A 72,089-nucleotide genomic window follows, 5' to 3' on the forward strand; every position below is an offset into this window, starting at 1 on the left:
AGTTTATTGTTGCACAAGCATGAATTAAATGAACAGTTGAACTGGTTCTGGTCTGGGACTGGTTCACTGGAGTCTGTGAGAGAGACAGTTCTGTTAGCGAAGGCTTGGTTGGGATTGATCTTGATTGAGTTCAGGCTTGTACCTTGAAGTGCGTAGAAGAGGCTTTGGGAGCGGAACTGTTGGGTCCGGAGATGATTTGTTTCTGCAGAGTCCGTAAGCTGTTTCAGCATCTTACTTCTAGAGACGAGTTTGACCTTGGCTTGAGTTTCCAGCTCAGTATCCAGGGCTGCTTGGAAATCCAGAGAGTAAGTCTTCAGGTTTGGCTCGGAGGGCAGGCTCGGCTGGTTAAGCTCTTCCAGAGCTTCACAGGAGAAAAGCAGGTAACCTGGAAGCAGAGACAAAAAGGGTTAGAACCCAAACAGGACTCAGGAGTAACAAGGTTCTCAGAGGATCTATGGCTTAGGTGCTAACCAACTGATTAAGACACTGCGGCGTCGAGGCAAGGTCTGAAGACAGCTTATGTAGTCTGGTCCTCCAGATGAGATGATCAGAAGCAGGTGCGTCGAAAGCTCAGCTGAGAGGAACCAGGGCGGACTCTGCTGGAGAAAGTTGGCATTTCTCCAGCTCCCAACAGTACCCCCCCCTCAACGACCGCCTCTTGGCGGTGCGGAGGAAGTTGATGGGAGGGAGCGCTCATACTCCTCGATAAGAGAAGGATCGAGGATGTAGGAACCAGGAACCCGCTGTCGGACCGTAGCCCTCCCAGTCGACGAGGTATTGCCAGCCGCGACCTCGCCGACGGGAGTCCACGATCCGGCGGATGGTGAAGGCCGGATGTCCATCAACTTCCAGGGCGGGTGGAGGGGAGTCGGACGGAGGGCAAAGGGGACTCGAAATGACGGGTTTTACCTGGGAGACGTGAAACGTGGGATGGATTCGGAGTGTCGGGGGAAGTTGAAGACGGATGGCGGAGGGATTGATGACTTGGATGACCTTGTATGGACCGATGAACTTGGGAGACAACTTGCGGGACATCCCCTTGAGGGGAATGTCCCGGGTGGACAGCCAGACTTCCTGTCCGACCGAGTACTTTGGGGCTGGGCATCTCTTGGAGTCGGCAAACCTCTTGGTGGTCTCAGAGGAGCGGTTGAGTGTGTTGATGGTTTCTCTCCAGATGCGCTGGCAGCGACAGATGTGGTGATTGACTGATTTAACCGATATCTCTCTCTCATCTGCGGGGAAAAGAGGTGGTTGATAGCCGAGACTGACCTGGAAGGGGGATTGACCGGTAGAAGCAGACTTGAGTGAGTTGTGGGCGTATTCTATCCATGTGAGATACAGGCTCCAATCGGTGGGGTTGTTGGAAGTGAGACATCTGAGGGTTGATTCGAGGTGCTGATTCATCCTCTCTGTCTGACCGTTGGACTGAGGATGATAGCCAGAGGTTAGTGAAACTTTACAACTGAGAGCAGAGCAGAAAGCCTTCCAAACCTGTGAAATGAATTGGGCTCCACGATCTGAGAAGGATGTCCTGTGGAATTCCATGGAGACGGAAAACGTGCTTTATCAGCAGTTGAGCGGTTTGGAAGGCCATAGGAAGCTTTCTGAGAGGGATCAGGTGACAGGACTTGGAGAATCGATCTACAATGGTGAAAATTGTGGACATACCTCGGGAATCAGGGAGACCAGTGACGAAATCAATTGCAATGTGGGACCATGGACGTGTGGGCACTGGGAGAGGTTGCAGCAAACCAGAGGGTGGTTGATGTGAGGCCTTGTTCCGTGCACAGGTGGAGCAAGCCGACACGTTTTCCTTAACATCACGATGAAGAGTGGGCCACCAAAAACGTCTTGAGATCAGAGAAACTGTTCGGCTTACCCCCGGATGAGCCGAGAATTTGGCGGAATGCATCCATTGGATGAGGCGAGACCTGACAGACGAAGGGACATAGGTTCGATTAGGTGGACCATTACCTGGATCAGGTTCCGTGGCCAGAGCAGCGTTGATTAAATCAGAAATCTCCCAGGTGACCATTCCTACTGTACATGAGGCAGGGAGGACAGGTTGAGGTGACTCGGATTGATCCACAGCGTAGAGACGAGAGAGAGAATCGGGCTTGATATTCTTTGATCCAGGTCTGTAGGAGATAATGAGGTTAAAACGTGAAAAGAAGAGAGACCACCTTGACTGTCGAGGAGTAGCTTGTTTTGCGGACTGGATGTAGGCGAGATTTTTATGGTCAGTCCACACTAGAACTGGATGCTCAGCTCCTTCTAGCCAGTGTCTCCATTCCTCCAGGGCTAACTTGATAGCCAAAAGTTCTCGGTCACCAACGTCGTAGTTATGTTCTGCGGGAGAGAGCTTACGTGAGAAGAAGGCACAGGGGTGGATTCGTTGATCTGAGTCGAGTTTTTGGGACAAGACTGCCCCCACGCCGGAGTCTGAAGCGTCAACCTCAAGGATGAATTGTTTGGATGGATCTGGTTGGATCAGCACTGAAGCTCTGGAAAACAAGGTTTTGAGTTTGTCAAATGCAGATTGAGCCTCGGAGGACCATTGGAAGACTCTCTTGGATGATGTCAAGGCAGTTAGTGGGAGGGCGGTTTGGCTATAATTTCTGATAAATCTCCGGTAGAAATGAGCAAAACCCAAAAATCTTTGTAATTGTTTGCGGTTCTCTGGAACTGGCCACTCCAAAACTGCTTTTATTTTTTCTTCGGAAGGCCTAACCTGCCCGCCCTCGAGCACAAACCCCAAAAAGGTAACTGAAGATTGGTGAAACTCATATTTCTCAGCCTTTCCAAATAGTTTGTTTTCCAGCAGTCTCTGAAGAACCAGGCGGACATGTCTCTTATGCTCAGAAAGATCCTTGGAGTAGATTAGAATGTCATCTATGTAGACGAACACGAACACATTTAGAAAGTCTCTGAGAACATCGTTCACTAGGCCTGAAAACATGCAGGGGAATTAGTTAATCCAAAAGGCATGACCAAATACTCGAACTGGCCCAAGGGAGTCTTAAATGCCGTCTTCCACTCATCCCCTTCACGTATCCTGAGGAGATGATAGGCATTTCTTAAATCGAGCTTAGTGAAAACGGTAGCTCCTTGAACGGGCTCAAAAGCTGAGGCGAGCAAAGGAAGAGGATATTTATTTTTGGTTGTAATTTGGTTCAGGCCTCTATAATCGATACAGGGTCTTAAAGAACCATCTTTCTTTCCAACAAAGAAAAACCCTGCGCCCAACGGGGATGAAGATGGGCGAATTATCCCTGCAGCTAGCGACTCGTTAATGTATTTTTCCATAGTCTCACGTTCGGGTTTGGAAATGTTGTAGAGTCTACTGCTGGGTAACGGAGCCCCGGGTAAAAGCTCGATGGCACAGTCGTATGGTCTGTGTGGTGGAAGGGACGAAGCGCTGACCTTACTGAAGACAGGAGCCAAATCATGGTAGTCAGGAGGTACCGAAGTAAGGTCAGGGACGTCCATCTCCCCCCCACCTCTAGGGGACCCCACAGCGGGAGCTGCAGAACGGAGGCATGTCTCATGACACAATGTGGACCAGGACTCCACATGATGATCAGTCCAATTAATATGGGGATTATGCTTCTCCAGCCATTCGAAACCCAGCACCAGAGGGGAACATGCGGAGGAAAAAACAAAGAAGGTTATGGTCTCTCAATGGTTACCTGAGATCAGAAGCTCAAGAGGTTGAGTTTGGTGGGTGACTTGATGAAGTTTCTTCCCATCGATCGCAGAGACCTTGAGTGGCTGGGTTAAAGGTACTGTATCAATTTGAAGCTGTTGGACAAGATTAGAATCAATTAAGTTTCGTTCACATCCAGAGTCAATGAAGGCTGAGAAAGAGAGACTCTGGTCTGAAACAAACAGAGTGGCAGGAAGCATGAGACGAGGAGGTTTTTCAATTTCTTCGTGGCCCGTCAGACTCCTCAAAACCTCTGACGGGCCACGGCTTTTGATTTCGCTGGGCATGTAGCGATGAAATGTCCACTCTCACCGCAATAAATGCAAAGTTTGCCCAGAAATCTCCTTTGTCTTTCCTCTGGGGTCAGCCTAGTGTGTCCGACCTGCATAGGCTCCATTTCGGTTTCTCCAGTATGAGTAGCCTGAACAGGCAAAGGGAGTGGCTGGCTCTTGGGCTTCGGTCTGGATAACTGTTCTGTGGGAGCAGAAACAACAATCGCATTATTTTAGGCGGGGACAGAGGAAAACAACCCCAAATTCCTGTGTTTTAGGCTGTTTCTAGCCCGGATCCGGTTGTCCAGCTTAATGGTTAGATGAATCAATTCTTCGAGTGTAGCCGGTTCATCGAGGGTAGCCAACTCATCTTTAATATCTTCGCTTAGTGCCTCAAAATAAGCTCCTTTTAAGGCACCTTGGTTCCATCCGGAAGCAGCCGCTTTAACCCGGAAGTTTATGGAAAATTCAGCCACTGAAGAATTTCCCTTTTTTAGATGAAAAAGAGCTCGTGAATCAAGGGTTTGATCGGTGTCCTGATTGAAAACTTGGGAAAACTCTGAAATGAAATCTGTATAACGACAATTAAGGCTCTCATCTGAAGCAAATCTGGCTTGAGCCCAGGCCAGAGCTCTTCCTGTTAACTGAGAAAGAATGAAGGTTATTTTCTTGTGGTCCATGGGAAAACTGCCAGGAGAGTTCTGAAAAATGAGTCAACATTGAAATAAAAATCCCTTGCAATCATTTACGTTACCAGAGAACTTTTCTGGGAGACTTGGGCGGAACTCGGATGACGTCACAGCTGGTGACCTCGGAGGAGGAACTGGATCCGGAAATGGTTGGGTTGCTGGAGCGGTGTTAGCACTACTCATATAATTAGCGTAACTCTGGAGCATATGATTATGCGTTTCAACCAAACGGTACAACTCACGGAGGGTCTGAGTTTGTCCCTGGATTTGGGCATCTTGTTCTTCCAAACGACGGTGGAGGTGGTCTGCTGGGCCTTGTGTCTGGCCACAGTGTTCTGTCATGATGGGTTAACAGAGAGGCCCAAGATGCAGAACACTGACGACTCAGAGGGAAAATTTTTACAAGTGTATTGTTGCACAAGCATGAATTAAATGAACAGTTGAACTGGTTCTGGTCTGGGACTGGTTCACTGGAGTCTGTGAGAGAGACAGTTCTGTTAGCGAAGGCTTGGTTGGGATTGATCTTGATTGAGTTCGGGCTTGTACCTTGAAGTGCGTAGAAGAGGCTTTGGGAGCGGAACTGTTGGGTCCGGAGATGATTTGTTTCTGCAGAGTCCGTAAGCTGTTTCAGCGTCTTACTTCTAGAGACGAGTTTGACCTTGGCTTGAGTTTCCAGCTCAGTATCCAGGGCTGCTTGGAAATCCAGAGAGTAAGTCTTCAGGTTTGGCTTGGAGGGCAGGCTCGGCTGGTTAAGCTCTTCCAGAGCTTCACAGGAGAAAAGCAGGTAACCTGGAAGCAGAGACAAAAAGGGTTAGAACCCAAACAGGACTCAGGAGTAACAAGGTTCTCAGAGGATCTATGGCTTAGGTGCTAACCAACTGATTACTCTTTCTTAGAGTAATGCTATGTTCACACCTAAAGCAGCAGAGGCAACGGAAGCAGCTAGTTTACATGCAAAGACAATTGTTGACGTGCATCAAAGCGCAGCAAAAAGTTCCAAAGCATGTTTTGTGCAGCAGGAGCAGCTCATCTGACCGGCTGAAGCAGCGCCTCGTGAGCTTCTGAGTATGTGACGCACAGGATGCGCTGCGAAAGCAGCAGCTGGTGGAGTTGGAAAAAATTTAACTTTTGCAGCTCGACCCACTACATCAACCAATCAGAGAAGCCTATCTGCAAGCTGGCAGGGAGAGAGATACATCGCTGATGATGCAGAGCGCTATGATCACTCCTCTGAAACAGTTTATTATTGCGTAAATCTGCCGGCAAAACAAGTTCGCTTTTATTATCCTGGTGCCTGCAATTTGGATTACGTACATGAAAAACGCCTTCCAGGCTGTGGCAAACTGCAAAGAGTTGACCGGGCCATAGGCTGCTGTTGAATGGGATTCCTAGTGAGAGAGCACTGCCGGTGTACGGGGGTCTGAGCGGTTCCAACTGAGAAATAATATTTAATGGCAGGATGGTAATCTGGATAAACTGACCGCACAGATGAAGTTTTCAGGTGAACTTTCCCACCTAAAAACATTGTAACTGCTTTTTACCCACTGATCACAGCAAATGTAGCTGCAATTGTTACAGGCAAATAAAGGATGGAGTATTCCGGAAAAATTCAAAAAATATCCACTGGACTTGGTTTTCAAGATTTGAAGACGTTTCGCCACCTCTCCAGGAAGCTTTCTCAATTCAAATGTCTGGATCCGCAGTGAGTTTGAGTCTTATATGGACAAGGCCTTGTATTGCTTGGAAACAAGCAATGGTAACCGATGACTCAAACTCACTGCGGATCCAGACATTTGAATTGAGAAAGCTTCCTGGAGAGGTGGCGAAACGTCTTCAAATTTTGAAAACCAAGTCCAGTGGATATTTTTTGAATTTTTACGGAATGACTATGACCTGGATGACTGAGAACCTTCATCAGCAAAGGATGGAGTAGTTTCACCCAACGCCCATCAGACCCACTTTTAAACCGTGCAGCTAGAGCAACAAAGATACTTCAGCTGTGCTATGGCAGATGCTTACCCCTTCAGGGGGTTGCACTCTGCTAGTGGGGGAAGGGGAGGGAGGGGCAGTGGGAATGATCTTGGCCTGGATGTCTTTTGTCACTTGTGTGGTGAGTTGTTTGAATGTTAATGTAGGGGAGGGATCACATCTCTGGTGGGGGGGGGGGGGGTGTTGGTTGAGGGATGAGGATTTTAGAAGGGCTTCGAGTCTGGCTCCCTATCTCTGTCCTGGTCCGTGCCGTCCCCTTGGTGGTGGCTTCGTCCGGGGTGGGGGTTCTTGCATGATGCGTGCGGGCTGGCCAGCCAGAGTTGTCTCCCCTTTTTTATTTAGGATGGGCGGGTGTTGGCTTGTGGGCCCTGCCGCCGGTCCCCTGGCCCCCGGTGGTGCGACTGGTGGGGCTTATTTAATCACCACGGTCGGCTCCCCCCACCCCCTTTCACATTTAGACATTGAGGGTTTTGGGGGCCTTTCTCATGGGGGGGGGGGGGGGGGGGGGGGCGTTGGGGGCATGTGTTGATAAATTGAAAAATTATCTAATTTAAATATGCTTTTATAACCTGAATGAGTTACATGGTAACAAAGGATCAGCAGTTTTCTCTTTTATTCCATCGCTTTTCTTCCCTCCTTCTGCTAAGAACTTAACTGCTTTGTGATTTATATATTTCAGGTATTGCCATATAATTTCCCTGGATGATCCTATGTTTTTATCCTAAGACAAACAAGATGTTATCAGGGACTTACAGAACAGAACATGCTATATGTCCCTACTTTGTCATTAATATTATCTGCCTGCTGATCTCTGCATATTTGGCTGTCTAAATGGATGAGGGATTTAATGTAACTTATATAATTCTTGGTGGACACGTGGAAGTGGAAAAATACAGATATCTTTATTTTGTGATCATTCTTACCGTATATTTTCTCATAATAAGCTGTAACTCCACTATAGTGTGTCTGATTTGGACTCACCGGAACCTCCATGAGCCTATGTACATCTTAATCGGGGCATTGTTAATCAACTCTGTTCTTTGGAGTACTGTTATCTACCCTAAACTTTTGATTGATTTTCTGTCTGAAGAGCAGACCATATCATACCCAGCTTGTGTTTTACAGTTTCATATGTTTTACTCTTTGGGTGGGTCAGAGTTCTTGCTTTTGGCAGCTATGGCCTATGACAGGTATGTTTCTATATGTAAACCTCTACAATATCCAACTATTATGAGTAAATCTACTATCAGTATTCTTCTGATTTTAGCTTGGACTCTACCTGCCTCTCAGCTTGCAATACCAGCTGAACTGATTGCTAATACACAACTCTGCAGTTTTACCATAAGGAACATATTTTGTAATAATACACTTTACAAACTGCAGTGTATCATCACCACAGCACAAACTATACGTGATATGGTGATTTTGGTAAATGTTGCACTTATGCCTGTGTTTTTTATACTATTCACTTACATACGTATCCTTAGAATATCCTACCGAAGCAGCAGAGAGGTGAGAAAAAAAGCAGCACAGACATGCTTACCTCACTTAATTGTGTTGACCAACTTTTCCTGTTTGTGTGTATTTGATGTTATTACAGTTCGGCTGGATTCAGATTTTCCAAAGACTTTAAGGCTAATAATGACTTTACAGTTAATAATGTATCATCCCCTCTTAAATCCAATCATGTATGGGCTCAAAATGAAGGAAATCTCTAAACATCTCAAACGATTGTTCACTCGGGGCAAACAATGCTGATATACAAACACTGCATTCATTCTAGACTTAGTCAGATTTGTTTGTCATTTTGTTTACACAAGTGTAAAACAAAAAGGAATTTCGTTTAGAACAGCTCTCTGGACAATTTCTTTTTTTTTTTTTTTTGCAAATTCTAGAGCGTAATGTTGCAATCTAAATTAATATACTCATATGGGATAATTAATTTATCTCTTTTTCCAGTCAAATGAAATAATATAATTCCTTTTTTACTATCACATGTTGAATAGTTATTGAATATTCATCACTTGTTGTCTTTTGTCCTTACCTTTATGGAAATTGATTCATTCAAAAAATACAAGTGGTTGCAACATTTGGAATTTTTTGATGAGTTATGAAGTAAATGTAACTATTATTTAATCATCAAATGATATAAATTGCTTAATTGAATGCACCTTATTATATTAATAGCTAAAATATGGATTATCAGTAGCTATAAAACAAGCCAGATCATCAGGACCCTACTGTTGCTACTGACAGCAGATATAAGATGTTCATACTAACAAATTTAAGATGAAAACAAAAGACCTCTGATATTTGAATTTTGCAGTTTAAATTTTTAGAACATTCCAGAAATGTTCTGGGGTCTCATTGATTAAAGTGGCATATGTACAACAAGCCTGCTTGAAACTGGCTTAGGTTGCTTTCCACAAAAGGTTATGATTTATATAAAACAGAACCTGCCGTCCTCCCCAATACTAAGACCCATGCAAGGCTTATTCATTTCATACACATTTGTGAAACAGATGTCGAAATAAGCTATACTACAACATGTTTTTTTACACAGATGTTCAAATTCTCCCTATTTTAAACATCCATCATAGGACAAGGTTATCACAAGCATTTAAAACTGCAGTTTTATTTATGCTTGCACTGATACGCCATCACTATACATAAATAAACAACTATCATTTTTACATTAATTGAAAAATGCCTATTAGCTTATATCAAAGTCAGCATAATACAGAGGAATATTATATTGATAAAAATACTGATTTAAGACAGAGGTCACAAACTCAAATTTTCGAAGGTTGCTGTCCCACTACGGTTAGATACGGTCTCCACACATTAGACTCATACTTAGACTTAGATTTATATTGTCATTTTGTATGCACAAATGTAAACAAAAAGAAATTTCATTTAAAACAGCTCTAAACAATTTCATTTTTAAAGTGCGGCCTTAAAAACATTAATAAATACATAAAAAAACAGTAATGTAAATATATTAGTTTTTTAAATAAATAAAATACCCCATTTTAAACAAGATTCAGCAGTCAAATGGCTGTGGCGGATAAACTGTTATAGAATCTGCTGGAGCAGCATCGGATACTTCAAAGCTTCTTCCCAGAGGGCAGCAGTGTCATGATTTAACTAAAGATCTGACCCAAATGCAGAAGACCAGACAGAGAGACCAGGGAAAAGTTTAACCGGTTTATTAGAATTATGATATGAGTCCAATGCTGCTCTGAAAACTGTCGAACCAGAACTGGAAAGTGATTGGAAGACACTGCGGTTAGTTCAGGCTCAATGGGAAATTAGATTCCTTGACTTGAAGAGGAGGAATAGGTTGCAGACTCACGTTTCTTATTGAATCCAGTCGGTATGGGCTGTTCCAGTGAATGACTTGTTCTTTGGAGGGTGGACAGGGTTTACCCAGGTTGCGATTGTGCCTTGGTGAACGGAGAAGCTGACTGCCACTTAGATTTCCTGCGGTACTTCAACTGGTTATTGTGGAGATGTATCCCCTGCTCAGAGAGAAGCCCCAGACGATCCTTGGGGGAAAAATTGATCCAAACCACAAACATGAATCCTCGGCTCAGTTTGGTTCTCAGAAGATCCTTCCAGGGGAGAGAAGGTCCGAAACATCCAGTTTGCAGGATGACTTCCTGCCGAGAGGCAAAGACAAAAACAGCGAGATTGAAACTCAGGTAAACAAAAACTCAGGTTAGACTCTGCTAAACTTAGCATGGCTAGAGTACCCCAAACTGGCAAACACTCTGGTGTCGAGGTAGTGGCAGTCAGCAGCTGAAGAGTTCTCAGGTAATGAGGCAACGAGCTGCAGGTGTGCAGGGAGGCCCAATGAGGACGGGGCACCACCTGGTGGAGGAAAAAAGGAAACACAAAAACAGACCACACCGAGGGGCCTTGAAGGTTTGGGGTATCTTAGCTGCTTTTGTCTTTGTTCAAAATGTGAATGATTCCCCACATTCTCATCATACTTTGGACCTAGTGCTGACATATTCCATAGAATGTGAAGAAATAACAATATTTCCTCACAACATTACAAATAGAAAGCTGGCTCCTTGGTTTAATGCAGAGCTGTGCACTGCACACTAGCAAAATGCTAGGAAACTGGAGAGGACATTGCGCTCCACAGGCCTACGGGAATCCTACCTCGTGTGGAAAAAATGTTTACTGCTGTATAAGAGGACCCTTTGTAAAGCAAGAGCAGCATATTTCTCCTCATTAAGAGAGGAAAATAAGAATAATCCTAGATTTCTTTTTAATACAGTTGCCAAACTCACCCAGAGCCATAGCTCTGTTGAACCGTCCATCTCATATGCTCTTATCAGTAATGATTTTATGCAATTCTTTATAAATAAGATTGAGCCTATTAAAAATATAAGATCATTACCACTCCTCTAACTATGACTGGTTTATCTCTGGAAGGTGAGGCAGCATCTAAGGTAGCCATAGAATCTGACCCGGGTCTAGACTGCTTTGATCCAGTAGAACTTTCAGAGTTGGCAAAACTAATGTCTTTACCTAAGCCTTCAACTTGTATGTTAGATCCAGTTCCAACCAGGTTATTTAAGGAAGTATTCCCTTTGATCTTGTCCTCTATCTTAGATGTGATCAATTTTTCTGTTACAGGGATATATCCCAAAGGCTTTTAAGGTTGCTGTAATTAAACCTTTAATAAAGAAACTGTTTCTTGACATAGATGACTTGGTCAATTATAGACCTATATCCAATCTTCCTTTCTTTAACAAAAATTCATGAAAAAGTAGTTGCCAAAAAAACATGCAACCACTTACACCATAATTAACTTTTTTGAGTTTCAGTCTGGCTTTAGATCTCATCATAGCACTGAAACAGCTCTGGTGAAAGTCGCGAATGATATGGTCTCAGATAATTGACTTGTATCTGTACTTGTCCTGTTAGATCTCAGTGCTGTATTTGATACAGTTAATCATAATATTCTTTTGGAAAGACTTGAATATTTTGTTGGAATTAAAGGAACTGCTCTAGACAGGTTAAAATCTTATCTATTTGATTGATTTCAGTTTGTTCACATTAACATCAAATCTTCCTCATGCTCAAGGGTTACCTGTGGAGGACAACAAGGATCAGTGCTAGGACCAATTCTTTTTAGTATTTATATGCTCTAAATCGGTAGAACCAGTTAGGATTAATTTCCACTGTTATGCTGATGATACTCAGCAGTGGCGGCCGGCCCATAGGGGGCGCTGGGGCACCGCCCTCCCTGATAAGAAGAGAGAAACGTAAAATATATTTTTAGAAATTAACTTATAAATGTCAGTTTTACTCTCTAGAGTGTGTGCCTATAAGCAAAACAAATTATATAAACTACATTTCCCTATCTACTGTCATTCATTTGTGGATTTCCACAGACAGACTCCTGTCTTGGGGCTGTGATTAGACTGCACCACATTTTTAGAGAATCTGTCAATCATGTACTATTGCTAGGTGAATTTAATGGCCAATCAGCGTTTCAGAACTTTATGGTCTTGGGGCTCTGAAAATACTGCACTTTAACAGGCTTCTGCACCCAAGCGCAGGTGCAGACAATTAGAGGGATGATGGCGAATGTAACGAACGAGCTGCAGCTTCCACCAAATTCGGTGAGATCCTTATTTATCTACCCGTTTGCCAGAAGAACATCCATGTTGTAGAGTAGGAAAATTTCATCTCATGGTTATTGTGACTGTGACGAATCCACCTCGTCGCTTAAAGGAGAATTCCGGTTTTTAACACTTTTAGCCCATTTTCTGTAGTGTCCAGGATGAAATCGAATAATCGACACCAAAATTTTGACAATTGGTCCTGTCTCTGCTTTTTGGCTCATGCAGAATCCCCCCCTGGCTGCTTCAGAATGGCTTCCATTGTGCATGTCCGATAATGCAGAGACAGGACCAATTGTCAAAATTTTGGTGTCCTTTAAAACTTTGCGTGCCACACACACATTCCTGTTATACTGTGTTTGTAATATATGGACAAAACTGATTTATGAGAAGAAATCAGAAATAAGAGAGCCTGAGGTGAGGGGCTTAAACAATTTAATGAGGGCTGTGGGAAGAATAGCGGCCATTTCTGTTTTCATTTTCTTTGTTACATTGCTGGTAACTGGAGGGAGGCTGAGGCCCAGAGTATCTTGTATATGTTTAGTTTCTTTTGCACCCTGTTTTGAGTTTTCGAGCACAATAAATCACCGGTAACCCAACTGAGCCTGGATTCTTGGAGCCCAAAGAACCCCGTCACAGTGACCAAAATCATCACTGTTACTGTTATTATATAGTAAATTAAATCATTACTGTTAAATTGTATGTATTGTCCAATTGTTTATTTTAATTCTTATTCCGGATTAGTTGGAGACATACACTAGGCTATATCAGCCCCATCAAAAATATTTTTCACCAGCCGCCACTGATACTCAGCTATATCTGTCTATTATCAGCATAATCCAGATAAAGCTAACCCATTACATAGATTACAGGCATGTCTTGAAGACATAAAAACCTGGATGACTCTGGACCTGGATAACTTTCTGCTCTTGAATTCAGACAAAAAAGAAGTTATAGTCTTTGGAACAGAGTCTTTGAAAAAGAAGCTGATTAGCCAGTCACTTCATTTGGATTGGATTAAACTGATTTCAGATAATAAAGTAAAAAAAATCTTGGTGTTATTTTTGATCAGGACCTGTCATTTAAAACCCATATCAAAGAGGTTTCTAGAATTTCCTTCTTTCATCTGTGGAATATTGCATAAATTAGAAACATCCTCACCAGGGGTGATGCTGAGAAAATAGTCCATGCATTTGTTACTTCAAGGCTGGTCTATTGAAATTCTTTACTATCAGGAAGTCCACAAACTGTAGTTAAAAGCCTTCAGCTGATCCAAAATGCTGCAGTTCTGGTGAAAATTTAAAATAGAGATCACATCTCTCCAATCCTAACTTCACTTCATTGGCTGCCTATTAAATCCAGAATACAATTTAAAATCCTCCTTCTCACATATAAAGCCTTAAATGGCCAAGCTCCATCTTATATCAGAGATCTGATTGTTCCTTATGTTCCTAACAGAGCACTTCGCTCTCAATCTGCAGGTTTACTAGTGGTTCCTAGAATTTCTAAAAATAGAATGGGAGGCAGATCTTTTAGTTATCAAGCTCCTCTCCTGTGGAACCAACTACCAGTTTTAGTCCATGAGGCAGAAACCCTGTCTACTTTTAAGGCTGGGCTTAAAACTTTCCTTTTTGATAAAGCTTATAGTTAGGGTGGCTCAGGTTATCCTGAGCTATCTCTATAGTTATGCTGCTATAGGCTTAGACTTCTGGAGGACATAGGGACCCCCATTTCATCATTCTGCTTCATTCTCTCTCTGTTCTCCTATTCTGCAGAATCTGTTAGTTCAATCTCTAACGTTCTGCTCTCTCTGCTTTTCCTCAGAGTAGCTTTGCCTCGTCTGTTCCTGTTTGGCTGTGACGTCATCCTGGAAAGAAACATCAGCTGTGCTACTTCCATCAACACCCTTGTTAATAGATGTTGGAGATCGGCATGTTTTCCAGTGTGGTCCTGTTTGTCTGACCGTGACTGAGTGGATGTGCTCTCTTCGTCCTCTGGCATGGGAGCTGGCTCGGAGCTCGTCTGCCTGGCTGTGTGTTTCCTGGATAGGGCCGCCTTTTACAGCTGCTTTTTGTGTCTCTGCTTCTGTCTCCTTGAACCCCAGTCGGCCTCGGCAGATGGCCGCTCACACTGAGCCTGGTTCTGCTGGAGGTTTCTTCCTGTTAAAAGGGAGTTTTTCCTCTCCACTGTCGCTACATGTACAGGTGCTGGTCATAAAATTAGAATATCATGAAAAAGTAGATTGATTTCAGTAATTCCATTTAAAAAGTGAAACTTGTATATTATATTCATACATTACATACAAACTCATATATTTCAGATGTTTATTTTGTTTAATTTTGATGATTACAAATGACAACAAATGAAAATCTCAAATTCATCATATCAGAAAATTAGAATATTGTGAAAAGGTTCAAAATTGATGGCCCCTGGTGCCACACTCTAATCAGCTAATTAACTCAAACCACCTGCAAAAGCCTTTAAATGGTCTTTCAGTCTAGTTCTATAGGCTACACAATCATGGGGAAGACTGCTGACTTGACAGTTGTCCAAAAGACGACCATCGACACCTTGCACAAGGAGGGCAAGACACAAAAGGTCATCGCTAAAGAGGCTGGCTGTTCACAGAGCTCAGTGTCCAAGCACATTAATAGAGAGGCGAAGGGAAGGAAAAGATGTGGTCGAAAAAAGTGTACAAGCAAGAGAGATAACCGCACCCTGGAGAGGATTGTGAAACAAAACCCATTCAAAAATGTGGGGGAGATTCACAAAGAGTGGACTGCAGCTGGAGTGAGTGCTTCAAGAACCACCACACACAGACGTATGAAAGACATGGGTTTCTGCTGTCGCATTCCTTGTGTCAAGCCACTCTTGAACCACAGACAGCGTCAGAAGCGTCTTGCCTGGGCTAAAGAGAAACAGGACTGGACTGCTGGTGAGTGGTCCAAAGTCATGTTCTCTGATGAAAGTAAATTTTGCATTTCCTTTGGAAATCAAGGTCCCAGAGTCTGGAGGAAAAGAAGAGAGGCACTTCATCCACGTTGCTTGAAGTCCAGTGTAAAGTTTCCACAGTCAGTGATGGTTTGGGGTGCCATGTCATCTGCTGGTGTTGGTCCATTGTGTTTTCTGAGGTCCAGGGTCAACGCAGCCACATACCAGGAAGTTTTAGAGCACTTCATGCTTCCTGCAGCTGACCAACTTTTTGGAGATGCAGATTTCATTTTCCAACAGGACTTGGCACCTGCACACAGTGCCAAAGCTACCAGTACCTGGTTGAAGGACCATGGTATCCCTGTTCTTAATTGGCCAGCAAACTCTCCTGACCTTAACCCCATAGAAAATCTATGGGGTATTGTGAAGAAGAAGATGCAATACACCAGACCCAACAATTCAGAAGAGCTAAAAGCCACTATTAGAGCAACCTGGGCTATCATAACACCTGAGCAGTGCCACAGACTGATCGACTCCATGCCACGCCGCATTGCTGCAGTAATACAGGCCAAAGGAGGCCCAACTAAATACTGAGTGCTGTACATGCTCATACTTTTCATGTTCATACTTTTCAGTTGGCCAACATTTCTATAAATCCTTTGTTTTTATTGGTCTTCAGTAATATTCTAATTTTCTGATATGATGAATTTGAGATTTTCATTTGTTGTCATTTGTAATCATCAAAATTAAACAAAATAAACATCTGAAATATATGAGTTTGTATGTAATGTATGAATATAATATACAAGTTTCACTTTTTAAATGGAATTACTGAAATCAATCTACTTTTTCATGATATTCTAATTTTATGACCAGCACCTGTATGTGTTGTGTGAGGGATTGTATTTGAGTCAATGAGCAATGCAATCAACTGGTTTTCCTTAGATAGAAAACTTTGTATCAATTTGACTGTATGATCTGGTTGAACTGTAAAGTGCCTTGAGATGACATGTGTTGTGAATTTGGCGCTATATAAATAAACTGAATTGAATTGAATTAAAACTCTCCTGCTGCTTCTCCCTCACCCGCTCTGTTTGGCTCTCTCCATGTCTGGCTTCGGCTTCCCATGTCCGGTCTCTGTTTTCCCATTTCCAGTGTCTCACTCCCTCCAACCAAACAGCTGCCTTTTTATCAGTGTCCCAGTCTGCACGCTGTTTGGCTGATAGGGAACACCTGTGCCGCTGCTGTGGGCGTGTCCAGTTGTGAGTGGTAATGTGACCTCCAAACAAAATCAGAAAAACACATGCAACACACAAAAATGAAACTAACAAGTAACTTACTTACAAGTTCAAAATAAATAAAATCCAAAATTACAAAATGACATGCAATTAACTTGACAAAAAGGCCACATTACCACAAAAGGATGATGCCAGACGGGTTGATTTAAACTTGACTTTCTCTGTGTTGTAGTATCATACATGGGTATGGATCTGTAATTTTGCCTGATCCTAAACACAACAGAAATAAAGATACAATAGCTCAAATGCTGTCTGTGGCATTACTACTACATGCACACCACAATAAGCTCCATAGTAATCATTAATAGCAATATGCATTCCCTAGGCAAAATGTGAACTAGGAAAGTTCAGCACAATCTATCAAATAATTACAGGATAATATTAAGAATATACCAAAATATGTATCAAAATGAACTTAACTTATTTACAATAGTTGGTTACTTACTTTGGTCATTTATGCACACAAACACAAGGATTACTTAGGATGAAAGGAGAAAACTTCTCAAAGTCATGTAACTCTGAAACATGGCATCTGAGCTAAACAAAGATGGAGGAATAACTGATTGATTTTTTTTTTTTAACAAACTTTATTTACAAATAAAGAATATACGATTTCAGACAGTAGTATGCTCAAGGTACTGGGGTAACAGAACTACAGGATTCCATGAAACAGAAAAAAAAAATAGATTAGAAATTAAGTTCACCACTTAGGGTTATAAGTTTCATAGCTTTAGAGTTGGTGCATATTTTTAAGGAGTCCAAAAAACAACTTACATAAGCTCTATAAACAGTGAGGTTGGGTTTGTTTTTGTCATGATTGGTTCTCAAGGAGATCCCCAATGTTGCAGAACACCACTGGGGCGGAAACAGGAGGAAGATTAAGCAGAGTTTATTTGCACAAGCACACAGAAAGCACTGGTTCGGGTTTGGGCCTGGGGCTCGGGATCACCGGAGTCTTGAGGGTTCTCGAGGTTCTCTTTGGGGGGGTCACTGTTGGTTCTGGAGGAGAGTCTTTTCAGCAGAGTCCGTTTGCTGCTTCAGCGTCTCACGTCTAGCTGGAACAGACCTTGGCTTGGGTTTCCCAGCTCTAGTCCAGAGCTGCTTGGAGGTTCTCAGAGAATCTTCAGGGTTTGGCTCTGAGGGTCGCCTCAGCAGGTTAGCTCTTCCTGAGCTTTCACAGAGGAGGCACGGGTTTCCTGGAAACACAGAGGCAGTGGTTAGAATCCAACCTGGATTCAAAGTCATGGAGATACAACAAAGATCTAGGCTTTAGCGCTAACCAACTGGAACAACACTGCGGCGTTGAGGCAAGATCTGAAAGCAGCTTAAGTAGTGGATCCTCTGATGATCTAGATGAGCTGCAGCTGTGCAGGAGGCTCCCTCAGAGGATCCACAGCGGACTCTGCTGGAGAAAGATGGGATTTTCTCCAGCTCCCAACAGTACCCCCCCCTCAAGGGCGGATTCCAGACGCAACAGACAAGACCTAGGGAGACAAGAAAGCAACAAAAAACATCCAACCAAGGGTGGGCGCAGGGGGCACCAAACTAGGTAGGCAAGAAGCTGAGTCCATAACAAAAAACCAACCCACCCAGGGTGGACGGAGGGAAACAAAAAGGAAAAAACAAACTGAGTCCCAGAACAAAAAACAATCCACAAAAGGTGGACGGCAACAAAGAAAGTCTCAAAAAAAGGTGCAGGGCGGGGCCGCCCACTGCAGCTCTGGCTGCAACATGGAGAGAGCCGCCCACGATGACTCCGGTGCAGCCTCCGAGGTGTCCTGAAACGCCCACCGAGGATCCCTGGATGCTCGGATCGGCCGCGGAGGGACTCCAGAAGGTTCTGCGGAGCGGGAACTGGTTGAAAGACTGGAAGCATGGCAGGAGGGAGACCACGATTCAACATGTCTACGAGTCCAATCTATATGAGGGTTGTGTCGCTCCAACCACTCATAGCCCAGGACCAAAGGTGAACAGGCTGATGGATAAACCAAAAAGGTTATGGTCTCTCGGTGACTACCAGAAACTTGGAGTTGAAGAGGCTGAGTCTTGTGGGTAACCTGGTGTAGACTCCTTCCATCAATGGCTGAGACGTTGAAAGGCTTCCTCAGAGGGATGGTCTCAATGTTCAGCTGTTGAACTAGATTTGGGTCAATAAGGTTTCTCTCACAACCAGAGTCTATGAAAGCCGACAGAGTGAGAGCCTGATTAGAGCTAAACAGAGTGGCAGGTAACAAAAGATGAAGAGGCCTCCTATTTAAATCATGCTTCACCGGACTCCTCTTAAATCCGGATGACCCCCGAAGCCCTTTCTTCGCAGGACAGGAAGGAACAAAATGTCCAGGTCTACCACAATAGAAGCAAAGTTTCTCCTTAAGCCTTCTCTTCCTCTCATCGGGCGTGAGCCTGGTGTGACCTATCTGCATAGGCTCCCCCTCCGCAGCTTCACAAGCTGGCGGAGCAAAGTGAGCATTTGATGCAGGTATAAGTTCAGGCTGAGCACGGCTCTCTGTGCTGAATGCCTCTTCGTGAGAAACAAAGGGAGGGGTGTCCCTTCTCTTAGCCGTAGAAACAGAAACAGGTAGAACATGGCTCCTAATTTTAGACCTTGATCTGGTTCGAAGACGGTTATCCAAACTAATTGTCAGCCTAATTAGTTCCTCAAGGGTCTCAGGTGACTCGAGTGTGGCGAGTTCATCTTTTAAGTTCTCGTTTAAAGCGTTGAAAAATGCACTCTTAAGAGCACATTCATTCCAGCCTGAGGCTGCAGCTTTAACCCGGAAGTCTATGGAAAAATCCGCTACAGAGGAATTTCCCTGTTTAAGATTTAACAGAGCTCGAGAGTCAATTGTTTGGTCAGAATCTTGGTTGAAAACCTGAGAAAATTCGGAGATGAAATCTGAATAATAGCCATTAAGGCTGTCGTCGGTAGGAAATCTAGCCTGAGCCCACTCCAAGGCTCTTCCTGTTAGCTGAGAAAGGATGAAGTTTATCTTCCTGTAATCTGTGGAAAAGCTGCCTGGAGAGTTCTGGAAAATAAGTCGGCATTGAAACAAAAAACCCCTTACATTTGCTAGGGATACCTGAAAATTTCTCTGGAAGAGACGGGCGAAACTCCGGAAGTGACGATACAGGCTCTGGTTCCGGAAACGGAAGTTGAACGGGCTCCGCTCTGGGAGCTGATTGTGTGGAAAACTCCTGCGGAGACTTATTAAGTCGAGTGTTGAGCTCACCCATGATTATGTCCACAAGCCGGTCCTGAATATCTCGAATGGCGCACTCAATTCTTCTAGCCAATTCTTCGTGGCTCCCACGGAGGAAGGCCTCAAGGTTCTGAATCCGAGTCGGTACATCCTTCAGAAGCCTCCAGAGGGGTTCCGCTGGGAAATCTTGTTGGCCGCAGTGTTCTGTCATGATTGGTTCTCAAGGAGATCCCCAATGTTGCAGAACACCACTGGGGCGGAAACAGGAGGAAGGTTAAGCAGAGTTTATTTGCACAAGCACACAGAAAGCACTGGTTCGGGTTTGGGCCTGGGGCTCGGGATCACCGGAGTCTTGAGGGTTCTCGAGGTTCTCTTTGGGGGGGTCACTGTTGGTTCTGGAGGAGAGTCTTTTCAGCAGAGTCCGTTTGCTGCTTCAGCGTCTCACGTCTAGCTGGAACAGACCTTGGCTTGGGTTTCCCAGCTCTAGTCCAGAGCTGCTTGGAGGTTCTCAGAGAATCTTCAGGGTTTGGCTCTGAGGGTTGCCTCAGCAGGTTAGCTCTTCCTGAGCTTTCACAGAGGAGGCACGGGTTTCCTGGAAACACAGAGGCAGTGGTTAGAATCCAACCTGGATTCAAAGTCATGGAGATACAACAAAGATCTAGGCTTTAGCGCTGACCAACTGGAACAACACTGCGGCGTTGAGGCAAGATCTGAAAGCAGCTTAAGTAGTGGATCCTCTGATGATCTAGATGAGCTGCAGCTGTGCAGGAGGCTCCCTCAGAGGATCCACAGCGGACTCTGCTGGAGAAAGATGGGATTTTCTCCATTTCCCAACAGTTTTTAGCAAATTTACAAACATGTATGTGGAACTTGGCTAACAGAATAAGAACATTTATAATATTTTCTTTCCAAGACATACTGCCCTTGGAAATACCAAACAGAACATGTTTAACATTCAGCGCAATAAGTATATTGCATTTCCCATTAACAAAATTATTGAAGTCACACCAAAAAACTTTGCTAAAAGAGCATTCCCAAAAAAGGTGGGTTTATGTTTCTTGTTCGATGTGACAGAAGGAACAAAGTGGATCAATATTTGGAATATATTTGTTCAGTACTGAATTAACAGGATAACACCTGTGTAATATTTTAAGGGACACTTCCCGTATTTTATTAGAAACAAAGAATTTTCTTGGCAATAACCATGTTTGTTCCCAATTGATATCTGAAAATAGATTGTTCCAAAAAAAGGTTGAGGCAGGTTTGCTAACAGTATTCCTCTGGATTATTTCTCTTATATGTTTATTTCCAGTTTTAATACTAAGGAATGGATCTGAATTCCCAATAAATAATTCTGGAAATCTGGGATCTGGGCGTTACCTGATGTTGATATAAGAAATTTAAAACCTGCAGGAATAGCATCAAAAACAACGGCAAATTCTTTAGGGGTCACAGGGAAGTTATATTCACCAAGAAATTGGAGGAATAACTGATGTCATATCCTGAAACTAGCAATGTCAAAATAAGAGTCTTTAAACTGACTAACGGAGTGCAGTAAATAATCAGGGAAACTTGTCAAACTAAATGTCTTGTCAAACTAAATGTCCACAGGATTTTCTACAACATCCACGACCTCTGACACAAACTCTTGCATATTTCCTCTGTCCATAGCGTTCCTTGACAGTGTCTTTTCTAAGTCACCAATTTAGTGCTACTTGGTCCCAATGTAATTTCCCATTGGGAACCTACTAGCACTAAGTTGCTAACTGGTTAGCAAGATGCTTCCGAGACACCGGGTACAATCGAACTGCTTGCGAAACCCGCCACAACAATCCCGGCCCCTTGATAAACGACAAATCAAATTCACTTTATCCACTTTAAAGTCGGGCACCAATTGAGAGAATTCAGAAATGCAATGTTTGGAAGAGCCGTTTCCCTATGATTTTAAAAGTCAAATCTTCCACCTCTACCATTCAGCTTACCGCTTCTATGAGTTTGTTTTCGGTCAAATTCAGTAATACTCTCTCGGACTTTCACATGTCTTTCTCTAATAGGAGAAGCTGATTACGTTTTTTCACAGATAGCAATGCTGGTACAGAATTAAGAATGATGTTTTAGAAGAATTTTGAGTTTTCTACTTTATATAAGGACTTGACCTGGTGAGTGGTGTGATTGACATCCTACATCTATTAACTGTGTGAGGATTCAGTCAAAATCTGAACTTCGCCGTGCAACACAAACTTTGTCAAGTTACGCTTAACAGTTATGATTTAATGACATCATCTGTATTTACCTGGCCAAACCCCTCTGTGTGATTGGACTGTTTAAAGACCAGTGATCCAGTCAGAAGAAGCTCTGTTCATATGATTTAACGCAGCACTTGCTTAAATTCAGATGTAATCCTTCATTTTTAGATGGACGCTCTCTGTTTCTCATCCTTCCAGAAGAATTACTCACATCTTAACTTGCTCGGTTCCACACAGTTCATTTTTTTAAAATCTATGATTTTGACCTGCATTTTGCCTACTTGTGCTAGGTGGTGAATTATAAGCTTAAGATCAATGTTAATAAAACCCTTGTGCCATGCAATGTGGATCTAAAAAACTTAGACCAAATGTTTTCTGTCTTCAATTAGTTAAATATAGTAACTCCTTCAGTTAAGCAGCCTTTTTTTTTAACTTAGTTTCATAAAATGATCTTTGGAGACAAACCAACTTTTAATTGTTGTTTATCAAGAGCATTAGTCTGATGACTACACCCAAATTTAGATTTGCAATTTACAACTTTGCCTGTGCTAAAAGAAAATGTGTGTTTTTATTGCTTATATGAGTTTCCTTAATTTGTGTGTATTTTAAATTTGTCATTATTTGAAATTGTATTTAATCTAAATATGCTTTTATAACCTGAATGGGTTGTTTTGTTACAAAGGATCAGCAATTTTCTCTTTTATTCCATCGCTTTGTTTCCCTCTGTCCAAACTGATATTGTCTCTTCTAAACTTTCTGCAAAGAAACTAAACTGCTTTGTGATTTTATATTTCAGGTATTACCATGTAATTTCCTGGATGATCCTACGTTTTTATCCTAAGAGAAACAAGATGTTCTCAGTGACTTACAGATGTCCCTACTTTGTCATTGATATTATCTCCCTGCTGATCTCTGCTTATTTGGCTGCCTAAATGGATGAGGGTTTTAATGTAACTTATATAATTATTGGTGGACACATCGAATTGGAAAAATACAGATATCTTTATTTTGTGATCATTCTTACCGTATATTTTCTCATAATAAGCTGTAACTCCACTATATTGTGTCTGATTTGGACTCACCGAAACCTCCATGAGCCTATGTACATCTTTATCGGGGCTTTGTTAATCAATTCTGTTATTTGGAGCTCTGTTATCTACCCTAAACTTTTGATTGATTTTCTGTCTGAAGAGCAGACCATATCATACTCAGCTTGTGTTTTACAGTTTTATATGTATTACTCTTTGGGTGCGTCAGAGTTCTTGCTTTTGTCAGCAATGGCCTATGACAGGTATGTTTCTATATGTAAACCTCTACAATATCCAACTATTATGAGTAAATCTACTATCAGTATTCTGTTGATTTTAGCTTGGACTATACCTTCCTCTCAGATTGCAGTAGTAGCTGGACTTATTACTAATACACAACTCTGCAGCTTCACCATAAGGAACATCTTTTGTAATAATACAATTTATAAACTGCAGTGCATCCTCAGTAGAGCACAAATTATACGTTATTTGTTCATTTTAGTAACTGTTCTATTCATGCCTGCTTTTTTCATAATATTCTCTTACACACATATCCTTAGAATATCCTACCGAAGTAGCCAGGCAGTGAGAAAAAAAGCAGCACAGACATGTGTACCCCACCTAATTACATTGAGCAGTTATTCCTGTTTGTGTGTATTTGATGTCATGGCAATTCGGCTGGATTCAGATTTTCCAAAGACTTTAAGGCTAATTATGACTTTACAGTTAATCATGTATCATCCACTCTTAAATCCAATTATATATGGGCTGAAAATGAAAGAAATTTCAAAACATCTCAAACGATTGTTCACTCGGGCCAAACAATGCTGATATAAAAACACTGCTTTCATTCTAGACAGTAATGTTTCAATCTACATTGATGTAATACTTTAGTAAATTTTTTAAAATTCACAAGAAATGATTTAATTTATTTTTTGGCATCACATATTGTTGAGGTCTGGGAGTTTTGTCCTATTTTGTCCTGCAGTTTTCAAGTCCATCCTTCAGAGGTCATGTGGGAGCACGGTTGTTTGGGTTGCTCTGCTGATTGCCTGCACATCTTCCTCATCAGTTTCAGACTATTTAAGCACTTCAATGCCATAGTGAAAACTTGCTTTTCACTGTGGCAATTTGCTGGCATTTACTGACTCCTCTCCACAGTCTATTCTGTTTGAACCTGATCTGCCTTCCACTATGCTCTCAAAACTCTTATGCCCTCTTTAGCCACAACCATCTTTGATTCAACCCTTTAGCTCCAACACCCAGATCCCATCTTAACTCATCCCTGGTGGATCCACCTTATATGCCAAGTAAGAACTTTCACACTCTCTTCTTCAAAATCAACCTGTCATTCACATTCAGCCTGAATCTAATCCACCTGTCCTTCCAGAGTTCCTGCCACTCCTGCCCCTAAACAGCTTCCACAACCTTGGCAATATTCATATGCTCTTTGTAAATAAAACTTTTAAAGACTGCATTGTCTCTCAGAGTGTTCTGCATGTTGGTTAACAATTACCCAAAACCATGACATGTATTGAATATTTATGATCGCTTGTTACATAAAAAATATATTTTGTCCTGACCTATGCAAATGGATTCATAGTTGTGACATTTTGGGTTTTTGATGAGTTATAAAGAAAATGAAGCTATTGTCTAATCATCACATATTTTTGCTAATTTGAATGCACATTCTTATATTAATAGCTAAAAATATGTCATAATTATCAACAAGCCAGATCATCAACACTCCAATATTGAGACTGACAGTGGGATATTTTAGACGTTTTAGGTATCAGAGCATCCCTAAAATTATCTGGGGTCTCATTCATCAAAGTGGCACATGCACAACAACCTGGCCTGACACTGGCTTAGGTCGCTTTCCACTAAAGGTTGTGATTTATATAAAACAAACTTGATAGGAGAACCTGCAATTCTTGCAAATACTGTGACCCATAGACTTATTAGTGTAGAAATCACCCACGTAATCTTTTAGGTTTAAATGAGAGTTAATTTTATTTTAAAAACAATAATACTTAGATGGGCCTAGGCATATGGCTTCTTAGGTGTCTGAAGGGAAAGTGAGTAAAATGTCACTGAATTAAGAGAAGCGGTAAATGAATCATGCAGACCTTGCAGGATATTTTTGAGAGGTACCTCAATGACTTCAGCTAACTCATTAAAAGAGATGAAAGGGTTGTTGGAGCCAGAGCAATGGAGTGGTAACCATTAGGGATCAAACAGAGGGGTCTCTGATAATGAGGTTGTATTTGGTTGAAGAGTGGGGGGGGAAAGTTGCTGCTGAAGCTGCAGATTCACACATAGAGAGCTTGCTGATTTGGCTTAGGACCCAACAACAGTAGCTACTCTCACGTCAGTACTGAAGTGTCCCATGTGATGATCACTTTAAGTATGTGTCAAGTCATAGCTGCAAAAAGTAGAATTCTAGCCCAGCACATTAGTTTGGGTTTTTGTAATTAATTTAATAAACATTCAAATCACAACCCTTACAAAATTTTTTCCAATTACACTTTAAATCAGCCATTGTTTCATAAAGATAATGACCATACTGACAGACAAAAAAAGTTTAATTAAAGGAATCATGCCACTATGATGACATTGCCTGTTTTATTTTTATTTTCCACTTTATGCACAATAGAGAAAATGAAGCATTTTGATGCCCTGGCTCATTAAGCAAAAGTAATAAAGGTAACAATCACACACAGCAACATTGCAGTCCTAGAAAGGAGCCAGTGCCCTGGAAGAATTGGTCCTGACCCCTGTTATGGCCCCTGTAGTGAAGACAGAATACGCAATAAAATACTTCTCATATTTGTTGATGTATTTAAGCAGCATGGAGGTCTGTCGTCCTATGCACATACAAAATAAGATGCAAATCAAATAACCACCTCTTGTTCTTCTGGGTTGTTGGAGACTTTTGTTGTGCATTGGCAATGTCATTGGCCCTTTATTAACATGGAACTCATTCTGAAGAAATTACATAATGTTATAGTTCTCCCCATTTGAGAGAACTATATATAACTTTGAGTTGTTAGTTTTTCAGTTATCAGTTGATCTGTTTTGTTAATCTATTTTCAATTTAATTCGATTCAGTTTATTTATATAGCGCCTAATTCACAACACGTCATCTCAAGGCACTTTACAGTTCAACCAGATCATACAGTCAAATTTATTCAAAGTTTCCTATCTAAGGAAAACCAGTTGATTGCATCGACTTATTGACTCAAATACAATCCCTCACACTAAGCATGCTTGTAGCGACAGTGGAGAGGAAAAACTCCCTATTAACAGGAAGAAACCTCCAGCAGAACCAGGCTCAGTGTGAGCGGCCATCTGATGTTCAAGGAGACACAAAAAGCAGCTGCAAAAGGCGGCCCCATCCAGGAAACACACAGCCAGGCAGACGAGCTCCGAGCCAGCTCCCATGCCAGAGGATGAAGAGAGCACATCCAGCCAGTCATGGTCAGAGAAACAGGACCACACATGAAAACAGGCCAATCTCCAGCATCTATAAACAAGGGTGTTGATGGAAGCAGCACAGCTGATGTTTCTCTCCAGGATGAAGTCACAGCCAAACAATTTTCCATTATATTCAAGCAAACTTAAGTTAGTCTGTGTTGCCCCCTTGTGCTTGTTTCCTTTCCCCTTGACTTCCTTCTAGTTAGTTCCACTCACACCTGCTCCTTATTTAGCTCATTAGCCCATCCCCAATACTCCACCTCTGCAGTCACTCAGTCCTGGGTCCTTGTTGTTTGTTGCTTCCTCATCTCTGGCTCAGTCAGCTGTATCTTTAAGGCCATTTTTCTGCAGGAAAATGAACTTCAGCTCTGTTCTCTTATATGGCCTCTCACGGGTGTTTTGGTATTTCTTTTTTTATTTCCAATAATTTTCCTGTTAATTCTAAAAATATCAAAGAAAAGAGTCCTCATACCAAAACTCTGCTAACAACAGTTTTTGTGTTTACCACATCTTCATTGTGTGCACAGGAAATCCGTTTTTTGCCACACATTGCCTTTTGTTTGTGAGCCAAAAGGCAATCTCTGATGATAACGGGTAAAGCCAGGTTTTTCAAACATGAGTCAACCCGCTGAAAATCTGCATCTGGCTCCCTTCCCATTGGCAAAAAAAATTGCATCTAACCCCTCCCTACAAAGGTGTGACCTCTGTCCCACCACGGTTGCATGTGTGGTGAGGCCATAATGCATGTTTAGCGCTGATGATGTCAAGAGTGCAACAGAAATCAGGAAAGTAAACAATGGAGAGCAACATGTAAGGAAGCCAGGGTTTATTGTTTCGCTCTTTTATCTGCCTATTTCACTATTTTATCTGTTTATCGAATGTAAACAGAGTAGTTTCAGCTTGTAAGATCAGAAGCGACTTGCGACGTGTGTAGACATCCGTAGTTTAGGCTCAATGGTGTCACATCATTTACTGGGCCAATCTGGTTCTGGGGATACAGGGGTACAGTTTTGCTCTGACTTGACCAAAGGATCTTTTTTAATGTCTGTGTGTTAGAAAATTTCAGATGGACCTTTGTGTTTTGGTAGGTTTGCTTTTGTTACCTTTATGTGTTCAGATGATGGATTCTTAGATCTCATTGAGACGTTCAAACATCGGGATGTTGTTCTAAAACCTAACCCTGCTTTAACCTTCTCCACCACTTTCGTCATGACTTGTCTACTGTTTTTATTAGTCTTCATGATGATGTTTATTCACTAATGTCATCTAGAAAAAAAGGGAAGCTTCTTGTTGTCATATTTCTTACTGAACTAAAGTAATAACATTCAGTGATGGAGTGTATATTAACTCACTTTGGACTCCATTAGAGCAGGGGACGGATCTGTGTGCAGCATTAGGACATAGTTAAAGCTTCACCAGTGTGGAGGGGCCACAGTATAAAGACAATGGTGCAAGCTCTCTTTCTTTATGTTTTTATGCTTTTAATAAGCTGTTAGAGTAAACAGGAGTCGTTTATATAAAGCAAGTATATGTTTGTGTTGAATTTATAGCTCTCTATTTACTGCAATATGCACTGCTGCTACTGCACTAACAATACAAGTCAGTTAAGTTTAAAGTCTTTTTTAACACTGTTCTTTATTGATATTATTTATTTTTACAGAAATAATTTTACACTGATACAATATAAATGTATTTTGTCTGTGATACTTTTATCACTCCGTGGTTTTTAGAAATTGCATTATTTTCTAAAAGGTTCAACATTGTTGTGTTTTATTATAGAAATAATTCTGTTTTTCTCTAGTAAGGTTTAACTTTTCTTTCTCTTCATACCACTCTGCCTCTTCCAGCTCCACGGCTGCGCAGACATGAAGAACAACAGCAGCGACTCTTATTTTCACTTAGCCCTTTTTACAGATATGGGTAGTTTAAAATATCTTTACTTCAGCCTTTGTCTTCTCATCTACGAAGGACCAACTCTGCCATATTTAAAAATAAATACAGAAATAAATAAATGCTCAATAAATGTATAAGCATACAATTAATTGCCAACAAAAAAGTGAGACATAAATGTATATAACTCTTAATTAGCTTCTTTATTTATTTGCCTTTGTAATATTTACCTTATTTATTTTTCTGTCCTTTATAATCTTCAACTTTATTTTTTAATTACTTATATTTTTAAGTATTTATTTATGTGCATGTTATTATATTTTTGTCTGTTTTATTCTTCCTTTGTATTTTTTTACCTTAGTTATTTCTTCGCCGCTGTTTATTTCTCTCTGCCTTTTTACATTTCTCTCTGCCCTTTTTACATTTCTCTATGCATTTCTATCTCATTATCCAAATGAGGAGGGGGTGTGTCCTAGAGAGTCAACTTCTGCTCATTGGTTGGCTTGGCGGTCCATCTTCTTAACTCACAGAGCTCAGAGTACTAAGTTAAATGTTCTCTTTTCTGTTGCTGTTGTTCAATAAAAGTACGTTTTAAGATCATTTGAGGCGAGAACCTTATACTTTTAAGCATCACCATATGGCCCATTCAAAGATTTAATGCGTAATTTAAAAGAAAATGTGACGAACTTGAGAGGACCGTGGCAACCAGCGGAGCTCCGAAGCTGACGGCAGCCAGGTCTATAGCCAGGCTATGATGGTGATTTTTTGTTGTATTTGGCAAAGTTTGGCAAAGTCCCTACTCAAGTTCTAATGACTTCAGACTCGACATCAGACTCTCCTCCTGTAGATTCGACCGATGTAGTAAAATGCTAACCAACACGCTTCACACACGGCTATGCCGAGAGAGGGCCGCTGCAGATGGGCTGTGGTCGGACCTGGCTGCCGTCAGCTTCGGAGCTTTGCTGGTGCCGCGGTCCTCTCAAGTTCGTCACATTTTCTTTTAAATTACGCATTAAATCTGTGAATGGGCCATATGGTGATGCTTAAAAGTATAAGGTTCTCGCCTCAAATGATCTTAAAACGTACTTTTATTGAACAACAGCAACAGAAAAGAGAACATTTAACTTAGTACTCTGAGCTCTGTGAGTTAAGAAGATGGACAGCCAAGCCAACCAATGAGCAGAAGTTGACTCTCTAGGACACACCCCCTCCTCATTTGCATAATGAGATAGAAATGCATAGAGAAATGTAAAAAGGGCATAGAGAAATGTAAAAAGGGCAGAGAGAAATGTAAAAAGGCAGAGAGAAATAAACAGCGGCGAAGAAATAACTAAGGTAAAAAAATACAAAGGAAGAATAAAACAGACAAAAATATAATAACATGCACATAAATAAATACTTAAAAATATAAGTAATTAAAAAATAAAGTTGAAGATTATAAAGGACAGAAAAATAAATAAGGTAAATATTACAAAGGCAAATAAATAAAGAAGCTAATTAAGAGTTATATACATTTATGTCTCACTTTTTTGTTGGCAATTAATTGTATGCTTATACATTTATTGAGCATTTATTTATTTCTGTATTTATTTTTAAATATGGCAGAGTTGGTCCTTCATACTCATCTACCTGATTATTACCTGTGCTAATGTTGTCATTATCCTGACAGTGGTTCTGGAGCGGTCCCTGCATCAACCCATGTATGTTTTCATCTGCTGCCTGTCTTTAACTCCCTGCGTGGCTCAGCTGGCTTCTTCCCCAGGTTTTTAGCTGTCTGACACTCATTTCATATCCCGCTCCTCTTGCTTCATCCAAGTGTTTGTTTTGTACACTTACGCTACGTGTGAAATGGCCATTCTCAGCATCATGGCCTATGATAGGTTTGTGGCAATCTGCCAGCCTTTACACTACGGCAGCAGAATGACATTCAGGATGGTGCTGAATCTCATTGTCCTGGCCGAACTCTATCCCTCCTTCATATGCATCTGCTGCCTTTCCCTAACAGTCCGACTTCCTCTGTGTGGGATAAAGCTACAGAGGTTTTTCTGCACCAACTGGCCTCTGGTGCAGCTGTCCTGTGTGGACACTAGTGTGAATAACATAGCAGGTCTGTTAGCCACCGTAGCAACCATCTTCATCCCCCTGTTGTTTGTTCTCTACACCTACCTGCGTATTCTGCTCGTGTCCAGGAGGAGCTTGCATGAGCAGAAGGGGAAAGTGCTGCAGACCTGCATGCCCCACATCGTGACATGTGTCAACTATTCAGTTTCCCTTGCTGGTGAGATTTTATTGAATCGGTTAAGAGAGGACCAAATTAACAGGTTAATCAATGTTGTTCTGTCTTTGGGGTTTTTAACCATCCCCCCCATCGTTAACCCTCTGGTTTATGGACTGAAGCTGCCTCAGATCAGGGTGGTGGTCTTTAGGTATTTTCATAGGGCTCTTAAGAGGTCAAGCAAAGCAGCCATGTTATTTACATGGTATGTACAATAGACACATTATTTACACTCCTGATCAAAATGATACACCTTAATAAATAGTTTTCTCAGATTTTTGCTTTAAAGGCTTCTTAAATTTAACGGAACAGTTGATTGAAAGCCTATTTATTAAAATGGTTAGCTTTGTTGAATTGCTTGTTCAGAAGCTTTTGTCTCTTGCTCCCATTTCTTCTTTATTAAGTAGCTTGAAGGTACATAGTCACATTATATGGCATCACCAACAAGACAAAAATCCAGTTGATTTTATAAAATAAGGTTATATACTTCAAGCATTTGTCCTAATAGTGTTCAGTTATTTTTGAGCCCGACATTAAAAGACATGGCAACATCATCTTGGTCAATTGTATTTTTATAGTAAAGAAAGACAATGTTTACTAAGAAACTAAGCATAAAAAACTTAAAGGACTAAATGATAAGTACTATAAATAATATGCAAGCAGGACACCGTAATTTGTCGTAAAAACTTAGACTTAGACATCTTTTATTGTCTAATTTCACTTTTTTACAGGTCTCATGACATTTCCATATGTTAAAGTGCAGCAGTGGTCTAATGTAAACATTGTGGGAGAAAAAACATGGTGCATGGTCAGTTTGATGCAGAATCTGTGACATGATTTAGAGTTTTTTTCAACATTCAGATGTCTGATGGTGGTGGGGAAGAAGCTGTTTTAGAATCTGATGGATCTGCATCGAATGCTGCGAAGCCTCTTTCCAGAGGGCAGCAGGGATTACAGTCCTAGTCGTGGTGTGAGAGGTCATTGATGATGTTACGGGCTATAGACACGCAGCGCTGGGATAAAATGTCTCTGTTTTTATGGAATAATAACAAAATTCTTATTGGGGGAAAATCAGTCAACTGGCCAAAGTGGTTTGAGGTGGGAATCTCCTGTGTATTCCATTTGTTTGATGCCAAAACCAAAAATTATCTGAGCTTCGATGAGGTTGTTGATATATATAATTTGCCTCGCAATCAATTTCGGAGATATGTCCAACTACGTAGTTCACTGTCTAAATGGCTGGGAACCCCTCTGAGATGCCCTCTGGGCAGCCCTGTAGAAATCTTGCTTTCCAAGCTGGCCAATGGCAAAGGTATTACCTCTAATATATACAAGATGTTACTTGTTCAAATGGGCGATCCATTATCAAAGGTTAAAAAACACTGGACTGAAGACATGGCCTTAGACATCTCTGAGGATGATTGGCACTCATGTTTACAAAATGTAAACACAATGTATAAAGAAATGAGTAACAAGTTTATTCAATTAAAAATAATTCACAGATGGCACAGAACCCCTCAGCAACTTCATAAATGGAACCTGATTCCCAAAGACACCTGCTGGAGGTGCAACAAGGAAGGAGCATCTATTCTACATATTCTTTGGACCTGCCCTGCTCTTCATAATTGGTGGAAAAATATTATGGAAGTAATTTTTTGAAGTACTGGAAAGAAGGTTTAATTGTCTTCATCTAAGCCTTCAACTTGTATGTTAGATCCAGTTCCAACCAGGTTATTTAAGGAGGTATTCCCTTTGATCTCCTCCTCCATTTTAGATGTGATTAATCTATCTCTGTTACAGGGATATGTACCTAAAGCTTTTTAGGTTGCTGTAATTAAACCTCTGCTTAAGAAACCGTCTCTTGACCCAGATGACTTGGTCAATTATAGACCTATATCCAATCTTCCTTTCTTATCCAAAATTCTTGAGAAAGTAGTTGCCAAACAAGTTTGCGATCACTTCCACCATAATGAACTTTTTGAAGAGTTTCAGTCTGGCTTTAGAGCTCATCATAGCACTGAAACAGCTCTGGTGAAAGTCACTAATGATATTCTCATGGCCTCAGATAATGGACTTGTATCTGTGCTCGTCCTGTTGGATCTTAGTGCTGCATTTGATACAGTTGACCATAATATTCTTTTAGAAAGACTTGAATATTTTGTTGGAATTAAAGGAACAGTACTAGACTGGTTTAAATCTTATCTATCTGATCGAATTCAGTTTGTTCATGTTAATGATAGATCTTCAACACGCTCAAAGGTTACCTGTGGAGTACCACAGGGATCAGTGCTAGGACCAATTCTCTTTACTTTATACATGCTCCCAATTGGTAGAATTATTAGACAGCATGGGATTAATTTCCACTGTTATGCTGATGATACCCAGCTATATCTGTCTATAAATCCAGATGAAGCTAACCCATTACATAGATTACAGGCATGTCTTGAAGACATAAAAACCTGGATGACTCTTAACTTTCTGCTTCTGAATGCAGACAAAACAGAAGTTATAGTCTTTGGACCAGAGTCTCTGAAAAAGAAACTGATTAGCCAGTCACTTCATTTGGATGGGATTAAACTGATTTCAGATAATAAAGTAAAAAATCTTGGTGTTATTTTTGATCAGGACCTGTCATTTAAATCCCATATGAAAGAGGTTTCTAGAATTTCCTTCTTTCATCTGAGGAACATTGCAAAAATTAGGAATATCCTGTCCAGGGGTGATGCTGAGAAACTAGTCCATGCATTTGTTACTTCAAGGCTGGACTATTGTAATTCTTTACTATCAGGAAGTCCACAAACTGTAGTTAAAAGCCTTCAGCTGATCCAAAATGCTGCAGCCAGAGTTCTAATGAAAATGAAAAAGAGAGATCATATATCTCCTATCCTGGCTTCTCTTCATTGGCTTCCTGTTAAATCAAGAATAGAATTTAAAATCCTCCTTCTCACATATAAAGCCTTAAATGGCCAAGCTCTATCTTATATCAGAGATCTGATTGTTCCTTATGTTCCTAACAGAGCACTTCGCTCTCAATCTGCAGGTTTACTAGTGGTTCCTAGAATTTCTAAAAGTAGAATGGGAGGCAGATCTTTTAGTTATCAGGCTCCTCTCCTGTGGAACCAACTACCAGTTTTAGTCCGTGAGGCAGACACCCTGTCTACTTTTAAGGCTAGGCTTAAAACTTTCATTTTTGATAAAGCTTATAGTTAGGGTGGCTCAGGTTATCCTGAGCTATCTCTATAGTTATGCTGCTATAGGCTTAGACTTTTGGAGGACATAGGGACCCCCATTTCATCATTCTGCTTCATTCTCTCTCTGTTCTCCTATTCTGCAGAATCTGTTAGTTCAATCTCTAACCTTCTGCTCTCTCTGCTTTTCCTCAGAGTAGCTTTGCCTCGTCTGTTCCTGTTTGGCTGTGACGTCATCCTGGAAAAAAACATCAGCTGTGCTGCTTCTATCAACACCCTTGTTAATAGATGTTGGAGATCGGCCTGTTTTCCAGTGTGGTCCTGTTTCTCTGACCGTGACTGAGTGGATGTGCTCTCTTCGTCCTCTGGCATGGGAGCTGCCTTGGAGCTCGTCTGCCTGGCTGTGTGTTTCCTGGACGGGGCCGCCTTTTACAGCTGCTTTTTGTATCTCTGCTTCTGTCTCCTTGAACCCCAGTCGGCCTCGGCAGATGGCCGCTCACACTGAGCCTGGTTCTGCTGGAGGTTTCTTCCTGTTAAAAGGGAGTTTTTCCTCTCCACTGTCGCTACAAGCATGCTTAGTGTGGGGGATTGTATTTGAGTCAATGTGTCAATGTAATCAACTGGTTTTCCTTAGATAGAAAACTTTGTATCAATTTGACTGTATGATCTGGTGAACTGTAAAGTGCCTTGAGATGACATGTGTTGTGAATTTGGCGCTATATAAATAAACGGAATTGAATTGAATTGAAATATCACTGCCAAGCTCGCAGTTTTAGGCTCCACAGCAGAACTCCCGGACTCATATTTCTCACTTTTTGACAACAGGTGGCTGGTTCTGGCTCTGACCACAGCAAAAAGGATCCCGTTAAGATACTGGATGAAAAAGAACCCTCCTCCTTATTATGAATGGCTGACGACTATGGTTAAACTGGCTTCTTATGAGAAAGTGACATACAGTCTTCTAGGTAAAATGCATCAGTATGATAGTACATGGTCTGCCTTTCTCAACTGGCTAACGGTAAAGTAAATTTGTAAAGGTCGGTGTGGCATAAAATATCTGTTGTATGTTTTACAAAACAAAAAACTCAATAAAATTTACATGAGAAAAAATGTCACTGTTTATGGAGGGAGGAGGAGCCCCGATGATCCTCTCTGCTGTTCTCATTACTCTTTTCACCTTCTTCCAATCTGCGGCGCTGCAGCCTCCAACCACACAGTGAGACAGCTGGTCAGAACGCTCTCTATGGTGCGTCTGTAAAAGGTCGGGAGGATGGATGGGGGCATGTGGGCTCTCCTCATCCTCCACAGGAAGTACATGTGCTTTTGTAAGATTATAAAATTAATAACTTAGCAACAGTGAGTTACTGACATGTACATTTCAAAAATGTCAAATAACATTACTATGTACCTTTGGCTTAAAACCTTTATAAGGTATATTTGTCCAAGGAGGCCATGAGAGCAGCAAAAGCAGAAATTAGCGCATTAGCTTGTAGAGCTGTCAATGTGCACTTTTTCACTGCTTTCCCTTTTATTGTAAAGTTAATGGGAGTTTTCAGTCAAATTCTGTAACACATGCATCATTTGGAATCATAAACCTGAGTATGCATATAATCTATGCTTTATTGTCCATTTATTTCTTGTTGTTACTTTAACTAAGCAAGGCAGGGTTTATAGGATTATTCTCTTGTTGTAAATAACTGTTATATTCAATTCCCAGCCAGCCGTGAATTCATATTATGTTCTGATACTTTAAGATGTTTATTGTTCAACCCGGTATAGGTGGTAAATATCTTATTTAATCAGAAAATATTTGGGCTGTCATATATTAACTAGGAACACACACCCTACTAGCTGTGTGTTAGAACAATAGATGAAGGAGTGATTCGAGCTCAAATCATGGTCAAACAGATAATTTTGCACATTGAATAAATTCATCACAACTTCTGTTCAAAATATATGAGTTTAATAGCAGAAATCATTCAGCTCCAAGTCAAACATATTTCAGTTAAAAACTCTTGACCAAAACTAATGAAACTCAACTAAACCAAGCTACTATGTACAAAGAGGAAGGGAAAACATGGTTGGAAACCATATTACAGTTTAAGACGGATTTTGTGTTTGAAAACCAAAGTTTATCTGTAAGAATTTGGGATGTAATCAAATTAGCTTCCTCTAATTTAGAGCAATTGTAATGTTTTCAGACCAACTCACAATGCCATGAGGTGAATAAAAAATTATTTGGCCAAATAATGTTTTATTAAATGGTTTGATTAATCAGGAAATAGCTAGCAGCAAATAGACAAGAGGATTTCATTAAATGACTCTTGGTCATACTTGGTAATGTAAATGTAATGAGCATATGAGGAACACATGAACTCTGTTTAACAGTGTTTAAACACCTAGTGAAATAAAGCTTGTCCAAGCTTTAACAACAACTCAGAACATATTACTGTAGCTGTTAGCTTTGTCTTTACCCATCAGTAAACACATGAAATGATCAAAACCATCAAAATACATTTTGTTTGTTCTGTCCCTAATGGTGCCATGCCTGCAAATCGTAGTCCATATTTGTTTGGAAGGTTGAGTTTCATCCAGCAGCAGCTTAGCATGGCTGGCTAACAGCAAACGGGGGTTTTCTTGTCCCATGCGGCTCACACCGAGGGATCTTCAGGAGACTTTCTCTTCCAGTCTGGCTCTGTAAGTTCTCAAACTCAAGAGAATTGTGATGCAAAATGTCTGTTTTGAAGCAGTTCGCTTCTGAAAAGTCAACAATCATGACTTATCCTTTATCATTCTGGATATCTGGGCTTTTTGGTCCGGGGTCTCCATGGTGGTTGCCTCTTCTGATGTGAACCCCCGGGCAGCTTCATGGAAAAGAGGATGAAATCTTGTGTGCTGTGGTCTTCACTGTTCTCAACACAGAGGGGGTTGGCAAGTCACACCTCTGTGCAGGGCCCTATGGAGCATCACATTAAGATAAAACAGAGACACTGGTTCCCAATGTCCAAAACCACTATCATGGCCCATGGCACAAGATATCTCCCTTTTTTATCTCGAAATAGAGATGCAGTTCTTTGTTTTCAGATCAACAAATAGGTAAATAAAGCACAACACAACACTCTCTAATAAAAACATATGATTCAAGTTCTTTGATTTTTAACTAAAAATGCTGCTAATACAATGAGATGCAGCAAATAATTCCAGTAATACCTTAACTAATGTTGGTTTCTACTGTTGTGAAACCTTCCATCATTAAAAACCATGGACATCAGCAGTAAATCACCTCTTCATGGTACCGGTGGGTTTTGGGGGATATATTAAGCAGGGAGCAAACAAATAAATCTAAAGGTCCTGTAAATTACAGAAGAGAGAAGGGTGTTGAGGAGCTGCCATCCAAATTTCACAGATCTCCAGGTCCAGTCCAGGTTCTGTTTTATATTTTGATCCATGGAGATGCCAGCTGGGTCGCTAACAAGACTAGATAACAAGACTAGACTAGATACATTTCTGGAAAAAGAAACAAGGGAACAAATTCAGGGGTGAAATGGAGTCCATCTTAAAGTTTCACAGCTAAAGGAGAACTAACAAACCCTCAGCTTCTTATACCTCTGGGTGCATATTTCTATTATTTTTAGTCATATGTCCGGCACTGTTTACCACCATCACTGATAACTGTGTGGAAATAATACAATTTAAGAAAGTCTATTTGAATCTGCATTTTCTTATGGGTTGCTAACTGATGAAAGAATAATGCCACCCCTTTTCTATTCATTAAAATCTCAAATGTCTCCAACAGTAAATACTGGTGTATTTAATAGGTCATCTGGCACATTCAGATAATCTTATTGTCTTTCAACATAGAATATGAGATGCACTGTAGAACAAAATAATGACACATTTTAGACTGTAACAGAACCAGCTGGATACATTTTGAATAATATTTTTTAAAAGTAGATAATTAATATAGAATGAAAACGGGTTCAAACATAAGGCAGTATAAGGAATATTATGGGCAAACCTTTTGCAATTTGTGCAAAAAATATATGTTTATGCAAAACATTTAAAGACCAAAAAATATTAGAGTCCAAGGTTATTTGCAGTCTTAAAAAGTCTGCTGGCGGTTGGGTAGAAGCTAACACAAAGACTCACTGCTCTGCATGTTTCCAAACACTAATAGAACAATGTCTGTAGGCTTGAGAATAGAATAGAATAGAATAGAATAGAATAGAATAGAATAGAATAGAAAATCCCTTTATCTTCCCGCAATGGGGAAATTCTGGTGTTTACAGCAGCAAAAAGATTATAGAAAAAAATAGCCACACAAATGTGGATGCATAAGATCAACATAATAGTAAAGAGTTGAAAACTAAACAATAAACTACTGTACTGTAAAGTGTTTTAATAATATATATATATATATTAAAAATTATAGTGTAGAACCTAAACAGAAGTTTTCAAGCCTAGCAATGACCTGAATGACTGAGCCATGTTTCTCTTTTAGTGTTTTAGCACTTTCACACTAACAATGTAAATAAGAATTAGTTCTAAAAGTTTGTTTATTTAAATTAACATTTTATCATTATCATTACATCAAACTTTAAGGGTGTTAAATATATAATTGACAATGAAATGGACAGAAGTCAGATCAGATCTCAAGCAGAAGCAGGATAAAAGGAAATAATGAAAAGAGTTCAATCAAAGTTTGTTTCTGGTTTGTTCATACTGGACACAGATGAGCATTAAACTCTAACGCCCAGTAAAATTCTTCTTATTCTTATCATTTGGTAAGCAAATTTACACAGACAAAAAACTAACTCCAAAACATTTGTTAAGATTTGAAATAACTGAAAGAAAATTCTTATTTTCATTTTTAATAACAAACTGTGGTTTGACATGCTGTTTGAAATAAGCGTTATGTCAGAATCATTGCTACCAGTGTGTTTCTTTTCAAGATAAAAAATAATTACAATAACAGGGCTCTGCTAATAATAATCAGTCCACTGTATTGCATTACAGTATGATTTCCTGGATAAATTTGAAAAAAAAAAATAGTTTTGCCTCTATTATTGACATTTCTTTAATCAGAACAGAAGTTAGCAAAGATCACAGAGGGCTGTGATAGATGTGTATTGCCATTGTCAATTTTGCACAGTACAACGAACTTTAAATAAATTTCCATTTCAAAGTGCACCATAACCCCTTTTAGAAAATAGATCTACTGTTTTTGTGGTATTATCAATATATTTAGCTGCTTTTTAGCTTTGCTGTGCCAGCTCTAATCATTAGTAAAGTTATTAGTACTTTTATTAGGTAGCTTTTGCTTCCATCTTCTGGTTACTGTACGTTATTACAACTACAGATCAAACCTCCCAGAAATAGGAGTTACTTGTTGTATAACAATGTAGATAGTTTGCTTACAGGAAGAAGAAAAAAGGTGTGGAGTTTGAGTTAAGCAAGTATCTAAATTTATTGAATAAACTTGCTTACTATAGAAATGTGAATACATGCATTAAAGAGTAATTATAGATCTGGCTTTAACTGCTTTATTAAATGCTTTCTGTTATCGTTGATCTCTACTGACCCACTGGAGCAAGTTGGAGAGAACTAAATTAGTCAGGCCAACAATGAAATGATTTTCAACAGCATGAAAAACAACTGGTGAACACATAGGCGGATCTACTGAGGTGGCATAGGATGGCAAATGCTACCCTAAATGACAGCCTTGCCACCCCTGCTGCCACCCCAGTTGGTGGTAGGGGTGGCGAGGCTTATAAATTATGGATAATTTGAGAATTACTGACCGCTAATTTCCAATGTCGGACTGCAGTGAATGCAGCACGAGATGACGCGAGAGCCACTGAGACTGATTGTTTTGAAAACCGAATGGGGCAAAGCGAGGGAGCCAGCGGTCATGGGTAGAGGACACACAGGATTTCTCTATCGAGAAATTAAATCATAATAAAAGCACAATGTTGATAGCATAGCTGCAATGCTGATTTTAAGATGATAAAATCAGGTTGCAGAACATTATTTCTCTATGATGTTGGTTAGGCCTGACGTTTCAGGCTGATAAAGACATATTTGCGGTCAACTATGATAGAAAAGAGACTATCAAGTTTGGTTGTACTCAAATCAAAACGCACAAAGGTATAGGATCTAAATAAATTTGTGAAGCGTATTGCTGGGCAACATAGAAATCACCGCATTCAGTTGTTATAGACATGTCAACTTTATGTTATGCTCTCTGGTGAGCCTCTACAGAGCTGTTACATTTTGTTTTGGCACCTGAATCTGAAATTTTATTTAATAGAACCAAAAGTGTTAAAAGTAAAGTTAAAAATGGGATACTGGTGTAAATCCTGCTTAATATGAAGAAGTGTTTTTTCTTTCGTTGTATATATAGTATGAAACTTCCTGCCCCCCTCTCCCCACCCCATAAATATTTTTCTAGATCCGCCCCTGGGTGAACATGACTGCAGGATTTTAAAAAGGGGGGGTTTACGTCAGTATTAAGGCTGATATGGTTTCTTGATCATCAGTAAAAAAAAAAAAAAGTAGTAGTAAATGAGAATAGAACAGGAAAAGGATGAATAAATGAATGTGATTTTGGCTTATTCTCTTTTACACAGTCAGATTTGATGAATAATCTACAGTCCATACATTTTTCAGTCGTCAGAATTTCAACAGATTTTAGGTCTCCCCTTTGCCTTAATTATTACACCACAAGGATACGGTTTTATCTAAACCTTTTCATTTTAGTTCTGGTTGCATGCCCTGGACGTCAAAGTCAGCTCCATTCTTTTGCAGCTTCTAACAGGTGGATTTTGTTTCATCCAATTTTCAATCAGCTTAAAAAAACTTTATTATCCCTGTTAGGAAAAACAAAAAACATTTGCATGATTCTGCCACCACCTTTTCTTTATGTGGTGATGTGCAGACTTAGTTGTTAACCACATGTGTTCTGCAAATAGGTCAAAACCTGCAGACTAATCAGACCAGTGAACCTTCTACTACATGTATGTGTTTCCTACATGGCATCAATAAACAAAAGTGGGTTATTTGCTTCACATTTTGCCTTTTTTTTAATTGATAGTTTTTTTAATTTGTTGACTCTAATGAACCTCAGAGGCATTAACAGATTACTTAAATCTACATTAAGATAAAGATACCTACGGGTGGAATCTACTTACTAATTTGATCGAATGTAAAGGAAATAATTTTCTATGGAGTTTGTGCAAATACATAATTAAAATTCTTAAAAATGACTTTAAACCAAAGACCAAGTACTGCTGGCACAAGAGTTTATTCCAACCTACTGGTAATATTTTATTCACCTTGAGTAGGCGTGTCATTTCATAGCAACATCTGAGTCAAGTTTTTCCTATTAGTACAGTGGGAGTTGTTTACCACTACATGAAAGGAAATACAAGAAGAAAAAAGAAAACAGCACAATAAAACATAAGGAGATGAAGAACGACTCTGTGTTTGTGACAATGAGACTGAGGCTTCGCACTAACAGAGAACTGATGATGAGGTTGGAGCTGGTTCTGTCCGGCTCTCTGCCCACAACCACAACAGTTCAAAGACCACAGCCCAAAACATCACTTAGCTGCGATACAAACACAAGTTCATAAAAAAAAAAAACATTTGACACCAAAGAAACAGATGAGTACAAGGAGATAAAGGAAGAAAGTAAACAAATAAGTTACTACATTTCCTATTATTCTACATCAAAAGGATAATGGGAAATGATTAGCATTTTCCTGAATGATATAAACAACGGTTTTTGAAAGGGAAATGGATTCAAAAATAATAATAATAAACAAAAAAAATATATATATATTTTTTAGGATTCTATTAGATATTGCACCCCTATTCTTTCAGTTGTGTCGTGAAACAGTTAGCATGGGTGCAATCTGTTAGCTGCACGCTGTTTATGGCGTTAGCAGCGGTGTAGCCATGACAACAGACGACAACAGTCTGTTTGTGAGCTCAGTGGAGCCTTTAACGCCTAAACCAACGAAACTGGAATCTGTTGAGAGAAGCTTGTTGAGAAACAGAGCAATGACTATGCTGCTATTTTGATCTCGGCTTCCATCAGCCTCACTGAAAGGGTTAGCATGCTAATGGGTGGTTAGCAGCACCAAAACAAACTTAAATCATGGTCAAGATAATGATAGGGTTGGCTCAAAACATTAAGGATTATGGCCGTGATTACAGTGCAGCTTCAGTGAAACATATCTGAAGCTAAGTTTCTGTCTCTAGTTGTGAAAAGCTAACCTGACAACAGCCAGATGCATGCTATGGATGTCAATATTTTAGCCTCCATGTCAAGTCACCTCTATAAGCATCATTAGAGTTTACTGCAGTTTTAATTTGATAGATAAAAACATATGGAAAACATAATTGTGAAGTGAGCAAAAATGACACATGATATTGAGAAATAAATCTGAATATCTTTGTCACTTATTTCTCTATGGCCCCATGTGGCGTAGTTACAACCATTGTCTTTAAATCATAATTTGTTAGAGCCAACTCAAACTAAATCCCCCAGCAGGCCTAGTCTAACAAAAGAAAAGAAAAAACATTTAATTTCAATGTGTTTCATTTATGAATAGATCATATTAAGACGTTGTTTAATAGATTAAACAAAAAGATTGATCTGAAAGACACAAAAATACCCAAATATTCCTTCAGACATGTTCACAAATAAATTAATGTTGTATAAATATGACTGTCAATCAGTCTTTGTTCAGTAAAGAATAATCAAGATGAGTTCTGACTGGTGTAAATATAAATATGTAAAAATGTAAATTTTGGACAGTCTAGGCCAGTATACGGCAGGTACCCATATAAAACTTACATCTATGGTTGGAAAACCCATATTACTGCACGGGTGCGGGCATGGGCACATATGACAAAATGAGGGTTTAATGTTTTCTTATTTATTAATTCTACATCAACAAATAAATTGATTCAAGAATATCCAGATAACAGTATGTTTTTGAGCAACAAGGCAAACCTTGCTTAGACCAGTTTATAGCTGTTAATCTGTGAGCGCAGCCTGGATGTGAGTGAGAGGCAATGTTCTTTTCTGCCTCTGTTATTATGAACAACTGTGTGACACTTTGCAATCAATTTATTGCAATTTATTATTTACAGGTCTGTGTAGTCACGGTGTTCTGTCAGATGGGCATACCCCGTCACAATGCCTTACCAATAGTCAATACAAGTTTATCCCTTTAGTTTTATAGATAAAATACACTTTAAACTACCTCAACAGGTGTGAATCCCTTTAGTCATGTACAGTCAAACAAGTTAATTACTTGCTTTTTGGTGTTTTTTTAAACATATGGCGATCTGACCTTAAATTGTTTTTTGTACATGACTAAAGGGATACACGCCCGTCAAGGTAGTTTAAAGTCTATTTTTCTTACAAAACTAACAGGGATGCATGCAAATCTGATGTCTTGCGCATGCATATTGACTGTGGGTATGCTGGACTGATGGGGTATGCTGATCTGACAGAACACCGGCCGGGTTTTTAATGGGGATAAATGCAGATAAAGGGTCTTGTCTTGGTTCTGAACTCTGTGGGTACGGCCATACAGCTCTGAAAAAACAGACCTGTGCACGACTCTGGTCTAGGCTGCTGAATAAACAGAAATAATCTTATTTGCACCAAATTGTAAGCTGTGAATCAGAAACTACTTTTCATGTCATCATACACCCATGGTTTCTAGTTAGTTTTTAGCAACTAACAAAAGACTATTATTTGCTTCAATATGTGTCTGTGAAGTCTGCCGTGAGCCGCAAACAACAGCCTTCGTTTCTATGTAAGAGGTCTTACAGTATGAAGCCTTTAAATGTCACAAAGAAATAGGTTAAAAAAGTAAATAACCAAATATCTGGATTATTCATTCAACTGTATTGGTACTGATGCTAAATCTTGAATGTAAAATGTAAAAACTATTTATAGGCAAACATCCATGTTATTGTCTTATTTTAATACAACTTTTAAACCCTCAGCCATTAGTTGCCCTGCACCACCCAGCAGCCAATTATTACTCATCTGCTCTGCACCAGCTGTAGCAGAGCAACAACAAAATCTTGTGAGGTTTACCAGAGCAATATCATTTTAAAATTGGAACATATTTCATCTGGTTAAATTGCATAGTACCATGTATCATGATTTCGTATCTTCAAATTGTGCCATGTCAAACTTCTAGCCTGGAGTAGAAGATAAAGTTTAGTCTTTTTGAATTTAACACAGGTTTTTTTAACTGAGCAGTCCAATATGTTACATTGGTAACAGGCTTTTAGTTATTGAAGGACATCAGTTCCCTTGTGATAGTTAAAGGAGAAGTCCGGTCATATTCAGAATTCAAACTTCTAAAAGTACTTTAAATATTAAATTATTACATTAATAAATGATGAGTCTCTTTTCATTTTATGTGCTTTACTGGAGACATCCATGTTTGTAAAAGAACACTACCGCCACCTACCAGTTTGTGACGTCACGCTGCGGTATCGGCTGTTGATCAAGTCTCAGTGCTGTATCTGGTGTTTATCACAATGCGATATCATCCAAGTCATCTTGAAAACATTTTTCTTCGAAATGTTGGCTACATATGACGTGTTTTTTCTCTGGCCAGAAGTTCGATGGGAAATCCTCCCTCTTCAAGTGTCATGATTTTATCTAAAGATCAGACCCACATGCAGAAAACCAAACAGAGAGACCAGGGAAACGTTTAACAGGTTTTATTGTGAGTTAGTAGAGAGGAGTCCAGTGCTGCTCTGAACACTGCCAAACCGGGACTGAAAAGTGAAGGGGAAGGTTCTGTGGTTAGTTCAGGCTCAGTGGGAAATTTGCGTCTTTGATTTGAAGAAGGGAATAAAGGCAACAGGACTCACGTTTCCAGAAAAAGGTGTCTTTCGTTGAATCCAATCTGTATGGGTTTTTCCAGTGATAGACTTGTTCGTTGGAGGGCGGACAGGGTTTAACCAGGTTGAGGTGTTTCCTTGAGGAACAGAGGAGCTGACTGCCACTTAGATTTCCTGCGGTACTTGAACTGTTTCTTGTTGAGATTAATCAGCCAGTCAGAGAGCAGACATGGGCAATGTGGAGTCAACAAGTCATTTCCATGTCATGTATTTAATCTACCCAGCCAATTAACCAGGTGAGTCAAATCTGCACAGGTTAAATCACAGTGAAGATTGGACTCACCTGCTTCAGTGGTTGGGTAGAACAAATACATGACATGGAGATGACTTGTTGACTCCACATTGCCCATGTCTGTCAGAGAGACGCCCAAACAATCCTTGGGGAAAAGTAGATCCAAACCACCAGTTTGAATCCTCAGCTCAGTTTGATGCTCAGAGAATCCTTCCAGGGGGGAGAAGGTCCCAAAAATCCAGTTTGCAGGATGACTTCCTGCCGAGAGGCAAAGACAGAAAAAAAACAACAAGGTTAAGACTCAGGTGGCCAAATCTCAGTTTGACTAAGCAAAACTCAGCTTGGCTAGAGTACCCAAAACTGGCAAACACTCTGGCGTTGAGGTAGTCAGCAGCTTAAGAGTCCTCCGGTAATGAGGCAACCATCCGCAGGTGTTTGAGGAGGCCAATGAGAATCAGGCGCCACCTGGTGGTGGAGGAAAAACAAACAAAAGCACAACCCACACAAACTGGATTCCTAACATCAAGTTGGCAATCCAACGATGAACCGGTCCGTGGAGGATCATGAATCGAAAAAGTGAAATAACTAACTTTTTTTTTTATTTCAACCCGTTGTATTATAACATCTAACTGCCATGCACATGGGCATTGTCAGTTTAGCTATAGCTCTGGTGAATTTCAATATTGAAGTCCTCTGGAAATCTTCAATAATTGTTGTTGATTGCAGATGTATTTTATAGTTCCCATTGGCTTTGCTTGTAAAGCGGGGAGAATGGCCTAGGCTTAACGCAACGTGACGTCACAAGATGTCAGGAGTGAGGTGTTACTGTATTTGGGCAAAGATGGCCGCTCCCAGCCTCAGTGATTGCGACAAAAATATTTGTATTTCGTTTTTTACTGACTAAGGCTAAATTCATTAAATGACCTCGAATGTATTAGTTTTAAGTATAGATAATGATCCATTGAATAGTCCTTGCTGACCGGTCTTTCCCTAAAGGGCTTAACTTATACCAGTCAATACATATGAACAACACATTTTTAGATTTGTAATCCTCTTTCTCATGTAATCAAACTGAAATTTGCCTTATGACAGAACGTTGAGACTAATAAGTGGTGTGCATATTTTCACAAGGCATCTTATTATGAAAAGAGAGAGTATTTTTATTCACACCCAATAGTGCAAATTGAAAACTTCTGCTTAATTTACCAAATCCAGAAATTGTAATCCCCACCCTTTCTGTAACCTTTAAAAGTAAGTTCTTGGTTGTTAACCAGCACTTTTAAAAGCACAACCTAAAGTGAGTCCAGCCAAGAGAAGCAGCCAAAATATCCTCACTTTACAAGAATGTTCACACATCTCACCCCCACCCAGACCAAAACTCATGACTAAGACAAGCCTTTCAAGAGTGCATAAGCTTCATGCCAGGCTGAAGCCAAACTTACGTGCATCTGGGCTCTACAGGCTACGTAATCAGCATAACTATAGCTTACACAATTTGTATTACACCATACCTCCTGTTAGCCACACACAAACACCGTGTTCTCAGCCTCAATCTGCTCTCTTCCCAAACATGCTGCTACCTACACTGCAAAAAATTTAAATCTAGATACGTCATTTTACCTTAAAATAAGTACATTTTCCATTGAATTAAGAGGGAAATTGGGACACTTTGCCAATGGAACGAGACAATTTACATTTGAAATAAGAAAAAAACAATTACTTTGTCTTATTTCAAGTACATATGATCTATTTATCTTATTTGTAGAGTAAAAATACTCATGACATTGGCAAATCATCTTATTTACCTGCTGAAATTAAGGATAAATAAACCTAATTTAAGAGATATTTACTTATTTCTGAATAGTTTTTGCAGTGTAGAAACAGATTTCTTCGTGGCATTTACTCCAGACTCTGCCATTTATCTCGATACCTTGCAGCTTTATCAGATGTTTTAGAGTGAGAGCATTAAAAGCTCACTCACACATGAACACATTAACCCCCCCACTTAACTCAAGGGAGTTCTGCCACACATTCTTGTGTGCACACTTCATTGTTTCAGTAATTCAGAGCAGTTCATGGCCAAATAAGACGAAAAAGGCCCCAAGCTCACTCGCTGACTTGTTGCTGGATGCAGACATGACGGCTCATGGATTTATAGACATAAAAAGTCAGTTCAGTGTAGCTCAATTGGAGCAGGAGGTTATTCCACATGTTCTCTCTGTAACAGTGCATGTAATGTCCTCTGAAGCCAACATTGTGTTCATTTTGATAAAAAGGGACAATCGCTCAGCCCAGTTTGGCACCAAAGCTGAACATGAACTTGAACTAGCCTGTTATATAGTCACCCAAAGAAAGCTGGAAGCATAGAAGCTTCAAGGTATGAAGGTCTTTTCCTAAAAGTGCTTTCCTTGTCTGGAACTTTTTTGAATAAATTTAAATCTTAATCCACATTTTTCCAGAAAGAGGACATGATGTGAGTATTAAGGCTCATTTACAGTAACTTGGATTAGCCTGTTCTAAAAAGTACAGGTATGTCCCCTAATTTATTTTTATTTTTTTCTGAAAGAACTGGGTTAAACGCTGTTTGAATATTTGCAAATTTTTGTTAACATTCATCAAATGAAAGAAAAATCTCAAAATGGTCACAAAAATAACTTTAATCTAAAAAATAATAACAATAAAGGTTTGATCAAAGGAATCAAATCAAAGTCAGACATTGCTTTTCAAACATGCTTCAACAAAATGAAAAAAAAAATGAAAAAGGCAAGACAGCAATAATTGTACTCATAGACAAATGAAAAAGATTTGTGAATAATAATACTATTGATAACTGCTTCATGTGTAAACTAAGATAAATTTGGATCACATAGATTTATAGTTACAATATTATAGTAGCTATGGTAAACAGAAAATGCAGGAGAAGTGGTTACCTGAGATAGCAGCGTGCAGCTTTGCTTCCATAACTTCAGTTGAGTTTGCTTTTAAATCACATTTGTTTACTTTGCTTGTTTTTTTGTTGTTGTTTTTTTTTTTTGTGATATCCATTTGTGGGGAAAATTGTGCTCTATTAAAAAAAAAACCTATACGGTGTCAAACAGGCCTCGACTTTATTTTTTTAAGGGCCAATAATACAGAACCAAGCTCAAGAGCGAAAAATTACATTCTGAGGCCGCTAGCAAGACCAGAGACCAGAGACCGGTATTTAGGCCACAACTTGTCTCAATCTGAGTATATCTCTGCTGGTATCGATAAATAAATAACAAAAGGCAAAAGAATACTTGTCATATTATAGTTAAAAACACCATTTTGTTTTAAAGGTACACTATGCAACCGGTGTTGATTTTCCAGCGAGGCTCCCCCCAGAGGGCGAAAGTAAAATTGCACTGTCGTAAATATGCACAGCTGTTCTCCTGGTTTCTCCGTCAAGCCAGGCGCGGTTGTTTTGAGCTTAGCAGACAAGCGAACACAACGAATGACTAATGCTGCGTTCACACCGCAGCTGGCGCGACAGAAGCAGCGAGTTTACATGCAAAGTCAATGGTTGACGCGCGTCAAGGCGCAGCAAAAGGTCCCGCGGCGCGTTTTGAGCAGCAGGCCCAACGCGTCTGAGCAGCTGAAGCAGTGCGTCGGGCGCGTTTAATCATCTGACGCAGGGAGAGAGACACAGCGCTGATGATCAGAGGCTATGATCTCTCCTCTTAAACAGTTTATTGACGCCTAAATTAACTTAAAATGCAGAAATCTGCCGGCAGAATATGCAGTTTGGATTATTTAGATGAAAAACACCTACCAGCTGCCGCGGTGAACCGCGAGGAGGTGACCCGGCCAGAGGCTGCTGATGAAGGGATTCCTTCTGTCGGCACCGCTGGTATGTGGGGGTCTGAGCGGCTCCGACAGAAAAAATATTGAAGGCAGGATAATAATCTGAATGAACTGACGGCACTGATTACGTTTTCAGGTGTATTTTCTAATTTAAACACATATTAAAACTACTTTATTCCAAATGATCACAGCAAATATAGCTGCAAGGCAGAGAAAGGATAGTGAAGCTCCGCCCAATGCGCGTCAGACACACTTTTGCACCGCGCAGCCAGAGCAGCAAAGCTGCTTCAGCCGCGCGTCAGAACTAACTGGTACAAGCAGCAAAAATGAAGCAGCAGACGCGATTTTGCTGCTTTTGCTGCGTGAACGTAGCATAACTGCACAAAGATCGCCACTGTGCTAGCAACGAGCATGCTTTTAACTGGGGGCGTGTAGCAGTTCTCGCCGTAAAGCAAGACTGACTCTCACGAGACTTCTGAGCCTGTGGGTGCGGGTCGGTGCTCCTGCAATTGCAAGTGCAGTATTTCCCACACAGACCACCAGGGCGGCCGAGAATACCTTTGTTCAACCTGAAACGACTCATTTAATCATCCAAAACGATATGGAACACATTAATTAACTGAAAAATGTTGCATAGTGTGCCTTTAAAGGTCACATTTTAACTGTGACTGTAACTGTAAACATATCATTAAATAAATGACAACTGGTGACTCTTTAGTCACTTTTTGATTTTCTTTGAACCAGTAAATCAGAGACATACAATCATCTCCATGATTTATTTATTTTTATTTGCTGTAATTAGAGTCTATTTCCAGTTCTAAGCCTTCTTGAGTTTGGCTCCGTCTTATTTTTTCATGATAAACTAGCAGAAAATGAATAAAAGATTGCAGTGGAGGAATGGATAATTTTGAAAATAAGCTACTTATTTCAGGATTCTCACCCACCCAGGGGGGGATTTACCATTAGGCAATACTAGGCAGATGCCTAGGGCCCCAAGTTCCTGGGGGCCCCATAAAACTCTGTTTCCATGTATGGTTAATACAACTAATCCTTATTTGTGCACATTAATTATGTTTTTGATAAAAATCCTTTGGCTAAAATGCCATCAGAACGCTGATAAATAGAGGAAAAAGGGACGAGAGGGACAAAACCTAGAACAAATAATGGATGTCTATTCTATTAACATTTCTCTATCTGTAGAATGGGTCTGTTTTATGTGTTTTCTTCTCAGGGGGCCCCCTGCCTGTCTTTGCCTAGGGCCCCAAATTTCCTAAATCCGCCCCTGCACCCACCCATGTTACTCTAACCCTTTTAAAAATAGTTTTTCTGTTATCCTTGACTTTAATCAATCACATTTTGTAAGTACTTTTTTTCTAGCATAGAAGTTGCCACATTAACAGTTTCTAGACATTATATTTTTATACACTATAGAAATATCCTGTGTGTGTATATAAAAGAAGATATCTATCCATTTTTAACATTGTTTCTAAACTGTCAACAAAAAGAAGGATATTTGGTCAAAATGTCTTACTTTATATCAAATCAGATTGCTTGTTTACAGACCGATCTAATATCAACAGTAATATAATTACTCCGAGGTTAAAGAGACGTGGCCTTCAAAGTTATCGTAGATGGACACAAAAACAGGCTTCGGGAAAGAGCACAGTAAAGCATTAGTTTTAGTTCAGTTATCCAAAGTCATGTTTTCAAGTCACAATTTGATTGATTTTTTTCATCAGTTTTACACAAATCTTACAACAGATTATATGCATTTGTATTCTATTCTAGGTAGCAGAGATCATCACAGCTTATAACCTCCACTGAACTGGGGCTGCAGGATGAGATGAGAGAAATGGCTTCTCTCTTCTGATGTCTGTGTGTTTCTTAAAGAACTGTGGACTTTTTCTGTCTGATGCTCAATAACAAACTTCCTGTTGTCTATCAACAATCTCATATGTGAAGTTGAACATAGGCAGATGGGGAGAAGCTCACCAAAACATTCGGCCTTCAAAATAAAGTCAATTAGTTAACACACAACTATCCGTTGCCTTTACAGTAACAATTGTTGTAGGGATTTCGATGGTTATTACCAGCAGTCATTGGACGAGAGGAGCGGTAAACGTTAACAGGCACAAAACAACTTACATTAGAGACATGCAGGACAAACAACATGCACACACATCCATATGCAGGTTTGTAGAGGGGACTGTTATGGTGTGGGCCTGGTTTCAATATTAATCCCTATTAATGTCTATTAATGTTATTAATGACAGACAGACAGACAGACAGACAGACAGACAGACAGACAGACAGACAGACAGACAGACAGACAGACTCTTTATGCTTTGGTTAATCTATTTCTGAAGTCATCTAGGAATAACATCCAACTTGACTTAATGGAATTCCAGTTTTGAGATTATTGTTTAATTGTGTTTTCTAATGCATATTTTGAAAAGAATTCTATGTCGTATTGGGTCAACTTAGGAATGTTACATATTTTTGACTTAATTTAAGTTAAAATTACCATTTTCTATCAAATATGAATTAGAACAGAAGAAAAACGGATAAATTCAGCTGTAAAAATGTGAATCTTTCTTTTTATTTCTTTTGAAAAAAAAAAATGTTTAGCAGATGAAAACTGGGGTCCTGAATAACTTTATTGTATTTTTTTAAATAATTAGTGAAACAAAATTTGTAAAGAAAAAAAAAAAGAATAAATCCAAAGGACCTATTAGTAACCATGTCTGTTCCAGCGCATATCATCATTTGAACTTCTTTGAGTGTTATGTCTTAAGTACAGGGGCCATAACAGGGGCCAGGATATGATCTACAGGGACACTTGCCCCCATTAGCCCCTGTCTAGAACCGCCCATGCATTTTATTGTTTTACTTTTATACTTCTCTAAACCCTCAGCTGCTAGTTGCCAGTGCACCGCCCAGCAACCAATCTAATCCTTTTTTATTTTCTTTGTTTATTTGACAACGCAGGCATGCCAGTGAGTCAAGAAACACAAGTTCTTAAGAAACGCTTATTTCAAAATGTTTGTGATTAATAACATCAATTCAAAACAGCACAACTTGTCTACAATTTCATCATCTAATACCAAGATTTTAATGTTTTCCCCACAAGTGGGAAATCTAACTTTTGAGGTGCTTTTATTTTGAAATGAGACCAGCGGAAGTCGTTACCTGGGATTTTAAGGGTAACTGACTGAACTTGATTGAACATGTCACATTCCCACTGATTCCTCGTACTGAAGCGGTGCTGCTCTGACCCATTTTAGGAGTTGGTTCCGGCTTTCTGTTCCGTTTATCACTCAGAAACAAAGTGAAAACCTTCCGAGGGGAGACCAGGAGCGGACCGGGTCTACCTGCCGTCCTCTCGCCTCGCTTCGTTCGCTGTCTGAGGCTCAGCGGATCATCCAGAGACACAGAAGCTGCTTCATTTAGAAACCACTCGTTCTCTGGAGACCGCAGGGACAGATTTCCCCTGAGCTGAAAGCCTCTCTGCTGTTGGACTGACGCCACGGCTCCTCGGAGTAACTATCAGGGTGAGAGCTAGCCTCCGTTGGGTCGGTGTTTTCCCGGGTGAAGCCCCGGGGATCTCCAGCGGCATCGGCAGCGGCGGCCATGGCTGCAGGACGGACAGCTGTCGGGCTGCTCTTCCTGGCGTGTTGGAGCTTCCACCGCGGAGCCTCCTTCAACCTGGATGTGGATAAACCCTTCGTGTACTCCGGACCAGAAAGAAGCTACTTTGGCTTTTCAGTGGACTTCTTTAAATCCCCCACTAACCTAAAGTAAGAGTTTATGCTCTCCTATTTAATAACCCAGCTACTCTATAGAGACATGTTCACAATAATTGGTAGAAAAGTGCTAACTAGCCTTACTAGTCATTGTCTGAATTCAACAAGCTCCCTCTTTAGCATGAAAGGATGTTTTCCTCTTTAAAACACCTGGAATAAATGATTATAACCAGCGTTGCCCCGATGCCTTTTTTTTGGCCCCGGTACGGATACCAATACCTGACTGTGCAGGATCGGCCGATACCATCTGTTATAATACATTAATGCACTGATATTTATATTTATAAAAAACATAAAATTATACAAAAATGATGAATAACAGTTATTTCTGATGCCAAAATCGATATCTTATGCATCCCTAGAATGTACAATTTCAATTCCATCCAGAAAAATATCAATATGCTACATTTTAAATATAGCTTAGAATATTTTTTTCATGTAAACTTGGAGATATATTTTATTCCATATCCCAGTAAACCTGTTTCACCTTTAAATCTGCAGCTCTCCCCGCTTCTCTCTGTGCTGTTTAAAAAGATTTATAAACCTCTTTACTAATATAATGATGCCAGAAACAAAAATTCCAAATATGTTGAAGCTCTACAGTCTGACTCTATCTGATCAATAAGAAAACATGTTAATTTTTACCTGTAACTGGGAGTCATGGTCCTCTGAGAAAACAAAGCTTTTTTTAACTAGTAAAGAAGAACAAACTATGTTCTTCTCAAGCTTCCTGCATTATAATACTAATTTGTATAAACTTACAATCTGTTGCCAATTAGCTGCAATTTAGCCAAACAAAAATAATTATCAGCAGCGGCACTTGTACAAAAAAATCTGAAACTGAAAAGTGCACAGAATTATTCAATCACACCATGTTCAGCAATTTTAATTCATGCATTTGCAATGCATTTTAACTAAAGGGGTCGCCTTTTATAGCTGATTTTTGTGTCTCTGCTTCTGTCTCCTTGAACCCCAGTCGGCCTCGGCAGATGGCCGCTCACACTGAGCCTGGTTCTGCTGGAGGTTTCTTCCTGTTAAAAGGGAGTTTTTCCTCCCCACTGTCGCTGCAAGCATGCTTAGTGTGAGGGATTGCCTTCGAGTCAATGAGTCGATGCAATCAACTGGTTTTCCTTACATAGAAAACTTTGAATCAATTTGACTGTATGATCTGGTGAACTATAAAGTGCCTTGAGATGACGTGTTGTGAATTGGCGCTATAGAAATAAACTGAATTGAATAGATTTTTCCTCTATTCTGCACTCTAGACGAATGATTGTTTAGGTACCACTGGTGGTAGCGCAGTATCGATACTTTTAAAAATGAGTAACGTCTCCAGATACAATGTTTTAGTATCAATACTTTTTTTAGTATCGATACTTTAATGAAAGAATTGGAAATTCATCAAATATCAATAGCTACGTTTACATGCGCAAAATTTCCCCGATCCGATCCAAACCTTGGTTGATCGGAAATTCAAAATCTCCGTTTACATGGACACTAAATGAAATGATCCGATCATGACGTGTGTATACATGTACCAAGCGTTGGATCAGATTAAATCTTTTAAGCATGCGCAGAACTTCCTGCCAAACTTGGCAGTTCTCTCTGCGTCTGGTTTTTGGGAGGCCTGACAAACGATGCGCTCGGAGCGAGCGGAAAGAAAAAAGGAGAGAGGAGGAAAAAAGCGCTTGGCAGCGAAATGTACGAGAGAAAATGTAGAGAATGAGCGATTGAACCGGCGTGGGAGAGCGAGTGGGCTGTGGAGAGAGAAAAGAGGAAGAGGAGGAGGATAAATTCCTGCTTCCTGCAGCTTTAAATGAACTTGAGTGTATAAGTCGGCGTTCCTAGACTCCCCCCGCCATGTTGTTCACAGCGAGAGCGAGAGCGACCGGTGGTTTCCTGTTGTTGACAAGGCGGAAAAACGTCACGCTGACGTCGCACACATGCGCAGTGAAGATTATTTTACTCTTAAGATCCGAATGGGTGTTTACATGGACGCCAATGGGAATGGCGATCGGCAAAAACCACCTCTCTCATTCGGAATTATATTTAGATCCGATCGGACCGAATCGGATTAGAATCTTCAGTCTGACATGTTTACATGAAACATTTTTGATCTGATCAGGCCTTCAATCCGATTAGTTGTGTCCATGTAAACGTAGCTAGTGTTGGGTCTCACCCTTTCCTCAACACACAACCCTGCTAGACTTTCAAAATAAGATTCCAGGGACTCTACAAAATAAAATTAGATGTCTCAAAGCGAGAGATCCAATGATGTTTTACTGAGAGGTGGGACACAGGAGCAGCGCGAGAGAGGAAAATAAAAACAGACTGAAAACGTTCTGAGCACAGTTCATCCAACCTCTGTTACCTTTGGCTAAATGAAATAAAGGGGAAAAAAGGGGAGTTTATTGTGGCGGACATGTCCTCACTAGTCCTTCAAAAAGTTACGCCTGTGAATCCAGTAGAATTTGAATGGGTGACAATAGTTGAATAAACTTCTGGCCCTCAAAATGGTATCTGTGCCCTATTTGTTGGCACTCGCCGATACCCATACCAACATTTTAGTGCTGGATCGGGGCCCCATCCGATACTGGTATCTGTATCGGTGCAACACTAATTATAACTCTTATATTCATCACAGGTTTAGGCTGTAAAGTTCAGTAGGATTTTACATTTGGGTTAAGATTTAGAAAAAGGCTCCACCAGCCAAGATCGTTTATTTACTGAATCCTGCAGATAATCAGTCAGTAGGAAACTGGGCCAGTCTATTTAATCTGTATTATTTGTGCCTTTGAGCTCAGACTAGGAGTCTGACAGACAGTTTTATTCTCAGTTATTCTCTCCCTCTATTGTTTCTCCAGGTTGTTATTAACAGTTTTACTCCAGTCAGCTGTTTGGCAGATCAGAGGGTGTAGGAATGTCTTTCTGCTGTGGAGAATCTTTGTTGCTTTAGCTTCACTGTCTTTTTAACATAAAGGGATTCCTTTTGACTTCTGGTTACATTTTAATGTGATCATATTGTTAAGGAAAAACAAAAAGTAGGGTTATTTTGGACAGCTAACTTGCAAAATTATTTGTTTCAGAACTCTGTTAAAAAATAAATATAAAAATGTCGTCTCAGTAGCAACACAGTTGTATTTCTGTATAAATATAAAAAGTTAACAAAATCTGAGCTGTCTGATGTTCAGATAAAAAAAAATTATAATAAAAATACCCAAAGGAATCAAAGATTGTATGAACCTGTGTGGTTCCACTCTGTTTGCATTCCCTTTATTAAGTTCTATTTAATCTGACGTCCATACCTTAATATGATGCAGCCGAACAATTATATAATAGTTGGAAAAATAAAAACTAAAAACCACTTTCACATCTTACAGGAAAACCCTCCTTGAGTTTAAAAGTGTGCAGTCCTACTAACTAACTAAATTATATTTCATATAGATTAACTGTGTGAAAAACATGGGTTCTTTTTTCCTCGCTTTACTGATTTTCCTTTTTTTTAGGAACATGATGATAGAATATAATTGTACTTATTTTTGGGGTCTATTGTTGACTTATTGGTAGAAATGCATACTAAAGGAGCACCAGCAATAGATTTGATTTAAAGGTGGATTTCCATTAATCCCTTTATCCCCTTTTCCCCTTTTCTACACCAGTAACTCCTTCTGGTTCCACCCATAGTTTTTCTGAAGGATAACCGCTTTCACGCTGGTGTATAATTTTTTGTTTGTCATGCTTTGTTTTTGCTAATTTCTTTAGTAAATAAAGCCCTTTCTGCAATGGGGTAAACAAGGAAGTAGCCTACTGGGACTAAGCTAGTAAGCATCTTCAAGTAAAGTGTGAAAATAATGATGTTCAAGATGCAGTGTGAAAAAAAAAGATGATAAAGACTTGAACTACACTGAGAATCCAGTATGAGGGTTAATGTTTACTGAAGCTGAAGCTGCCGAGGCGGCTAAATTGATGGAAATTGCTCGGATCACTCTTAACATTTTTACAGATATTACATCAAGGCTGAGTAACAATGAAACTAACAACTTTCAGGTGCTTTTGAAATAATTACATGTTTAAAGAATTTAATTAAAGAATATTTGATTCGGCTCCTTACAAGCAGCCATAATATTTTTGTCTGTTTATTCTTCCTTTGTATTTTTTTTTACCTTAGTTTTTTCTTCGCAACTATTTATTTCTGTCTGCCCAGAAATGTAAAAAGGGCAGACAGAAATAAATAGCGGCGAAGAAAAAACTAAGGTAAAAAACTACAAAGGAAGAATAAACAGACAAAAATATTATAACACGCACATAAATAAATACTTAAAAATATAAGTAGTTAAAAAATAAAGTTGAAGATTATAAAGGACAAAAAAATAAATAAATTAAATATTACGAAGGAAAATAAATAAAGAAGCTAATTAAAAGAGTTATATACATTTATGTCTCACTGGATAATTTAATTTCTACTTGCATTTATTTGTTTATTGTATTTTTGGTGGCAATTAATTTTATGCTTATTTATTTATTGAGCATTTATTTATTTCTGTATTTATTTTTAAATGTGGCAGAGTTGGTCCTCCATATAGAACAAGCCAAGCTACTTTATTTAGTGCAGCCTGTAATTTGTTCAGGTTATTTTCTGTAGTTGTTGCCCAAATTATGGAGCAGTAGTCAAGATAAAACTATTGATTCCACCAAAGTTTTACATAGATACACTTCTTTATAACTAAATATTTGCTTTACTTTGTACTTAATACCTGGGGTTGGTCAGTCCTCTAACATCCAAACATAGGAATTAAAGTTTGAGGTTGAAATGTGAAGAAAAGTGGAAAAAAAAATAAGATTTCTGCCTTTTTCTTCAAGAGATTTTCTACATTATGATTCAAAGCAGCGTACTTGGAATATTTACGGCTTTACAGAGAAATGAAGTATTACTAGAGGACTGTGTTTCCACTAAATGAGGGTGAGGCCAGCGGATCATCGCTCTGAATATCGCTTCTCACATTGCCTCATTTATTCCCTCATGGCTTTTTTTCATTACGGATTTGAAACCTTGAAATATTTTCTATTTTGCTTCACACCAAGTTGCTCTCGGAGTATTTTAGAGGCCTGAAGTGTGTTTTATGTTCTGTTACAGTGTTATGCCAATAATTTGACCTTCCCATATAAAGTTACAGAGCCCAACTTTTTATCACCAACAACACATTCCTTTAACATTCGGGAGACCAAAGAAAAGATACAGGAAAAGAAACACGGCTCCTGGTGTGAAGCTTGTTCTTCTCACCCTGATCCTTTTTAGGTTAACTCTCAAGTCAAGAAAGCAAAATCTTGACGTTATTACTCTAGAATTTTACCACGGAGGGAGTCTAAAGCTGTGCTGAGGTGATTCCTTTTGTTTGATTTGGGTTTTATACAGAGGAATCTAACAAAGGTTGTGAAATAGGGAGATAACACACAGCCATCAGTTGCTTGTATTTTGTTATTTTCATCCATAACACAAAATTCTGGACCAGAGTAATTAGGTTTGAGCTAATTGCTGTCATGCTTTTCAGTCCGGTTCTGACATGCTTATTGTGTATTAAGCTAATATTTGAAAATATGTCTCACAGATAGGCCTTTATTTCAGGCCTCATCCGGCTCAAGCTTCAGCCTTTGGACAGAGGCTCTTTCATGTAATTCAAATGCTCTTTTTCCCAAACACAGAACCTTTGGTTATGGCAAAACATCTCTACTTTTGTCTCATCTTTCCAAATAGCATTGTTCCAGTAGATGTGGAGTTCGTTCAAATGTTTTATGCCCATTTATTGGTGCGCTATATGACTTACAACATCCGAGAAGCGAGGTCCGGACAATGATATGTCTGCTTGCCCCTCAGAAAGTATGAAATTGTGATTCTGGAAACAGGGATCCGGTAGGAGGCGGGTTTCTTTCTGTGGAAATCTACTGTTAAATAGCAAACATTTAACCTGGCATCTTAAAATTATATTTCCTGTTTACTACGTCCGACAGCTCCTTGCGGACATAAAGAGCGAGCGGTTGAGTCATATCTGATCACTGATGACCCCCCTCACCTTAAAAAGCATTAAGCCTGTTACCCTGTTCTGATCCTTGATCATTAATCAGCTTTTTATCAACTAGCAGGTGGATGCTGCTGCATCTTTGTGCGTAAAAACAGAAAAGAATAAAAATAAAGAAGCCAAACAACTGATTTTACAGGTGTGGACAGGTCAGGGACACATCAAGGGATTTTATTTATTTACGGTGGGTTTGACAAGTATTTTACGGAGACTGTTAGAAAGTGGGGTAACCGGGGAAGCTGAGCGTTGTTTCACTCGGCACTGCCAGGAGGGATGAGCCGCCAGATGCTTCTGCTGCTCTGTGATCCAGTAGGAAATCGGATAAAGTCAGGGAGTTTTTGGAAAGGCCAGAAAAAGGTTCAGAGCCTCATTGCAAACTTGTAAATAGATTCTGAATATCCAGATTTTATATTTTTTTTTGCTTTAAATAAATTATAAATTTCCCAAGTTTGTAAAAAGTTAATTCATAATTGTTTGCATGTTCAGTAATTAGTAAAAAAAAAAAAAAAGCAAATTAGTTTTTGTTTTTCTGGATTAAATTGAGGCACAACAGTGGTGCAGAGGGTAGCACTGTTGCTTTGGACTAAGAAGGTTCCTGGTTCATTTCCCGGCCCGGGGTCTGTCTTCTTGGAGCTAAGGCGTGGGTTCTCTCTTGGTACTCTGGCTTCGTCCCTCAGTCCTAAAGCATGACTGTTAGGTTTATTGGCTTCTCTAGATTCTTCTTTTGTTTACATGGCTTTATGTCTCTGTGTTGCCCTGTGACAGACTGGCGACCTGTCCAGGGTGTTATCCGCCTCTCGCCCATAGACTGCTGGTGATGGGTACCGGCCTCACTGCGACCCTGACGGAATAAGCAGGTGAAGATGGATGGATTAAATAGAAAATATTTGTATTATCTATTTTTGTAAGTTCTTATCTACCAGAGTGTGTTTGTATACAAAATACACCAAAGAGATATGATGGGCTTGAAAATGTACACACACAATAAAACCCCAGAGATGGGAGATCCTCACTCTCCTAAACTACTGTGGAAAACACTGAGCATGGCAGCTTTGGTAGCTTTAGCTCCAGCATAAGTCAGCGCTAACATTCGTATTGTAGCCAGAGTGCTACTTTTGTTTTAATCCTCTTGGCTTCTAAAAGTGTTCACACGTTTTCACACTTGATCTTCAACTTTCCCTTTCTCTGCCACCTTCACTGGGGGTTGTTGACTTTCTTGACTTAATTCCTGCCTTGTTTACTTATTGCACACATTCCTTATGTTCACACTGGAGTTGTCAAAAGTATCGATACTCAAAAAAGTATCGATACTGAAACGTTTTATCCGGATACAATACTCGTTTTTAAAAGTATCGATACAGTGCCACCACCAGTGGCACCTAAGCAGTCATTCATCTAAAGTGCAGAATAGAGGACAATGCACTTTCTGACACTGTGTGATTGAATAATTCTGTGCACTTTTCAGTTTCAGACTTTTTTATTTGTAAACATACAACCTCAAAATATTATTTTACTTATTGTTTATTATATTTATTTCTTGTATTTTATTTATTAATGAAAATATTTCTGTAGAATTTTGGAGTCTTTGTTTTTATCCTCGTGGTATCGAAAATGGTATCGAGTATCGAATATTTTCCTTAGTATCGGCATCGAGTTGAAAAGTTTAGTATCGTGACAACCCTAGTTCACACTATCTTTTAATGGTAAATATAAACAAAACACTTAAGTTGACTAAAAATAGAGATTAAAACAAAGTATAAAACAAAGACATGAAAAATAATAATTAATCAGAAAGCCTTTGATTGCAACCAGTGTGAACTAGGGGCTTAGAAATTGATAAAATCCCAGTACATGTCTGGGTCCTGCTAAAGCAAAGTTAGGTTGTTGTTTTGTTGGTTAAATAAAGGAGGCGCTGTTCTTTATTTTGAGCAGATAAGATCCTAACTAAGGTCTGTAGAGTGTAGGAATGAGTTATTATCTTTTAGCAGCAAACGGCTTCAGTGTGGACTGCTTCATGCAACGATGGACTTCAGTGGTTTTTGACTGAATATAAATCTGTATTGATAGGCAGCAGTGATTGGCTCTCTAAGGTCACCGCTGCTGTCTTTCATGCTCCAGTGCTTTTCTAAAACAGGTCGCTCTGCTGATGATCATTTTATCAAAAGTGTTTTATCTGGCAGCATCCTGCAGCTGCTTTCCCTCTTAAACCCTGAAGCAGAAAGGAAGAACTTTTGGATTTTAAGCTTTTTACGAATCAGTCTGTTGATCCATTTGTTTTCCTGTTGTCAGTTGAAATCCTTTTAACACAGCTACATGAATCGCTGCCCCAGGAAAAAAAAAAAACAGGTTAGTTTTTGGTGCATCTTACTGGACGGCTTCCTGAAAGCAAATCCACAATTAAACCAAGCTGCTGTGAACAAAGGCCTGCTGTTCTGAACACAGATGAAATCGGTGCTCTCTGCATGCAGCCAGCGGCTCGCTAGGTTTCACTGAGCTGCTTTTGTTTTTACAAGATTTACAGAGAGCTGATTAATTAAAGAATAACACAAGGGACAGGGAAAGGCAGGGCAGGGCTGAAGGATATTCAAAAATCTTAAGCGTTGATCATTTTTATTTTTTAATTTTTTAATTTATTTTATTGGACTTTTTATCTGCTTTTAAAAAATTCAACCTCATGTTTCACCTCTAAAGCTTTCTACATATTTTTACCTCCCAGATAAGCTTCTGCTTTTCAACAGGCAGAATCCAGTAAATGGAAAAAAAAATGTCAGATACCCATGTGTCCAATACTGGATCCCTGCAGGGCTGTGTGCTCTCAGCTCTGACATTCAGTTTTTATACTCACATCTGCTGAAGAGGTGCCAACCAGCAAACACACTTTTTTAAAGTCTCTGATTTACTAAAGACTAAAGAATTTGTTGCAGACTTTTGACATGGAGGTAACCAGCAGAAAGCCAGTGTCATTTAAAGTGAAGAAGAGCAAGATGATTCTTAGAGTTTGCTATTTGCTGCCACATTAAAGCCTTCTCACCTGTTTTTTATCTGCTAGTTTGGTTGTTTATCAGTGAGAGAATAAATCCTGAGCCACGTGTTAAAGTGGGCTCCAGAGTTATGGATGTTCCTCAAACAGATCGGGGTCACTAAAAGCAGATAAGACTTCTGCATCCGCACACATCAAATGTCGCTTGGGTCTGGTTTTGAACCAGTTTTGCTGGGATGCTTCTACACCGTCGGTCTGGAATTTTAAGGGACGCACAGCAGTTTCCCCTCAAAGCGCCAGGGGGGAGCCTATTCGAGAACTCGCTTCCTCTGTTTTCAAAAATGGCGCACCCTGGCAACGAATTGAGAAGGACGACCACACAGACAGCTGGAAAGGCATATTAAGGACCAATCACAGCTGCTTTTTGTCTGCGCACTTCCACTTGAGGTCTGTGCGGGTTTGCGACCGTCCGACGCGTAGTCAGGAATTTTTTTAGACATATTTGACGGTTGCAGTTATATTTTTTATATTTATATATTTTTTTAAACAAAGCGGAGTGTGTATGACGTCATCCACGCGCGTCGGCTACTATTCATTCTTCCTGTCCTCTGAACTGGATGGAAGATGTCTACTGCTGCTACCACAGATGATCTCACTCTCAAAATGGAATTGAACGATTCAGATTAGCTAGCTGAATGAATAGAAGGTGACTCGGGCTGCCTGTCACAACTCTAGTCTGGCACGCGCGGATGACATCATACACGCGCCACTTTGTTCTTAAAAAAATATATAAATATAAAAAAATTTAACCGCGGATGAAAGGGCCCAATGAAAAAAAAAAAACGGCGTTCCCCTTTAAAAAGACAATGGGTCAGATGATAAACTTGGATCAGAGGCATGTTTATTGACTTGTTTTAGTTCAGTGACTTCAGGCCAGCGTTCTTAGATGCCTATGTTACAAACCAATGGTATTCTAAACCGTTTATACCTTCTGCTGTTCTCAATTTGAATTGTCTTTTTTTCTATATCTGATCCAGTGTGTGTGAAAGTTGGTAGCACACACTCGTCTGCAATGAATTGCTCTTCATGGAATTTATGTTGTTCTGAATCTGACTGAAATGTTTGCATCTCATAGGAATAGAATCAGAAAAGGAATTACTCCTCCAGTCATTTCTAAATAGGTATTTTATAAATTATGATGATTTCTCTGTCAAAAAAGCGACATATTTGATATAAGATCATGATGGTGACGATGTGTTCAGATTTGCATCGTTAGCGATACATCATTTCAGCCTACATTGGCCAAAAAATCTTGATTGATTTGGTCAGAGCATCTTCTGCTGCATGTTGCTGTAAACAGCGCTTTTAGGAAAAATTATGGTCCAAACGTTGGTATGAAGGACAGGTTTCTGGGTGTCTGAAGGATACTTTAGTTGCTATGATCTTGGTGCAGGAACTATTGCAGGTCAAAGTACTGAAATGTACATAAAACAACTCCTGACTGTGACCTGATTCTTGGTTAAGGACTTTTAATCTCCCTATCAGTTTGGTTATCTGTGGCCTGGACGTTTGAGGCCGTTTCCCGTTCTCAGCAGCTTTCTGATGACCTTCTCTTCCCTCTGCAGATCTGACGTTCTCATTGGAGCGCCTCGAGCCAACACGTCGTCCTCCAGCAGTGTGGTGGAGAGGGGAGCGGTGTACAGCTGTCCCTGGAGGAGCTCCTCCAACTGCCAGCAGCTGCAGTTTGACAACACAGGTAACCAGAAGCTCCATAACACACAGCCGGGACTGCAGGCAGAGAGCGACGTGTCCTCAGCTGGCAGGCAGCTTGTAAACCCTGCTGATGTTTTCCTTAACACAGTCTTTAAAGCTGGGCTCCTCACTGCAGGAGCTGGGAGTACTGGGTTCATAGCAGCAGTGAGGAAATGTTTCTCTGTGAAGGAGATGGAATCGTAAAAAACAGCCTTACTTTGGTCTTATCAAACAGGGGTCTGTATCTAGAGTATTTCCTGTGGCAGCTTTCAGCCTTACAGTGTTAGCATGTAACTGATGGGCTAATAATGGTTCAGCTCAGCATTCTGCTGCAGCCTCATGTCAGGACACATTCAGGAATGTATTAAAAAGTAGGAATGCAGCCTCATCTGTGGAGGCAACTTTCCCTCCCAGTCTCTCCAAGTAGCAGATATTACTTTTAATTGGCTAATGTTTTCTTTTTATTGTGTTGATTGTACAAATTCAAAGTTCTAGGAGTGTAACGGAGTTTGATAGGTTCTGTTTATAGTCAGCACGGTTAAACAGGAATTATAGCCGTTCAATCTGTGATGCTGGGAAAAAACACAAGCTTCAAGGTCTTTAAAAGTGCTGATAAATATTTTGCATTTAAGGCTCCGAGTTAGATTTGAATAATCAGAGTTTAGTGTGAGTTTCTGTGACGAATAACTGATGCACCAAATAATCAGCCAGGGATCGCAGTCGGATGAGTTTATCTCGATCGCTGCTGGTTAAACCTCTTATCTGTTCATGAAATGCTTAGAAACTCAGGTCTTGCACCATCTAGTTTTACACTCTTTGATGCCACTTTTTGGGGTAATAAAGTAAATATATGTGGGTTTAATTCAAAGCTACTTTCTCTCTAAAATCAAATACTTATTTTTAATCTTATTTGGTTCAAATTTAAATCAGCTCATCTTTCCTCAAAGAAGACAGAAGACTTGTTTAGGGCAGGAGAAGCAGGATCTGTGTATATAGTACCACAGTGATGAGCTTTAAAGCCCTTATATTGAGTTTTAGTTTGTCTTGTACCGCACGTCGAAGATCTTCCTATTTAGTGTTTTTCAGCAAATTAAAATCATAAAGTCAGTCATTAAGTGAATATATTTTTACCTGCTCTGTCATAAATTATGCATGCAGCATTTATTTTATTTTCCTTTTTTTTTTTTAGCAAACAGACTGCTTCTTTTCTACAAGAATGGCATTAAGTTTACTTATAATTTCAAGGTCCTTTTTACTAATCTAGAGAAATATTAAAGCTACAGTGTGTAATTTTCAGCGACATCTAATGTTCAGACTGCAGACCGCAGCAACATGAACATCGCCCCCCCAACAGTACGGCGAGCGTTACGGAACAAAATGTCTTCCACAACGTCCGTCTCTCTCAACTTGCCGTAGTTACTTTCGAGCGTAATGGGCGATCTCGTAATCGCTAGTTTGTTGGCTCTGCGCTGCCGTAGTTCAAAGATGTCTGCCTCCATGGCTGCGAGACCCGCTCCTATGTAATTATAAATAACAAATTCTAAGGCGACGCAAATATTAAGGTTAAGAGGCTGAGCTCGTAGATGATGATAAATAACATAGTTATGTATAATACATTACATTTCTGACTGTATATCCCTGTAATTATTACACACTGTAGCTTTAAGTCGTTTTGCTGCCATGAGAACCACATCTGTGTATTTGTCTGAAAATGCTTGCCATATTTAGCAAACTTTTATAGATTCATTGAAAAAGATTTGGCTGAACATTTTGGTTTAGATTAAAAACTAATTGATCATTTTAAGAAATAGCCTAATTATTAAAAAGATTTCACTTTAAGATTTATTGATTTTTTTGTCATTTTACTCCAACTATAAATCCATATTCATCAAACATCTGTGTTTGGGCCCGGGGGCCATTTCTGCCATCCCTACATCCTTTCTTTGCTTTGGAAAGCTTTAATAGTTGTGAAATAGTTGACCTTCTTTCCTGCCTCTAATATTATCTTTAGAAGATGTAAAAAACAAACAAACAGCAAATTCCTTTAAACAGACTTTTAGAACGTCCTCTAATTTTCAGACCTTCATCTCTTAAGCTTATCAGCCCTGAGATCTTTCTGCTTATTCTTTCCTTCCTGCTGTGAGGCAGAGCATCAGATAGAGATAAACAGAGAAGTTGAAACAGATTGTAGATGTTTGTGGGAGATTAAGCCCATCCAGGTTCAAACATCTTTGTGTGGATGAGGGGAAGATGGAGAGCCTCATGTCTCAGAGTGTGGCTGTGTTGCCTCACCTTATGGTCTAGCTCTGATAATCACCTCATGATCTGTTGCAGGTATGATTTCCAAACACATTTGATCCCCAGATCAAACTGTACCGTATTTCTAAACGACTGTTGACGGAACTGCGAAACAGCTGCTTGGTGCGGCTTAAATGATCCATCTAGATCTGTTTATGGCCACGTTTGTTGTCTTCCAGGAGGAATTAGTACTAAGAAAAAACTTAAACTTCAGAGAAAACCAGCATTCAGAATTGCAATAACCAGAAGGCATAAGAAAAGAGAAACTAGCTCAGTCTTGTTTGCCTCTTAAAATGTTCCCTCAGAGGAATCTGTGAAGCAATCACCTTCTGACTTTTACATTCGCATTGGTCTTTCTATGACTGACAAATATGTTTTAACTTGTGTATCTTCATTTTCCCTCCTTGCTGTTAGAACAACTTTTAATTAAATGTAAAAAAATAAAAAATCTTTAATATTTCAATACATTTCCAGCCTTCATTTTAAACAATCTTATGGTTATGGATCCAAGTTATCCATTATAAAGGAGAGTTCTGTGTTTACACAGACTCACACATCATCAATAAAAATAATCCTAACACCATAAACAAATTCATCTAAAGTTGGTCAATCTTACCGATCAACTAACAAATAATTGATCAGTAACCATTTTATAAAAACCTTTGTTTTCTCTCATAAAAAGAGGATCTTTCCATTAACATAAGGAACTAAATATTTATATTTACAATATGCTGGATTTAAATTACATACATCATTATATTTTAACATGTTTTTTGTGTCAGCTGTATTCGATATTTACTGAATTAAAAAAGCAAAAAGTTCTCTTAAACTGTATTATACTAAACCAAACATTTAGAAAATATAACAAAACAGGAACGCATTGAGTTACTGAATTAAAAAAGATGAATAAATTATGTTAAAAAACACTTCTAACTTGTATTGTAAAATGATAACAGATAGGGTATGTCGCTCTGATATACTGTCAGACTTTACTAATTAATTTAAATGAAGTGGAGAATAACTGTTTTGTAGCTCTGTTTTTAGCGTACTCCAGAATTTAGTGCTAAGAGAGACTTGGTGCTGCAAGCAGCTGCTTTAAACCGCGGGTTAAATGTGCTCTATTTAGGTGGTTCTCCCTGCTTTACAGACAAAATCGATGGGAACTACAAGACACATCTGCAATCATCAACAATTATTGAAGATTTCCAGAGGACTTCACCATTGAAATTCACCAGAGCTATAGTGAAACTGACAATGTGCATGGCAGTTGGATGTTATAATACATTAGGTAAAAGTGGGACAAAAAAAATAGTTATTTCACCTTTCCGAAACCTGATCCTCCACGGACGCGTTCGTTATTGGATTGCCAACTTGAAGAGGGAGGATTTGCCATGAAACTTCTGGCCAGAGAAAAAACACGTAATATGTAGCCAACATTTTCAAGACGACTTGGATAATAGCGCGTTGTGACAAACACCAGATACAGCACTGGGACTTGCTCAACAGCCGATACCGCACCCTGATGTCATAAACTGGAAAGTAGCAGTAGTGTTCTTTGACAAACATGGACGCCTCCAATAAAGCACATAAAAAGAAAATTGCTCTTATTTAGAAACGCTTATCATTTATTGAACAGTATGTAATAATTTCATATTTAAAAGTTTGAATTCTGAATATGAGTGCAACTTTTCCTCTAAGGAGTTTATCTAGTTTTTATATTTACAAAAAGAACCACATAAGTCATTCTGCATCCTTATTGCCATTAAATGGTGTAAATCAACCGAAATCGCACTCTGGATCAATTTATGTTTCTACTTTACCTTGCCTCCCTTATGGAATTACTTGTCTTACAAATACTGCATGTTTCTCACCAGCATTGTTAAACATAGGTGGCCATCCATGAGTTCAAATTCAGACAGTTGTTCAGTTAGCTGCCCTTTTGACTGACATCTGGCCTCCTTCCTTTAGGGCTCTGTTTTCACCATAAAGTTGAAATTTTAATAAAAAAATGTAAAAAATACACTGAAATCACGCGGATGCACTTAGTTTAAATGAACATAACGGCCGCTGAAAATGCGTTTTAAAAAAGATACACTTACCTCCTTATTTTCACACGTTTGTAGAAAAGGCGAAATGAAAACGTGAACCTTTCAGACCGTCATCGACTCATGCACATAAAAATGCCAGTGAGGCTTCTCTTAGGAATGAACAGCAGTGGTACCATATAAACACTGAAATATAATCTTTGTGAACAGACATTATTATTAATTAATTGAAAATTTATTGTAAATCATTTGTTTCCATCCCTACTTCCGGCTCTATTGAACACATTCAGGGCTGTGATGTTTAACCGGCGTCTTTAATCAGGCTGACGTTTTACCAGAGCCAAGTTTTATGTCGTAAAATGTGTTTAGGGTTTGATTTTGTTCCGACAAGTGAAGAACATGTAAACAGATTAAATTAGAGGCAAAGACGTTGAGACTTAGAATGAGATTTTGCTTGTAAAAAGCCGTATACATCCAAGTTAAAAATCAGATTGGCTCTAAAAGTAAAGAATAGCTTTGAAAAGCTCTGTTTAAAACAGGGAAGCGTTGGAGCTGCTGGAGCACAGAGGAGGCGTTTTCAGGCCCAGAGAGAGAGAGAGACTGCTGTAAGTTGGTGGGACGGGGAGCTATTGTGTGGAGCTGAGTCTGGTTGGTATTCTGTGGCAGACCTCAGCAAAACTGAAGCTGGAAGGAACAAACGCACCACACTCTAAAACGGTGGAGCCCCGCCCCCTCTAGGTCCACTAAACAGACACTACTGCCTCATTATCTACATGCTTAGAATAACTTGTAGGTGTAATTGTGACTGAATAACAGACAAATCGACTTGATGTTCTTTTGAGTTAAGGTTTCACTAATAATTTAAAAAGCTGGAAATGGTGATTGATGAAGGAGTAAATAAACCAAAAGTAAGTGCAGTTCTATGACTAATATCTGGTGTTTATCGAACGCCCTGAAGCTGCACTAAGGCATAGGTTCTATTGAAAATGTTCTGTAGTTGTGAAATGTTGTGGTGCTGATAATGTAAGCCGGCTATGTAGTAGTAACACTGATAGGATAAGGAAAACCAACTTTATTAGTCATAGACGATGTAGATTATAAAGAAATTTGTTTTCTGTGGCCAATCAATCCCTAATCGAACAGCAAACAGCTTGCAGCGCCCAGGGAGCAATCTGAGGCTGAGCAGGGGCGCTATGTCGGGGCCGGGGTGGGCCACAGCCACCCTTAGCTAATTTTTTTTATCTAAATCCGCAAAATCTGACAGGCTGAAAAGTGGGACGGGGATTGTTTATTTATTTATTTTTTTTTACGCAAAGTGCAAATCTTTACTGGGGGAGAGAATTTACCTATTTTATTTTATTTTTTCAATTTAATGTTGTATTTGTTGTGTTTAAATAACAGTCAGAGGCGTCTGTAAAGACACTTAAAAAAATAAATATATTTTTTTTTCGTGGGCTTAAGCCGTAGGTCCAACCAAAGAAAACAAAAAAAAAATCACGCTTAAAAATGTATTGTTGAATGACTGAGTCTACTGTTTTTTTTAGTTTTTACAGCACTAGTGGCTCCTTTTTATGGACAGTAGGCTGACAAATAAGGGGGTATGAGACATGTGGCAGAGGACTACAGGGCGGATTCGAACCCGGGTCACCCTCGTCGAGGACTAAGCAAAATAGCAGGGTGTTCAATTACTTGTTTTCCTCACTGTATAACTGTTCAATCTGTGATGCTGGAAAAAAAAAAAAAAAACAAGCTTCAAGTTCTTTTAAAAAAGAGATAAATATTCAGCATTAAAGGCTCCACGTTACATTTCAATAGATGAGAATTTAGTGTGAGTTTCTTTGGGGAATAAACTGGAGCATAAAAATGCATCAAATAATCAGCCAGAGATCACAGTCAGACCAGTTTTTCTTGATCGAAGTCGGTTAGATTTCTTATCTGTTCATGGAATGTTTAGAAACTCAGATCTTGCTCCATCTAGCTTATAATCTAGTTTTGACACATTTTTTTTTTTGCCATTATTTTTGGGTAATAAAATAAATACATGTGGGTTTAATTCAAAGCTCTTTCTGTCTAAAATAATACTGCCTGGCCAACCCGTTAAAAATGTTATGTGGCTAAGGGTTTTCGCTCAAAGTGATCTGCTTTAATCACTAGGTTAGCGATAACAAGTTAGAGGTTGTTTTATTTTCTTAGCTTCATACCATGTTGATGGTTACAGTAAATCTAGAAATGATAATGAAGTATCTATAATAGAAACTGTATAATCCTGAGAAGCAAGCTGCAGAAATACTATTTTTGTATCAATTACAGATTTGTGTAAATCTACAATTTATTTGAAGATGTCATTTTTTTCAGGTTTTACATTAAGAAATACTAATCATAATTTTTTATGTTATTTATTTCTCTAAAGAAGTACCAATCTTTTTTACATCACAAGCTTTTTTCTACGTCTTTCAAAATAAATGTACCATCACTTACAGGAAAAAGACTAGAAAAAAGAAACTGTTCCCTCTGTAGTGATATTTAACTTGTTTATTTTCTTCTCCTTGGCTAAAGGCTAGCAACATAAAAGAGAAAAAGACAAGCTGATTTTTACAATTTTTACATTGTGGACAGTCTTTATCATCCTATTTTATTGATTAGCATAGTTAGCCATAGCTACATACAGCAATCTATTATTTATAAAGTAGTATAAAGAAACCTTTTTAGTTTTTAGGAAGGTTTTCAACATTGCATGACAGCAGACGTCTTCGAAACCGAAAAGGATAAAATTAACTTTGCTTTAGTGGATTCAACCATTCCAGGGTCTGTTGTTGTCCAAAGTGGGAACAAATCAATCACTTATTGCCTTAATCTCTAGTGTAGGCCAAAATAATTTTTTCCCTGCGAGTTGTTCTAGCCTCAATCAATGCCGCAGGCCCTGGAACTGGCCAATCACAATGCATAAATGTGTTTTAAATTTCTGGATACAAATCAGGCGGGGTTTTGAGGCGGCAAAAACAAAGCTGTGCAACGCTGGAGAAAACATAACCAGGAATATGGCAACAACTATTGAACAGTTCCCGTTTGACATGGCTTTGAAATCAGTTTTGTAAGGATTAGACTTGGGGTTTTCATTGAAACGTGAGCAGGAAGAGGCTCTAAGCTCTACAGGCTGTTTGTTTACACTCCCCCACCAGCTTTCTGTGTCGCTAACTACGTCACAGTCAGTTGCACTCATTGGTCAGAGCGTTGGCCAATAGGCAAAGACATGGTTTAGAAAGAGTTGTTCTCATAAATAATCTTCTGATGTGTCATTCATTGGGGCCAGACTAAATTACACATTTAATCTCACATTTAATCTGGTTTACCAGGCTACTTAATCAAATTTTTGTAGCCAAAAAAGGCAAAGAAGAAACATCGGCTGAATATCTGATCAAGTTTGTTTTTTTCTATGTCCATTTTGTTGCATAGCTGGTAAATTTCTATTATCTACTGTAATGATCATTTGCACATTTCCTTTTTGTGATTAAACTTAGCAGTTTACTATCAGACAGCCCAAAGTTTATTTTTAAAGGAGGATTTGCTTTCTATCGCCTGTTCTACTCTGGCACTTTGTTAAAAAGTTATATTAGTAGATTTATCTAATGGCTAAAGCACAGAACTCAAACATAAAGTCGCTCAACAGTAAATATGTAATGATTGTTTTCCTTTAATGATCTTCTTGTTTGCCCAAATATCAGTGGGTTAGATATATGTGCTTTTAAGAGACTGGCTCAAGCACCTGTGGAGCGCTCGGCCTCATGCGGCGCTCAGTTCCAGCCGTGTTATGCCCATAAAAGGTAAATCTGTCTTCCACGGCCTCATTAAGTATAAGTTGTGAAGCAGGCTGTTTAAAGAGGATGTCTATATTGTAGCTGCATTCAGCTCTCAGCCTATGGATTTGGCAATCAGCATTGCTTTAGTGCCTTTAAGCAAACCTCTGAGGCTGTATCAGAATTCAGAGACGCTGGTTGATGTTGGCTCTGGCCATAATACTGTTGCAGATTGCCCTAGTTGTGTAGGTGTGTTTGTGTGTGCTTTTTTTTCACAAAGAGGTCTTTGTTGTTGATCTGAGCTGCTTGATGGCTGGCCAAAGCTTCACTGGAATGACAGAAGTAACTGGAAACTGTGTTGCTGTTTGGCAATCAGATGAGACCTTTTTTCTATTTTACCAGCAAACTGAGGTCTGGTTGTTTTTAGGTGGAAATATGTTCTTGATCTCCAGAGGTCAGGTTTTGGCATGAAGGTGTGAATTGAGTTTTGTTCAGGTTTAAGGTGAGGTATGTA

The 72,089-nt window shown here is 39.6% G+C and overlaps 3 protein-coding genes and 1 pseudogene across 4 annotated transcripts in view; all 4 read left to right on the top strand.

The window, feature by feature from the left end:
* Positions 1–7,251: 7,251 nt before the first annotated feature.
* Positions 7,252–8,512, top strand: LOC119790197 (olfactory receptor 6N2-like). Its single transcript, XM_038295628.1, has one exon. It carries the CDS (start codon positions 7,488–7,490, stop codon positions 8,412–8,414), a length of 927 nt encoding a protein of 308 aa, XP_038151556.1. The 5' UTR covers positions 7,252–7,487; the 3' UTR covers positions 8,415–8,512.
* Positions 8,513–22,680: 14,168 nt separating this feature from the next.
* On the top strand, positions 22,681–24,478 carry LOC119790198 (olfactory receptor 11H6-like). Of its 2 annotated transcripts, XR_005281688.1 has the most exons (2): positions 22,681–24,311; positions 24,392–24,434. XR_005281688.1 is itself a non-coding variant. In XM_038295629.1 (1 exon), the coding sequence occupies exon 1, from the start codon at positions 22,906–22,908 to the stop codon at positions 23,830–23,832; it is 927 nt and encodes a 308-aa protein (XP_038151557.1). In that variant the 5' UTR covers positions 22,681–22,905; the 3' UTR covers positions 23,833–24,478. The 2 variants fall into 2 exon arrangements, 1 of the variants encoding a protein (XP_038151557.1); XM_038295629.1 differs by having other exon boundaries at positions 22,681–24,478.
* Positions 24,479–25,852: 1,374 nt separating this feature from the next.
* On the top strand, positions 25,853–30,960 carry LOC119790178 (annotated as a pseudogene).
* Positions 30,961–52,042: 21,082 nt separating this feature from the next.
* Positions 52,043–72,089, top strand: part of itgav (integrin, alpha V) — an 83,979-nt gene continuing 63,932 nt past the window's right edge. The window contains exons 1-2 of the mRNA XM_038295624.1: positions 52,043–52,626; positions 63,312–63,442. Of these exons, the coding sequence (XP_038151552.1) occupies positions 52,460–52,626; positions 63,312–63,442 (298 nt within the window). The 5' untranslated portion in view covers positions 52,043–52,459. The remainder of the gene's footprint in view (positions 52,627–63,311; positions 63,443–72,089) is intronic.

Source organism: Cyprinodon tularosa, unplaced genomic scaffold (assembly GCF_016077235.1).
Source record: "Cyprinodon tularosa strain WSP-4 unplaced genomic scaffold, ASM1607723v1 ctg357, whole genome shotgun sequence".
In the NCBI taxonomy this organism is placed as follows: Eukaryota; Metazoa; Chordata; class Actinopteri; order Cyprinodontiformes; family Cyprinodontidae; genus Cyprinodon; species Cyprinodon tularosa.

Coding starts and splice junctions, on each gene's coding strand:
- LOC119790197 (XM_038295628.1), top strand. CDS start 7,488: ATGGATGAGGGATTTAATGTAACTTATATAATTCTTGGTGGACACGTG.
- LOC119790198 (XM_038295629.1), top strand. CDS start 22,906: ATGGATGAGGGTTTTAATGTAACTTATATAATTATTGGTGGACACATC.